Source organism: Chionomys nivalis, chromosome 18 (genome assembly GCF_950005125.1).
Source record: "Chionomys nivalis chromosome 18, mChiNiv1.1, whole genome shotgun sequence".
Taxonomy (NCBI): Eukaryota; Metazoa; Chordata; class Mammalia; order Rodentia; family Cricetidae; genus Chionomys; species Chionomys nivalis.
In genome coordinates, this window is record NC_080103.1 from 3,581,326 (window position 1) to 3,649,790 (window position 68,465).

The following is a 68,465-nucleotide window of genomic DNA, read 5'->3' on the forward strand; positions in this document are numbered from 1 at the left end:
TCAGAGTTTAAGAGCACTGGCTGCTCTTCCAGGGGTCCTGAGTTCAATTCCCAGCAACCACATGATGGCTCATAACCATCTGTAATGAATTCTGGTGTTCTCTTCTGGCACGCAGGCAGAACAGATATATATAATATATCTGATATATATAATATATATATATAATATATATATAATAAATAAATCTTTAAAAAAAAAGAAATTTCTCAGTTGATTGAAAAGCAGGCATACAGAAGACTATACTGAGAAACCAGACCACCGAGTCCTACCTCTCGGCTTGACTTCTAAGACCTGCTGTGAGATCCAGGCTCCTCAGCCAGTTCCCTGCCTGCTCTCTGGTGACCTGGGCCAATGTTTGTCTTCTCTCAGTCTCTCTCATTTTTCTCCTCTGGTTTTGTTTTGTTGTTGGTGATGGTTTTGCTTGTTCATTTGAAATAGGGTCTCATCGGACAGTGGTGGCCCAAACCTTTAATCCCAGAATTTAGGAGGCAGAGGCAGGGGAATCTCTGTGAGTTCATGGCTATCCTGGTCTACAGAGTAAGTTCCAAGACAGCCAGGGCTACCCAGAGAGACCCTGTCTTGAAAGAAAGAAAGAAAGAAAGAAAGAAAGAAAGAAAGAAAGAAAGAAAGAAAGAAAGAAAGAAAGAAACAGGGGTCAGGTGGTAGTGACACACACCTTTAATCCCAGCGCTTGGGAGGCAGAGGCAGGTGGATCTTGAGTTCCAGGACAGGCTCTAAAGCTACACAGAGAAACCCTGTCTCTAAAAACCAAAAAAGGAAGGAAGGAAGGAGGGAAGGAAGGAAGGAAGGAAGGGAGGGAGGGAGGGAGGGAGGGAGGGAGGGAGGGAGGAAGGAAAGAAGGGAGGGAGGAAGGAAGGAAGGAAGGAAGGAAGGAAGGAAAAAAGGAAGGAGAAAGGAAAGAAGGAAGAAAGGAAAAGAAAGAAAGAAAGAAAGAAAGAAAGAAAGAAAGAAAGAAAGAAAGAAAGAAAGAAAGAAGAAAGATAGGGTCTCACTGTGTAGCCTAGGCTAGCTTGGTAGCTTTGAACTTGGCAATGATTCCCCCACACACACTTCCCAAGTGCTGGGATTATCACCATGTAACAGGGATCAAACCCAGGGTTTTGTGAATGCTAGAGAAGAACCCTACCAAATGAGCTACGTCTCGAGACTCATTAAAAATACTTTTTTTAGGGGGCTGGAGAGATGGCTCAATGGTTAAGAGCACTGACTGCTCTTCCAGAAGCCGTGAGTTCAATTCCCAGCAACTACATGATGGCTCACAACCATCTGTAATGAGATCTGGTGCCCTCTTCTGGTACGTGGGTATACATGGAAGCAGAATGTTGTATACATAATAAATAAATAAATCTTAAAAAAAATACTTTTTTAGCCGGGCGGTGGTGGCGCATGCCTTTAATCCCAGCACTCGGGAGGCAGAGGCAGGCAGATCTCTGTGAGTTTGAGATCAGCCTGGTCTACAAGAGCTAGTTCCAGGACAGGCTCCAAAGCCACAGAGAAACCCTGTCTCGAAAAACCAAAAAAAAAAAAAAAAATAGTTTTTTAAAAAGAGACAGTTCAACTTTTTGGGGTGTTTTATTTCATTTTTGTTTATTTTAGGGTGTTTTTATTTTGAGACAGGGTCTCTCTGTGTAGCCCTGTCTGTCCCAAAACTCATTCTGTAGACTAGGCTAGCCTTGAACTCACAGACATCCTGCCTTTTCCTCCCAACCACTGGGATTCAAGTTGTGTGCCACCATTTCCAGTTCTTGTTTGTTAGTTTTGGTTTTTTGAGACAAGCTTTCTCGAGTGTGTGTGTGTGTATGTGTGTGTGTGTGTGTGTGTGTGTGTGTGTATAAAATCAGCCCTGGCTGTCCTGGAACTCACTTTGTAGACCAGAATGCTAGATTTGTACTCACAGAGATCCGCCTGCCTCTGCCTCCCGAGTGCTGGGATTAAAGACATGTGTTTCCCCATCACCCGACTTTGAATACTTGTTTTTAAGCAGGGTGATCTGCCTTATCTTGAGACTCTTTGGAATCACCAGGAAGGCCTTCACCAGCCCCTTGACCTTAAGGGTTAGGACCATGAGCTAAAAACACCTTAATTCTTTATAAACTACCCAGTCTGAAATATTCAGTTATAGCAAAAGAAAACAGATGAAGAGAGCCAACTAGGCCAGAGACTAGAGGGATGGAACAGAGACATTTCTAGGCTTGTGAGTTCCTCCAAACACCCATGGTACTATGTATCTTTTTTCCCCTCAGGCTGTCTCACATAGCCCAGGTTGGCCTCAAATTTTCTACAAAGTTGAGGATGAATTTGAAGTTTCTATTACATTTATTTGTTTATTGAGGATTGGTTTGTTTGTTTGTTTGTTTGTTTGTTTTTTCTCAAGATAGGGTTTCTCTGTGTAGCCATGTCTGTGCTGAACTATCTCCAGGCTGGCCTCAAACTCAGAGATTCATCTGCTTCTGCCTCGCAGGTGCTGGGATTGAAGGTGTGTGTCACCACAGTCAAGCTTCTTTATTTCTCGTTGCTTTTGTTTTGTTTTATTTTTGAAGACAGGATTTCTCTGTGTAGTTTTGTAGCCTGTACTGGAATTCACATTGTAGGTGAGGCTGGCCTCGAACTCATAGAGATTTACCTGCCTCTGCCTCTCAAATTCTGGGATTAAAGGTGTGTGACACCACTGCCTGGCTCAATCCAACTGTTTTAAATTTAAATTTATCTTATTGTATATGAGTTTTTTGCCTCCATGGCACCATGTTAATTCTGGGTGTTTGCGAAGGCAGAAGAAGGCATTAGAGCCCTTGGAACTGGAGTTACAGTTGGCTGTAAGATGCAGTATGGGTGCTGGAAACCAAGTCTGGGTCCTCTGCGAGAGTAGCAAATGCTCTTTAGCATGGAGCCGTTTCTCCAGCATCAACTTTGAATGTCTGCTCCTCTCTCCTCCACCTCCTAAGGGCAGAATGACAGATGGACAGAAGAACACTCAGTTATGTAGCACTGGAACCATGGGCTCAAGACCGCCTGCATGCATTGAGCCACGCAGGATGGTGGTTCACACTTTTAATCCCAGCAGTGGCAGGCAGATCTCTCTGAGTCCATGGCTAACCTGAGCTAGAGAGTGAGTTCTAGGACAGGCTCCAAAGCTATACAGAGAAACCTTGTCTTGAAAAATAAAACAAAACAAAATGAAAATAAAAACACATCTCCAGTGATGGAGGAAGGTTATTGGTTAATTAAAAAAAAAACTGCTTGGCCCTCATAGGTTAGAACATAGGTGGGTGGAGTAAACAGAACAGAATGCTGGGAGGAAGAGGAAGTGACACCATGCAGCTGCTCCCCAGGGCAGACGCGATGAAGCAAGTCGCCAGGTCAGACATGCTGAATCTTTCCCAGTAAGACTGGTGCTACACAGATTATTAGAAATGGGTTGATCGGGATATGAGAATTAGCCAGTAAGGGCTAGAGCTAATGGGCCAAGCAGTGTTTAAAAGAATACAGTTTGTGTGTTCTTATTTCGGGGCATAAGCTAGCTAGGCGACCAGGAGCTGGGGCGGCAGGAACACAGCCCGCAGCTCTCACTATAGAATGGCGTCCGACGTGGTAGCAGCAATTTCTTGGGTCTGCTCTGCTTGCTAAAAGCAAGCAAGTGCTCTCATCTAAGAGAGGCTTCCTGACTCAGCTTTAGCTGCAAAACCCTGCAGCTCTTTTAAGATGTCCTGCCACCAAAAAAAAAAAAAAAAAAAAAAAAAAAAAAAAAAAAAAAAAAAAGCCGGGCGGTGGTGGCGCACGCCTTTAATCCCAGCACTTGGGAGGCAGAGGCAGGCGGATCTCTGTGAGTTCGAGACCAGCCTGGTCTACAAAGGGAGTTCCAGGACAGGCTCCAAAGCTACAGAGAAACCCTGTCTCGAAAAACCAAAAAAAAAAAAAAAAAAAAAGAAAAAAAAAGATGTCCTGCCACGAAACACTAAACGGTGTTGATGAAAAGCTGAAGGCATGCTTTTCGGTTTTCAGTCATAGCAGGAAAAAAGTTGTGCTGTTTTATTTAAAATGCCGGTTTTCTGGGCCTTCTGGCCAGGGCAAACTCTGACTTTCAAGCAGGCGGTCCTGACTATGGAGCTTTTGAGTGTTGCTTAATATTGTTGCAGCTTGCTTGGTGGCAAGGACCTTGAAACATTGTAGAGTTGTGGCGATAAACAGGACTCTGGCCGGTACTTCAGCCACAAGGCTGGAATGGCACAAAGCTAAGGAATGGGCTGGATCCAGCCATCAAAACCACAGCTTTAAACCTATCCATATTGCTCAGTAATTTCAAGGCTCGTGTGGTCAGAAAAAGAGAGATATACAGTAAAAGAAAGATTCAAAGTCAAAGAAAATGTTGAAATTATTTACAGTGTGTTAAAAATATATGCAAGCTAAAAGTTAAAGTACTTAAAAGTAAAAAAAAAAAAGGAAGAAAGAGAGTAGTTGGGTGTGGTAGTACACACCTTTAATCCCAACACTTGGGAGGCAGAGGGAGATTGACCTCTGTGACTTCAAGGTGTGGTAGCACATGCCTTTAATCCCAGTGCCTAAAAGGCAGAGACAAACAGATCTCTGTGAGTTCAAGGTGTAGTAGCATACACCTTTAATCCCAATGCCTGGGAGGCAGAAACAGGTGGTTCTCTGAGAGGTCAAGGACAGCCTGGTCTACAGAGTTATTCCAGGTCAAAGATACAGAGAACCTGTCTCAAAAAGCAAAAAATAAAAGTAAAAATAAACAAAATAGAGGTTAAAATAAAGCGCACAAAGATGGAAAATACACAGAGAATTTTGATACTGTATGCTATTATGCTTTGTTTGAATTGTTTGAATGCTGAGGAAGGAGCAACAGCTGCTAAAAGATATTTGTTTATAAATGCTACTGAACTAATCCAACATAGATATTTTGAAAATACCTTGACTTCAGAATTTGGATCTAAGGATATGATACTTTGGAAAAGAGATTCTTCTTTTGTTTTCACAGACGATGACACCCTGTGGATTGCTTCCATCCCAATATGGTATGATAGACCATGCCCTCCTGAAAGGTTGCTGTGAACACCTTCAAAAAATTACTTCACTCAATTGACGACTGAGATGAACCTAGCACACAGGTTATACCCTGAAATATCTGATTAACAGCGCCCCCATTCAGCAGGAAGCAGTTTGGAGAGAAATAACTACGTCCATATTCCCAAATATTGTTTATAAATGTTCTTTCACATTTAAAGGGGGATATGATATAGGTATGAATAATTTGCATTGATATGGATTTTGCTTTAGTGATTTAAATTTAAGGTCAATTTTGTTATATGTATATGTATTTCTGATATTGATTAAGGTATTGTGATTGTGTAGCTCGTATAAAAATGTTATGTATATAAGTGGTTAATGAATAGTTATCTATAACAGTCAAGTTTGTAGTCATGTTAGATTTTCTAGATGTACATAGATATATTTTAGATAGACATTCTTTATATCTTTCAAAGACTATGGAATATGCTATTTAATGTTTTAATAACTTAGGGTTTTTCATGATAATGAGACATGTCTGCTCCTGGCAGCACCAATCTACTTCAAGAGGAAGATGGGCATTGAAGAGGCTCCTTATGGAGTTGGCTAGCCATTTGGGCAAGAAACTGCTCTTGCCTGGACTGTTACATAAATTGGACACAGAGAACCCACAGAGAGAGGACTGCTGAACTTGCCTAAAGGTGAGATGATCTTTCGGGGTTCCTGATTCATGAAGGAGTCTGCGAGACATTCTGCAGGACACAGCAGATAGTGACTGAACTGCCTTTGAAATTTCCTGCTTCATGGAAATGTCTCTGGATACTATGGGCCTATAGGCCGAAGATGGATGCCTCAACGGTACAGAGGAACTCTGGGTGACTGTCCAGGCAGCGAGATGTCTCTGTCATTTCTAGAGTTTTGTAAGTTGCTTACTTCTCATTTACTTAGGTAATATTATATCCTTCTGGAGTCTTTGATGGAGTTGAAGGATAGATAGTTATAGCTGTTTTCCTTTGTTATGATAAAAGATAAAATAGATAGATGTAAATATTGTAACTGTAATTTTTACTTGATAACTGTTTTGTTATATGTAATTTTGCTATGTTAAAGTGAAAGCCTTTCCTTTTTCTTTAAACAGAAAAAGGGGAATGATGGAGGAAGGTCATTGGTTAATTAAAAAAAGAAACTGCTTGGCCCTTATAGGTTAGAACATAGGTGGGTGGAGTAAACAGAACAGAATGCTGGGAGGAAGAGGAAGTGAGCTCAGACACCATGCAGCTGCTCCCCAGGGCAGACGCGATGAAGCAAGTCGCCAGGTCAGACATGCTGAATCTTTCCCAGTAAGACTGGTGCTACACAGATTATTAGAAATGGGTTGATTGGGATATGAGAATTAGCCAGTAAAGGCTAGAGCTAATGGGCCAAGCAGTGTTTAAAAGAATACAGTTTGTGTGTTGTTATTTTGGGGCATAAGCTAGCTAGGCGACCAGGAGCTGGGGCGGCAGGAACACAGCCCACAGCTCCCACAACACTCCAGTCCTAAGCAACATTTTTTAGCAAATTATTTTTACTTATTTATTTTTATTTATGAGTATGCCTGCCTATGTGTGTGCTCATCTATGTGTCCACATTCATACAGAGCTCAAGGAGACCAGATGAAGGCATCAGATCCTCGGAGTCTGGAGTTGTAAACAGTCATGTTCCATGCAGTGTGGACTCTGAGAAACAAATCTCCACCTCCTTCAAGAGCAGCAATACTCTTAACTACAGAGATGTTTCTAGAGCCTCTAAGTATTGTTGTTTGTTTGATAATTGGAGAGAAGTTCTCACTATATGGTGCTGGCTGGCCTGGAACATACTATGTAGAGCAGGCTGGCTTTGAACTCACAGAGATCCACCTGCCTCTGCCTCCTAAGTGTTGGGATTAAAAGCGTGTTTTCATTCTCATCCCTAAGTGTAAACAGATATTTCCATCCCAAATAATCACACAGACACTTGTATTAATTGTAAATGCTTGGCCAATAGTTCAGGCCTATTAATAACTAGCTTTTACATTTAAATTAACCCATTAATTAATCTGTGCTTTGCCATGTGGGTCATGGCTTTACTTGTTCTCTAACACATCTTGTTCTCTGGGTGGCTGGCTGCCATCTCCCTTGACTTGGCCCTCCTTCCTTCCCACTTCTTGCTCAGCTACCAACCTGTCAGTTTTTATTAACCAATGAGAGTAATACATATTCATAGTGTAGAAAATGATTGTCCCACAGCAGCTAAGTATCATTTTTAAAGAAGCAACTAGCAGATGTGCTTAGAAACTGGTTAAGGGGGGCTGGAGAGATGGCTCAGTGGTTTAGAGCATTGCCTGCTCTTCCAAAGGTCATGAGTTCAATTCCCGGCAACCACATGGTGGCTCACAACCATCTGTAATGAGGTCTGCTGCCCTCTTCTGGTCTGCAGACATACACACAGATAGAATATTGTATACATAATAAATAAATAAATATTTAAAAAAAAAAGAAACTGGTTAAGGCTGGGATGGAGCTTAGCATAAGACACAGTACCTACTCTATGAGAAATCCTGGGCTCCAGCCCCAGTAATGACAAAGAAAGAGGACTGAAGCATGAAAGAGAAAGACCTAGAATTTAGAAAATACAGTCCACATGCTGGTGAGAACTATTACTTTAACTAGGCAAAGATGTGTTAAATTTGTTTATGCTGCATTTGTTTAATGATGTAAAGATGTGTTGCTTTGCCTGCCTAAGACACTTGACTGGTCTAATAAAAAGCTGAACATCCAATAGCTAAGTAGTAGAGGGATAGGTGGGGCTGGTGGGCAGAGAGAATAAATAGGAGGAGGAAGCTAGGTTCAAGAGGAGAGAATGAGGCCAGACGGTGGTAGTGCACACCTTTAATCCCAGCACTCAGGAGGCAGAGGCAGGTGGATCTCTGTGAGTTTGAGTCCAGCCTGGTCTACAGAGCTAGTTCCAGGACAGACTCCAAAAGCTACACAGAGAAACCAATAAAAACGAGAGAGAGAGAGACAGACAGACAGACAGCCAGAGAGAGAGAGAGAGAGAGAGAGGAGAGAATGAGGAAGAGAGAGAAAGAGAAGAGATGAGGGAGAAAGAGGAAGACACCCAGGGTCAGTCAGACAGATATGAAGTAGGACATACAGAATGAAAAAAGGCAAAAGGCCCTGATGTAAAATGTAGATGAAGAGAAGCAGGTTAAGCTATCGGAGCTAGTAGGACAAGCGTAAGATAAGGCCGAGCAGTCCTAACTAAAAGTCTCCATGTCATGATTTGGGGGCTGGCAGTCAAAGAAAGTCTGCTACAACAAGCTATAAAGAAGTTGAAGTGAAGCCGGGCGGTGGTGGCGCACACCTTTAATCCCAGCACTCGGGAGGCAGAGGCAGGCGGATCTCTGTGAGTTCGAGACCAGCCTGGTCTACAAGAGCTAGTTCCAGGACAGGCTCCAAAACCACAGAGAAACCCTGTCTTGAAAAAAAACCAAAAAAAAAAAAAAAAAAAAAAAAAGAAGTTGAAGTGAACCCAAGGCCAATGGGGAAAGACTGGAAGACAGAAAGTTCAAATGCAGTTTGAACTAGATTAAAATAAGTCAGTGACTTTGGGAAGGATAGCTGCAAAAACTGAAGTAGGCAGGGTTTCTAGTCTAAGCATTTTTGGATTGAAATGGTGAGCTCACACCAGATCAGAGGCTGGAAAAGTGAGCAAAAGGAAAACAAAAGATTCTGGGCAAACAAAATGTGTATAAAAGAACCAGACATGGCTGTGCACTCAGGAGACAGAAAAAGGAGAATCATGAGTTCAAGACCACACTAGCTGGCTGGGCTGTGGTGGCGCACGCCTTTAATCCTAGCACTCGAAAGGCAGAGACAGGCAGATCTTTGTGAGTTCGAGGCCAGCCTGGTCTACAAGAGCTAGTTCCAGGACAGGCTCCAAAGCTTCAGAGAAATCCTGAAAAAAAAAAAAAAAACTTGTCCAGCAAAATTCTTCAAAAACCTCGAAAGAACGGTACTCAACATCATTTGGAAAAGCAAAAAACCCAGGATAGCCAAGACAATCCTGGGCAATATAACAACTTCTGGAGGAATCACAATCCCTGACTTCAAACTCTACTACAGAGCTACAGTACTGAAAACAGCCTGGTATTGGCATAAGAACAGACAAGGAGGGCTGAAGAGATTGGCTCAGTGGTTAAGAGCACTGGCTGCTCTTCCAGAGGTCCTGCCTGAGTTCAATTCTCAGCAACCACATGGTGGCTCACAACTATCTGTAATGAGATCTGGTTCCCTCCTCTGGAGTGCAGGCATACATAGAGGCAGAATGTTGTATACATAATACATAAATAAATTTTTTAAAAAAAGAACAGACAGGTGGACCAATGGAACCGAATATCAATCCACATATCTTCAAACACCTGATATTTGATAAAGAAGCAAAAAAAATCAAATGGAAAAAAAGAAAGCATATTTAACAAGTGGTGCTAGCATAACTGGATATCAACATGCAGAAAAATGAAAATAGACCCATATCTATCACCATGCACAAAACTCAAATCCGAATGGATCAAAGACCTCAACATAATGCCAGTCACACTGAACCTTATAGAAGAGAAGGTGTGAAGTACACTTGAACGCATTGGCACAGGGAACCACCTCCTAAATATAACCCCAGCAGCACAGACACTGAGAGAAACAATTAATAAATGGGACCTACTAAAACTGAAAAGCTTCTGTACAGCAAAGGACACAGTCAACAAGACAAAACGACAGCCTACAGAATGGGAAAATATCTTTACTAACCCTATATCAGACAGAGGTCTGATCTTCAAAATATACAAAGAACTCAAGAAATTGGTCACCAAAAGATCACATAATCCAATAAAAAAATGGAGTACAGACCTAGACAGAGAACTCTCAACAGAGGAATCTAAAATGGCTGAAAGACACTTAAGGAAATGTTCAACATCCTTAATCATCAGAGAAATGCAAATCAAAACAACTCTGAGATTTCATCTTATACCTGTAAGAATGGCCAAGATCAAAAACACTCACTGATGACAATTTATGCTGGAGAGGTTGTTGGGAAAAGGGAACACTTCTGCATTGCTGGTGGGAATGCAAGCTGGCACAACCCCTTTGGATGTCAGTGTGGCAATTTCTCAGAAAATTAGAAAACAATCTTCCTCAAGACTCAATAATACCACTTTTGGGTGTATATCCAAAGGATGCTCAATCATGCCACAAGGACATGTGTTCAACTATGTTCATAGCAGCTTTGTTTGTCATAGCCAGAACCTGGAAACAACCTAAATGCCCCTCAATCGAAGAATGGATTAGAAAAATGTGGTACATTTACACAATGGAGTACTACACAGCAGAAAAAAATAACGACATCTTGAATTTTGCAGAAAAATGAATGGAGCTAGAAAACATTATTTTGAGTGAGGTAACCCAGACCCAGAAAGACAATTATCACATGTACTCACTCATAGGTGGTTTTTAAACATAAAGCAAAGAAAGCCAGCCTACAAACCACAATCCCAGAGAACTTAGACAACAATGAGGACACTAAGAGAGATTTACATAGATCTAATCTACATGGGAAGTAGAAAGTAGAAAAAGACAAAATCTCCTGAGTAAATTGGGAGCATGGGGACTTTGGGGGAGGATTGAAGGTGGGAAGGGAGAGGCAGGGAGGGGAGCAGAGAAAAATGTAGAGCTCAATAAATAGCAATTTAAAAATGTACAAAAAGGGCTGGAGAGATGGCTCAGTGGTTAAGAGCACTGCTTGCTCTTCCAAAGGTCCTGAGTTCAATTCCCAGCAACCACATGGTGGCTCACAACCATCTGTAAGGAGGTCTGGTGCCCTCTTCTGACCTGCAGACATGCACACAGACAGAATATTGTATACATAATAAATAAATAAATAAATAAAAATGTACAAAAAAAGATTTTAAAAAGAAAGAAAAAAAGACCACACTAGCTACACAGAAAAACCTGTCTCAAAAAACAAACAAAAAATAAATAGTATCTTTATATCTGTAACTACCTGCACCATCCTTATATACTGCCAGTTTCATATTTCTTTTCTTTTTTTTTAAGATTTATTTATTTATTATGTATACAACATTCTGCCTTGATGTATGCCCACACGCCAGAGGAGGGCGCCAGATCTCAGTACAGATGGTTGTGAGCCACCATGTGGTTGCTGGGAAATGAACTCAGGACCTCTGGAAGAGTAGCCAGTGCTCTTAACCTCTGAGCCATCTCTCCAGCCCCTTCTTTTCTTTTTTTAAGATTTATTTTTATTATTATGTATACAGTATTCTGTCTGCATGTGCACCTGCAGGGCAGAAGAGGGCGCCAGATCTCATTATGGAAGGTTGTGAGCCACCATGTGGTTGCTGGGAATTGAACTCAGGACCTCTGGAAAAACAGCCAGTGCTCTTAACCACTGAGCCATCTCTCCAGCCCCCAGTTTCGTATTTCTTATTTATTTATTTGTTTGTTTGTTTATTTATTTATTTATTTATTTTGGTTTTTCAAGACAGGGTTTCTCTGAGTAACAGCTCTGGCTGTCCTGAAACTCACTCTGTAGACCAGGCTGGCCTTGAACTCAGAGAGATCTGCCTGCCTCTGCCTCCCAAGATTAAAGGTATGTACCACTACTGCCTGGATCTTTTTTTCTTAATTAAATGTTCTCTAGTGACATAAATAAATAAATAAATGTAATAATAAATAATGTAAACTTTTAAAAGTTAAATATATATACACACACACAAACACACACACACAGATGTCATAAGTAGAAGATTAGATTTGGAGAGAACTATAAGCTTCCGAACTGGCCCGCTGAGGCCAGGGTAAGGACAGAGTGTGCCCAGGTGACTAGCAGAATGAGGCTGAAAAGCATTCTATTCTTGCTCTTTATAGTTCTAGCAGCCTGCTAGCTCTTTAATCCTTCCATGTTTGTTTGTTTTAGAGAAAGTTCTCACTGTGAAGCCCTGACTGGCCTGAAATTCACATTGTAGACCAGGCTGGCCTGGACTCACAAAGATCTACCTGCTTCTGCTTCCCAAGTGCTTAAATGCAATAACGGTGCATGCTCCCATACCCTGCTGTCCCCTTCCATGGGGACAGCATGCTCTAGCCCTGACCCAGGGTCTGCCATCCAGGAATGAATGATTGACCAAGTGAATAAACAAAGCGCTGAGCTCACAGCAAGATGTGCTAACAGAAATGGCCTTTCAGTCCCCACCACTGCCACTTGTCCTCAACAGAAACTACAATCAGCCTCTTGCAGCAACACCAGAATATTGGCCTGACGTTAGAAAGGTTATCATCCCAGAGAAGGAGACAGAGAGCCCCCCCCCCAGGGCTCAGTATTATCAGTCCAGAAGAGGAGACAGTCCCTGTGCCTCTCACTTCCTGTCCCCAGTATCTCTGCAGCAATACCCTGTAGCAGGCTTTCTTCTGAGCCACCAACCAGCTCCCAAGTCATGAACTGGAGACTTATTACTTATGAATACAGCATAAACAAATAATATCCCATAACACCCTCAGATGGAGAGTATAAGGTGTAACCAAACATGTCAAAACAAGTCCTCCTGACTCACTGCTGTAGTCTCCAGTAGCACACGGAAAGCAGAGGAACTTGAGGCTTGTGACCGAGTGGTAGTATTCCAGCCACTCCGGCTCATCCTTGTCAGCTAGCTCCTGTACGCAGTGCTGCTGGGAATGACCTCAAACCTTGTTTAGCTTGAAAACAGGAAGAAAAGTGGCAGGAAATCTCACCCCTGAGGGAGAGATGTGTGGTATTATTGACATCCACAGAATTGGTTATGTAAAGAAAATAAACCATTTAGTCCTAATCAACTGGGGCTGGGGAACAGCCTACACCAGACACATGGTGTGAACCACTGCTACTAAGTGAGAACAGCCTTCACGTCATCACAGGAAGGAGTCTCCCCTTCACACCACAGGAAGGAGTCTCACCCTTCACATCATCACAGGAAGGAGTCTCACCCTTCACATCATCACAGGAAGGAGTCTCACCCTTCACACCACAGGAAGGAGTCTCACCCTTCACACCACAGGAAGGAATCTCCCCTTCACACCACAGGAAGGAGTCTCACCCTTCACACCACAGGAAGGAGTCTCACCCTTCACACCACAGGAAGGAGTCTCCCCTTCACACCACAGGAAGGAGTCTCACCCTTCACATCATCACAGGAAGGAGTCTCACCCTTCACACCACAGGAAGGAGTCTCACCCTTCACATCATCACGGGAAGGAGTCTCACCCTTCACATCATCACAGGAAGGAGTCTCACCCTTCACACCACAGGAAGGAGCCTCACCCTTTGCATCATCACAGGAAGGAGTCTCACCCTTCACACCACAGGAAGGAGCCTCACCCTTCACATCATCACAGGAAGGAGTCTCACCCTTCACATCATCACAGGAAGGAGTCTCACCCTTCACATCATCACAGGAAGGAGTCTCACCCTTTGCATCATCACAGGAAGGAGTCTCACCCTTCACACCACAGGAAGGAGTCTCACCCTTCACACCACAGGAAGGAGCCTCACCCTTCGCATCATCACAGGAAGGAGTCTCCCCTTCGCATCATCACAGGAAGGAGTCTCACCCTTCACACCACAGGAAGGAGTCTCACCCTTCACATCATCACAGGAAGGAGTCTCACCCTTCACATCATCACAGGAAGGAGTCTCACCCTTCACATCATCACAGGAAGGAGTCTCACCCTTCACTCCACAGGAAGGAGTCTCACCCTTCGCATCATCACAGGAAGGAGTCTCCCCTTCGCATCATCACAGGAAGGAGTCTCCCCTTCGCATCATCACAGGAAGGAGTCTCCCCTTCACACCACAGGAAGGAGTCTCACCCTTCACACCACAGGAAGGAGCCTCACCCTTCGCATCATCACAGGAAGGAGTCTCCCCTTCACACCACAGGAAGGAGTCTCACCCTTCACACCACAGGAAGGAGCCTCACCCTTCGCATCATCACAGGAAGGAGTCTCCCCTTCACATCATCACAGGAAGGAGTCTCCCCTTCACACCACAGGAAGGAGTCTCACCCTTCACACCACAGGAAGGAGTCTCACCCTTCACATCATCACAGGAAGGAGTCTCCCCTTCACACCACAGGAAGGAGTCTCACCCTTCACATCATCACAGGAAGGAGTCTCACCCTTCACACCACAGGAAGGAGTCTCACCCTTCACATCATCACAGGAAGGAGTCTCACATGCATTGCTCAGAGGAAAAAAGGAAATGCGATGAATGTGTTGTAGTGAAAATTGTGCAAAAGAGTTCAACCCCAGCCTGGTGTACAGAGCAAGCTCCAGGACAGCCAGCACTACACAGAGAAACCTCATCTCAAAAACAAGAGCACCACCACCCGGCCAGATTTAGCTTTTTCAGTGATTCTAGAAGCTAATTTAAATAACTTAAATATGTATGTCCACAGTAAAAGCCAGTTTATCAACATAATACATCAAATTATAACATTCTCCGAATGAAACTGACAAGTTTATATTAGGTAAAATGATCGTAGAGGTATGTCTAAGCACAGTCCTTGAATGGCAAAGATTGAGCCTTGCTATACTGATTTATTCTTTTATGTGCATTGGTGTGTTGCTTGTGTGTGTATGCCTGTGTAAGAGTGTCAGGCAAAAGAAAATGCTGGGCAGTGGTGGTGCATACCTTTAATCATAGCACTCAGGAGGCAGAGGCAGGTGGATCTCTGTGAGTTCGAGGCCAGCCTGGTCTACAGAGTGAGTTCCTTCCAGGACAGGCTCCAAAGCTACAGCTACAGAGGAACCCTGTCTCAAAATAACAAAAAAAAAAAGAAAGAAAGAAAGAAAAGAAAGAAAAGAAAAAAAGAGTGAGCCGGGCGATGGTGGCGCACGCCTTTAATCCCAGCACTCAGGAGACAGAGGCAGGTGGATCTCTGTGAGTTCGAGACCAGCCTGGTCTACAGAGTTAGTACCAGGACAGGCTCCAAAGCCACAGAGAAATCCTGTCTCGAAAAACCAAAAAAAGCCGGGCGGTGGTGGCGCACGCCTTTAATCCCAGCACTCGGGAGGCAGAGGCAGGCGGATCTCTGTGAGTTCGAGACCAGCCTGGTCTACAAGAGCTAGTTCCAGGACAGGCTCCAAAACCACAGAGAAACCTTGTCTCGAAAAACCAAAAAAAAAAAAAAAGAAAAAAAAAAAAGAAAAAGAAAAAAAGAGTGTCAGGAACAGACAGTGGTGATCTACCATGTGGGGAGCTACGAATTGACCCTGGGTCCTCTATAAGAACAGTCAGTGCTCTTAACCTCTGAGCATCTCTCCCGCCCCTAGCCTTGCTTTTTTACTTGACATATTAATTTAAAAACATACTTTAAGATTTCTGGGAAAATAATCAACATTTTTAAAATATTTATTTATTTATTATGTATACAACATTCTGCCTCCATGTATGCCTGCACGCCAGAAGAGGGCAACAGATCTCATTACAGATGGTTGTGAGCCACCATGTGGTTGCGGGAATTGAACTCAGGATCTCTGGAAGAGCAGTCAATGCTCTTAACCACTGAGCCATCTCTCCAGCCCAATAATCAACATTTTGTATATTTACACTTCATATTCATTGGCTTCAACCTAAACATTTCATATTTCTTTACTAGACATTCTTTTAAAGTTTCTTCTTGTTGTTGTCTGGTTGGTTTTTTGTTTTGCCTTTTTGTTTTTTAAGACAGGGTTTCTCACAGATTCAATGCAATGCCCATCAAAATCCCAGCAAAATTCTTCAAAGACCTCGAAAGAACAGTACTCAACTTCATATGGAAAAGCAAAAACCCAGGATAGCCAAAACAATCCTGTACAATAAAAGAACTTCTGGAGGCATCACAATCCCTGACTTCAAACTCTACTACAGAGCTACAGTACTGAAAACAGCCTGGTATTGGCATAAAAACAGATGGGAGGACCAATGGAACCAAATAGAAGACCCGGATATTAATAATTTGCTCTTGAAGAAAATTCCCAGTCTTAAAGAACAACATGAAGCCGGAACCCCAAAAGGCCCAGGCTTCTGCTCGTGTTGTAACTGAGCCTCTAAGGTTTATGGCTTGGGGTAGGACAGCTGCGGGAGTTGATCTAAGAACTTGGATATTAAATTGCAACAAAAGCTGGGAAGGTTACTGCAACAAAGGAGCACTGCTTGGCATGTTGTCTGCATGGGTGGGTGAGGGAGAGGCCAAGGAGGCTGCTGCCATGACAACATTTTCTTTGTTTTTATGTGAGATGCTGGGGATCAAGTCCCAGATATCGTTTCTGTTCTACCACTGAGCTCTATTCTCAACCCCACCGAGAATTTAGAAATCCTTGCCAGGTGGTGGCGGCGCATGCCTTTAATCCCAGCACGCAGGAGGCAGGGCAGGCAGATCTTGGTGAGTTTGAGGCCAGCCTGGTCTACAGAGTGAGTTCCAGGACAGCCAGGGCTACACAGAGAAACCCTGTCTCGAAAAACCAAAAAGTGAAAAAAAAGAAATCTTATTGACTTTTAACAAAGTGGAGAAAAGGGCAGGACCTGAAGTACATTGGAATGTGTATGATCTGAAAAGTTTAAACACAATAAAACTTCATACTAGCAGGACATGAAGAAAAATTGTTGTGGAATATAATTTTAACTAGGCAAAGATGTGTTACATTTGCTTATGCCGTGGAATATTACTTTAGATGTGTAAAGATGTGTTGCTTCCGCCGGGCGGTGGTGGCGCACGCCTTTAATTCCAGCACTTGGGAGGTAGAGGCAGGTGGATCTCTGTGAGTTTGAAGCCTGTCTGGTCTACAGAGCAAGTTCCAGGACAGAAAAAAAAAACTGTCTCAAAAAAACCAAAAAAGAAGAAAGAAAAGACGTGTTGCATTTGTTTCACCTGGCCTGCCTGACACACCTAATTGGTCTAATAAAGAGCTGACTGATTGATATCTAGGTAGAGAGAATAGGAGGAGAAATCTAGGTTAAAAAAAGAGGAGAAAGTAGAACACACCGAGGGCAAGAAGTCAGGCAGCTACTAGCCAACCAAACATAGAGACAACAAGAAAGTAAGTAAAGGTAAAAAGTCCCGAGGCAAAAGGTAGATAAAGAGAAATATGTTAGCGTCAAGTTGGGAGCATAGGCCCCTGCCCCTCACATCTATCCCAGCCACCGGCCTGGTCTGGACTCCAAATCCCAGCAGGCCAGGTCCTGACCCCTCCCTGGGGGTGGGGACAGGGCCACTTTTTCCCCCCAGGGTATTTAAGTGATTTCCCCCCCCCCCAAAGAGGAACACGTGGTCTCCCTGTCTTCCTCTCGGGGGTGTCGCGTTTCCTGGCTTCCCGGTTCCCCCTCGGGGCAACCTGAGAGTGCAGAACTCCCATTAAACCTGGATACTTCTTAATTCGGCTTGTTTTGATTTGGCTTGATTGGGAATTTTGAGTCGGCAGGGAGCTCGCGTTAGTAAATATTCCTAACAGCACACGCCTTTAATTCTAGCACTTGGGAGGCAGAGACAGGCAGATCAGTCTGTACACCGATGTACAGAGTGAGTTCCAGGACAACCAGGACTGTGATACAGAGAAACCTTGTCTGGAAAAACAAAACAAAAAATAAATGAAAGAGAAACAGGTTATTTTAAGTTAAAAGAGCTAGCCAGAAATATGCCTAAACTAGGCCAGTTACTCAAAACTAATAATAAGTCTCTTTGTCATGATTTGGGAGCTGGTTGGTCGCCCCCCTAGAAAACCTGTTTACACTGGACTCACTCAAGAAACTTCTTTAGGAAGTGATTAGGGCTGGAGAGGTGGCTCAGTGGTTAAGGACACTGGCTGCTCCTCTAGAAGATGCAAGTTCAGCCCCCAGCCCCCGCGTTAATAGGCTCACAATAGTCTGCAGCTCCAGTTTCAGGGGTTGGAAGCCCTCCTCTGCACACGTGTGGCACACACTTCGAAGCACAAATTAAAAAAACAAACTTCAAATCTCTTTGAAATGGACAATAGGGATGCATATCTTTAATTCCAGCACTCAGGAAGAAGAGGCAAGCTGGTCTGAGTTCCAGGCAGGCCAAGGCTATAAGTAAGACTGTCTCAAAACAAAATAAAACAAAACAAAACAAAAAAGAACCCAAATAACAACAAAGAACCCATTCCAACAAATAGAAATGTAAGTACAACAAAATCCTTGTTTGGGTTGTGATCTGAGAGCAGGTTTTGGGTCCATCATTCCCATCTTAACCTAAGAAGATAACCCAGGCCATGCGGTGGTGGTGCGCAGCTTTAATCTCAGCACTCAGGAGTCAGAGGCTGGAGTCCCTAAATTCAAGACCAGCCTAGTCTGCAGCATGAGTTCCAGGACAGCCAGGGCTACACGGAGAAGCCCTGACTCAAGGACTCCCCACCACCAATATATATATATATATATATATATATATATATATATATATATATATATATATATCAGGACAGTATTCCAGAATTTGATAAAGTCATATTCATTCTCAAAGACATGGCTTTGGCAAAGTCCTCCCAGATTACCAGGATTATAAATCTCCACACTGGATTTAGTGATAGTCCAGTCTTTACTTTTTAGGACCTTCTCATTTTGTCAGGTTAGCTGGTGTTATGGAATATTATTTTAAGATGTGTTACATTTGTTTATGATGTGGAACATTTGTTTAACTCTGTGTTAAAGCTGTGTTACTTTGTCTAAAACACCTGACTGGAATACTATAGAGCTGAACCGCCAATAGCAAGGCAGGAGAAACCATAGGCGGGACTGGCAGGCACAGAGAATAAATAAAAGGAGAAAGAGGGAGGGGCAGGAGCATGGAGAGGAAAATGTTAGGGTTCTACTACCTCAGCCAGTCAAAGGGTAAGCGTGGAAGATTAAGAAAGAGGAAAATCTCAGAGACAAAATGTAGTCGGTATCATTTAAAAAGGAAAGCTGGCTAGAAATCAGCCAAGCTAATGCCAGGCATTCACTAGTAAGAAAAAGTCTCCATATGTGTTTATTTGGCAGCTGGGTAGCAGGCCCCCCAAAGAATAAAAAAAAAAAGAACCAACAAGCTAGTGGAAGTACAGATAATTTACTAAGCAGCAGCATAGATTATGAGCATCTACTGTACCCCGAATCTCTTGGGCACCATGGGACTACCAGTTTCAAGCCTTTCCCCCACTGTTTAGGCTGCCCTACTAAGATTCGAACTCTTATCACCCCGACTCCATCCCCCCCCCCAAAAGAAGCACGTGGAAGCCCAGGATGGCCCGTACACCGTTCTGCGTTACCCACGGCTCTCGCCTTGGCCGTCTTGCTAGAAGCCAGCGCCGGACCAGATACGTGGGTAGGGGGACACTGTGCAACAGTAGGCCCCGCCTGGCTGGCTGGCAGCGCCCCGTGGAGCAGGAGGGAGGGGCACGTGCAGCTTGTCCAGCAGGCGCCCGCTCCTCGGGAGCTGGCACTCACCACCCGCCCGCACACAAAGCCCGCTCGGCGAGCTCGGCGCTCAGCTCCTCAGGCCTGTGCCGCCGCTCTCAACCTGAGGCTTCCAGGTTGGGCGCCGGGCCCGAGCAGGCATCAGGCGTCGAGCATCTGCGCGCATCGAACCGCCGCGGGCGGGAGTGCAAGGGGAGGAGTGGGCCGCGGGGGGGTGGGGTGGAGGAAGCGGCCTCGCACTGAGGAGGGAGCAATTGAATTTCAAACACAAACAAGCGCACGAGCGCGCCCCGAGCCGAGCGTTGCCCACCGCGCCCGCCCCGTCCGAGCGGCGCGCGGGCGCAGACGCCGTGGCTGCTCCGGAGCTCGCGCCAGGGGCCACCATCGAGGCGGGGGCCGCGCGAGGGCCGGAGCGCAGCGGCGCCACAACCGCCGCACGCGCAAACTTGGGCTCGCGCTTCCCGGCTCGGCGCGGAGCCCGGGGCGCCCGCGGCCCCGCCATGTCGCGATCCAACCGGCAGAAGGAGTACAAATGCGGGGACCTGGTGTTCGCGAAGATGAAGGGTTACCCACACTGGCCGGCCCGGGTGAGCAGTGGGGCCATCGCGGGCCCTGATGCGGTTGCATAACGATCGGGAGGGCTCGGTCGCCAAGCGCAGAGCGGGCGGAGGGGCACGGGCACCGGGCCTGCTCGCCCTGGTGGGAGTCCTCCACCGCTTACATAACGGAGATGGCGGGGGCCAGCACCTGGCCGGCGGCGCCGCGTGCTCAGTCCGCCCGCAACTCTCCTACCGGCTGAGGCTTTGGGCGCACGGTCGGGGAGTGGCCCTGTGGTGAGTCGCTTCTTCTGGCGCGACTCCTAACCCCTTCGGGGAGCCCCGAGTCTCTATTGATAGTTGCCTTCAGTTCGGATTTCTCTTTCTGGGCAAACGGCTGCGAAGGGTCCCAGTCCACAGAGGGTTAAGTGGAGGTAGAGCTGTCGTCTAGCAAACTTTCTTCGAGTATTTTGTAGGAAATCTGAAGTTGGGAGGGTCGTGGAGTGATTGGGGGAACTTAAAAAATGGTCTGCCTATGTGTAACTCTGCTACAACCCGTTAGCCTTCAGCTTTACGAGAACATCCCTCCATATGCCGCCAGCTCCGATTTGGAACTGTAGGCAGCAGGGCCTCGTGTGCTTGGGAAGACTTGTACAGCTCACCTTGGTGAGGCGGGAGATTGCCTCCGCAGCACACCAGCGAGCCTCTCCCAGAGGCCCGTGTCGGCCATGTGGTTGTTGCAATCAGCCGACAGAAGGGCCTTCCCCATTCCAGCACCTGGCCAGGTGGGAGGGTGGGGCCGAAAGCCTGCTGTGTTGATCACCTTTCCTCCAAGGGAAAGGTTAAGTGAGTGTGTGGGTGCTTCTGGCAACTTCAAAGTGAATGTAGAGGGGCCCTTGGTACTGGTGAAGGCATGACTCAGCCCCTGGGGTGTGGGGTTTGTGTAAAGCGAAATCCTAGGGCAGAAAGGCCTGAAGGAGGGGTCCCGAAGCACGATTGCTTTGAGGCTTTTGCTTTTCCAGCATGGCTGACTGTTCATCTGGCTCAGGAAGTTCCTCCATGCTCTCTTGGTTACTATTCAGGGTGTTGGGCCAGCTTGATGATTGAGAAAACCCACGTGGTCCTCCATACTTTTTCCCCCTCGCAAAGAGTGTGTCCAATCCCACTTGCCTGAGCTCCTTGCTCTCTGAAACTTTCAAGTGGGTCAAATAAGGCCTGGCCTCTGGTTTGGGAGTGAAGTGCAGAGAGAAACCAGACTCGGTTCCAGAGCCTTAGAAGGGCTTGACTGAAGCTAGGCTGTGTGTGTGATGTGAACAGTCATGTACTTTACCCTGCACTGGCTTCTTGGGCAGGGCAAGAATTGAACCCAGGTCTCTACTACTGCTTCCCCTTGCTGGCGGCGAGACAAAAGTTCAGTGGTAAGCTATCCCTGAGAAAGGAGAAATACTTATGAAATGTAGAGTTAGGGATCTTGTGGTATGTCTTATTCCTTAAGACCTATTGCCCTATGAGAAAGCCCCTCTGATTTCTGGTGACCTTTGGCTAGAAGACACCGTGGAGCAGGGATACAGGGATACCATCCATTTCTTTTTTTTTTTTTTTTTTTTTTTTGGTTTTTCGAGACAGGGTTTCTCTGGTTTTGGAGCCTGTCCTGGAACTAGCTCTTGTAGACCAGGCTGGTCTCGAACTCACAGAGATCCTCCTGCCTCTGCCTCCCGAGTGCTGGGATTAAAGGTGTGCGCCACCACCGCCCGGCCATCCGTTTCTTTTCAGTATGAGCTCCAGGACAGAAGGGTAGGACAGAGAAGCAATTTCTTTCCTCAATAGAGATAGAGTTGTAAGTGGGTCTCAGAGATAGGCACCCCGACACTTGGCTGGCTTGGTTGTGACACTTAAGGGGTTCCCAAAAGGAGAAAACAGTCTGTCTCCCAACTCCCAGTTCCTTAGAACCTGTCTTAGCTCTTCCTGAGGTGTAGCCAGAATCTTCAGCCCTGATGCAGGTCGCCTCTTGCACCTTGCTTCCCTCATTTCATAGGGGTCACATGGTAGCAGGCCTGACTGGAAGAACGCCTGAGCTCCATCTTACCCTCTTCCCTCTTCTTCCTGCCTGACTTCCTGGAGGATCTCCAGGCACTTAACAAGCGAGTTTCCCTCTCGTCCAGTCCACCCTGGGTGCCTTTCTCCTCTCCTAATCCTGGAGACGCACGCTCCCGAGCAGTCTAGAGCCTCCCTCCTGACTCTTTTTTTCTGCCCTTGGCCTTGCCACACTGAGGTGCCTCCTGTCCTGGACATTCTGGTTCCCTAGGTCAAGTCAGCCAGATGAGCTAGTGTGTTCCTAGCTTTCCTCAGCCTTCCTAAATGCCTGGTGATCTTGGACCAGCTCTGAGTGCTGTGGGCATGGTGTTCAGTTCTCCCTGCTCCTGTGAACACTGCAAATGGCTTCAAAGGCCTCTGGCCTGGACAGGGTGGGGTTTCTAGTGTTTGGGGCCTGTCTGATGGAAATGCAGAGGAGTTTCAGAATCTCCAGGTGGCTAGAGGAGGAAGTGTGGTAGGGTCCCCAGCACATCTGGCCCCACCCTGGTTTACTCTCCTTTGACTCACGGAGTTTAGTCACCACCTGGGAGACAGATTCAGGACAGACTTCTTTGAGACTGACATGGAAGAGCTGCCCTTCATATACAAGCTCCAGGAAAGACAGTTGCTCCTTTGTAGCTGGAGGGTGGGGGTGCTGCCACAGAAGTGATTTCTCCTTTTTATGGGGGGGGGGTGATTGGAAAACCTTTTGAGCGGAAAGCATTCCCACCCCCCAATCCTACCTGCTACACCTCCGTATAATAGTTAGGGTTGTTGTAAGGAAGAGGCCTATCTGCTCTCATTCCTCCACACCCAACCTTTATGTAGCTGGAAGTTGGCAGGACTGGTGGAGTTGGTGTGTCCAGTTCCATCCAGCCTCGTGTCTAGGACTGGGCAGCTAGAGACCTCCTGGGTCCCCTGCCACACGATTTAGATTCTGCCTGTTGTTTGCTCTCCGTGGGAAGATGAGGCGTTTCAGTCTGTGTTCTTGGAGAGAGCCTGGAGTCTCCTAACCCTTCCTCCACCCTCTTTCTTTTAAGAGTCTCTTCTCTTCCCTTTCATTACACTGGATTACCAGGCTGAAAGCACAGTGATGCCCTGACGTGGGTGTGGGCTCTCCAGCACTTCAGCCTGGATCCCCACCCCCGCATAGGTGTCAGGCCTGTGAGAGAGCCGTGCTACCGTTGTCCTTTACTTGTCTCCTGGGATTTCTTAAGCCCTGGAGGCCTCCCTGTGTGTGTGTGCGCGTGCGTGCGTGCGCGCGTGAGCGCGCACGCCCCCCCCCCTTCTCCTCTGAGAAGAGAGGGGGCTAGCTGATAACTGGAGTCAGGTATCCTGTCCCCACCCCTTAGAGCATGCCCCCTCCCCCTTTGCTTTCCAGTCCTAGCTTAGTTTCACGTACAGCCTAAAACCTGCGTGCCAGATTACGGGCTTTAGTGTCCCCTCCTCCCCAATCCTGGATGGCAGGCCTGGGGGGAGGGGTGGTCACATTCCTGGTGGCTGAGTGGCCCCGGAGGGGCGGAGTTGAGTTGTCATAGTGATGGGGATCACGGTTGTGGGGGAACTGCGTGCCTTTCCACCAGGTTCCCACACCCCAGCATCTCCTGATTCTTGGGCTGGGCCTAGTTTGACTTGTGCTTTCCTAGGGGGAGGGGCTGGCCGAAGTCCCCAGAGGCCACAGGGCAAGGGGGAGGGGCCCAGAAGCCTAAAGACTTCCAAGTCTGGGGCAAGATGACCTTCCGAGTCATACCCACTCAGCTCATTCTAGTCACAGCCTCCCTGTCTCCTCAGTGTTCCCAGTGGTCCCTCTTTCTCTAACCACTGCCTTGGCCTGCCTCTTAGGTTTGTGCCTGCAGCCTCAGCCAACATGGCCACCTGGCCTCTGGAGGAGGGCGGGCATTTGGGAGTGTTGCAAGGATTGCTGGGAGTTGTAGTCTCTGCCCCAACAGCTTGGCTTGGCCTGAACTTCAGGACAATCCGAGGCTAAGCTGGCCAACTGTTCTATCTTGATTTCAAACTTTAACCTCAGCACTTACTACCTTTACTGCAGAATTCCTCCTGGGTCATCGGGCAAGCAATCTCAAGAAATTAGGTCTAGATCGAAAAGATGCCTTGGTGGTTAAGAGCACTGGCTGCTCTTCCATAGGACCTGGGATTCTATTCTCAGCGTCTACGTGGCAGCTCACAAAAAACCTGTCTCAGGGGATCTGACACCCTCTTCTGGCTTCCTCAGGCATTCATGAGGTATACAGGAATAACATTGTGGAAAATGTGTGTGTGTGTGTGTGTGTGTGTTTAAAGAAAATTAGAACCGGGTGGTGGTGCAGACATTTAATTCCAACACTCTGGAGGCAGAGGCAGGCGGATCTCTTAAGTTCAAGGCTAGCCTGATCTAATTAGTTCCAGGATAACCAAAACTATACAAAGAAACACTCTCTCAAAAAAGGGGGGGAGGGGTTAGGCTTGAAGTCTGGTCCTCTTTATAATGTGTCGTTTTTTTCCTTGGGAAGGGTGTGTCTTTCTTGACTAAGCATCCCTATCTGTAAAAAAGGTTTTACTTATTTTAGTGACTTTGAAAGTTTTCAGAATTATTTTAACTGGCTTTCAAGGCCAACCTAGTCTGTAAAGTGAGTTCCAGGACAGCCAGGGCTACACAGAGAAACCCTGCCTGGAAAATAACCCGACAGACAGACAGACAGACAGACAGACAGACAGACAGATAGACAGATAGATAGATAGAGCGAGCTACACAGAAAAGCCCTGCCTGGAAAAACCCAATCGATAGATAGATAGCCTGGGAAAAAACAGACAGATAGATAGATAGATAGATAGATAGATAGATAGATAGATAGATAGATAGATAGATGTAATAAATAGATAAATAAATGTAAATAAAAAATAAAATAAAACTTTTATATTTATTTGTTTTGGTGGTTTTTGTTTGATACAGAGTCTCACTATGTAGCTTTGACTGTCCTGGAACTCAATATATATACAAGACTGCCTTTGAACTCAGAGATCTGCCTTCCTCTGCCTCCCAGAGTGCTGTGATTAAAGGTGGGCACCACAGTGCCCATCAGGATTTCAGAACTGTATCACCGGGCCTGACTCATGTGTGTTGGAGATGTAAGCCGACCTGATCTGGGTGTGGTGGGTACTACTTTGGACAGCAGAATCATGAGTTCCAGCCTGAGCTATATATGGTGAGATCTTGTCACCAAAAAAAAAAGAACAGATAGCTCACAAAAATATCCACCAAGTAATGAGTGTGTTTGTAAAATTGGAACCGTAAAGGGGAGACGTTAGGAGGGTGTGTCCTAGGGATCCCCTGGTCAGAGATGAAGCTTTCTGGGGGGCATGATGGTGGGGTTGAAGCTGCTCAGAAAGCCGGGCGATGGTGGCGCACGCCTTTAATCCCAGCACTCGGGAGGCAGAGGCAGGAGGATCTCTGTGAGTTCGAGACCAGCCTGGGCTACACAGAGGAAACCCTGGTGGTGGGGAGTTCGACTTTGCATTGAGAAGGAGTGGGCAGTGATCATGAGAGAGTTGAGATTCTTTGACATTTTATAATTGGAGATGGGTATGTGACTGAGGCAGGAGGATCAGGCTGAGCTGCATAGCAAGACACTGTCTCAAAATACAAAGAAGTAACAGTATTGGTCTTGGGAGTGGCAGAGAGAATGGCACTTTGGCCAGGATTGGACGCTGGAGATGTTCTCTGAAGGAGAGTGGGGTCGCCCTGGATTTGTTAGACTTTCCTGTTTAATTTGGACAAGTTGTGCTACTAGCCATATTTTGCAAATTGGGTATTCTCTGGAGTCCTGTTCTGTCTGGCTTTATACAAACGTCACCTTGCCCAGAATGAGGCCTTGGGACTCAAACTCACATCTTCTCTTCCTTTCTTGCCCTAGATTGATGAGATGCCTGAGGCTGCTGTGAAATCGACAGCCAACAAATACCAAGTCTTTTTTTTTGGAACCCACGAGACGTGAGTGAGGGGCCAGTGGGGTGCAGGTGGGACACTGTGGGAACACCATTGTGGGGAAAGGGGGGGTGATGATATCTGTCCATGTCTGGCATTTAGCTTGGTGGCAGCTTGGGGCTTGAGAGCACAGTCTCCCATCTCTCCCCAGGGCATTCCTGGGCCCCAAAGACCTCTTCCCTTATGAGGAATCCAAGGAGAAGTTTGGCAAGCCCAACAAGAGGAAAGGGTTCAGCGAGGGGCTGTGGGAGATCGAGAACAACCCTACAGTCAAGGCCTCTGGCTACCAGGTGAGCAGAGCCCTGGAAGGCAGGTGTATGTGGGTCCAGGAGCCTTGCCTAGAATCTCAAGGCCTTTCGGGGTGGTCGCGATAGGACTTCTCGAGAGAGGGACCTGGAGGGTGTGAGGTTACTTGTAGTTAGAGGCCACTGCCGATGGCTTGAGGACAAGAATAGGGTGTACACGGTAAGTGGGGTAAGCCTTTGTTGGGCCCATCGTTAGTAAGAGGACACAGCCTTCCAAGAGGAGGTTCTTGTGAGCCGGGCAGGACAAGGCGGGAGGGCAGGGGGAGCGGGGTCGTGGGGAACGGGTCCCAGATCCCTTTGGGAGAAGTTGACCCGAGGTTTTGCCTCCTGCTCCAGCCCTCCCCCCTCCTGCACAGAGCCCTGCCTGCCCGGCCTGTGGGTTAACCCCAGGGCTAACCAACAGAGGTGGGTCTCAAATCACTTGTGAGACTGGGCACCTGGGTGGGGGTGGGGGAGAGGTGGGCAGAAGAAGGAGTGAGTGTCTAGGGGGTGGTTGGGGAGGGACTAGTCTCTGGTGCCACTCCGCCTCTGATGTCTTCACAGTCCTCCCAGAAAAAGAGCTGTGTGGAAGAGGCTGAGCTGGAGCCTGGAGGCGACGGTGACAAGAAAGGCGGCACAGAGGGCAGCAGCGATGAGGAAGGGAAATTGGTCATTGATGAGCCGGCCAAGGAGAAGAACGAGAAGGGGGTGCTGAAGAGGAGAGCAGGGGACATGCTAGAGGTGACTGTCAGGATGTGCCTGCAGCATTTTCTGGGGATCCAACTGAAGAGTGGGGCACAGGTTTTCTGGGTAGCAGAGGATAGCTGGACCGTGGGTAGCACTCTGGAAAGAGGCCCTGAGGAGGGGGTAGGCACAGGGAGATTAACTGTCTCTAGTCTCAGTTGATGTCCTCTGACAACCTGTCCTAGGGTTCCCCTAAACGTCCCAAGGAGTCAGGAGACCATGAGGAGGAAGAAAAGGAGGTGGCTGCCTTGGAGGGCGAGAGGCCATTACCTGTAGAGATGGAGAAGAACAGCACCCCCTCTGAGCCAGACTCTGGCCGGGGACCTCCTCCAGAGGAAGAGGAAGATGAAGACGAGGAGGAGGCTACCAAGGAAGAAGAGGCTGAAGCCCAGGGTGTCAGAGATCATGAGAGGTGGGTGAGCTAGCTTGGCGGTGGGCTGGGAGGACTCAGCCACACATGGAGAGAAGGACATAGAAAAGGGTGTGCAGTGGTCAGGCTGTCTGGAGGCTGGGTGGGCTCTCCCAGAAGACCTGCATTGGCTGGGGCAAGGCCAGACCAAAGCCATACCATTAACCCTTCTCCCTCCAACCCTCCCCTGCAGCCTGTAGCCACCAATGTTTCAAGAGGAGCCCCTGCCCCGTTCCTGCTGCTGTCTGGGTGCTACTGGGGAAACTGGCCATGGCCTCAAACTGAGAACCTTTCCCACCCAGCCCACTCTCCTCCTTCACTCGGTTTCTCCCTTTTTAAGCCCACCTCCTGGAGACTGGCTTGATCTTCACCTCCAGTTCCCTGTACCCTGTGACCTGAGTCAGGGCCATGTGCTCTGGAATGAGACGGGGCCGTTATCTGCTTAGATTTGTCTCCTAGGATTTGCATTGGGGTCTGGGCCGCTGTTTCCACCTCTTGACACCTTTGCCCTCCTTGCAGGTACTCTAGACCTTTGGGCTGGGCAGGGCAGGAGAGGGGTAATGGAATATTAACTTGAGTATGGGTTCTTGGGTGGCATCTCCTGAGCTCGTGCTCCTACACCTATTTTCCCATCTGCCCAAATTCAAGAAAAGGGGACACTGGGAAAGAGGCTCCCATCCATACATCCTTGATGATTTTGAGAACTTTTTTTTTTTTCCTGAACCCTAGGGTTCAAGGAATTATAGTTTAACATCAAGACTTTGGGGTTTCCACATTATTAGCGTCAAGGACCTGGAGAGCTGATAATCTGAAAGATTGACTCATCATTTTGTAGTGTCTCTCTAGATCTCAGGTCAGAGATGGGTAACGTGGGGAGACCCTGCTGCCTTCTTACCCCTGAGCTCCAGGCCAGCCTCTAGTCAGATACATCACCCAGACAGAAAGGAAAAGATACATTTTTTAGGAAATGTTTTTAATAAAAGAAAATTACAAAAAGGAAAAAAAAAACCCAACCTGTTAATCCCAACCCTTTGTGTGCCCCCCACTACTGACCCGTTTCTGGGGTGCACTGGGAAGCTCCCTTTCTGTTCGAGTTGATGACTCCTTGGAGCTGGTCCTCTGGTGTTGGCACACATCCAGCTTGTAGCCCACTGAATACCGGGGAAAGTGCTCTCTCCCAGCCTCTTCTGGGGTTCTTATGCCCCCTTCCTTCTTTTGTTCCTATCCCTCCCTTGGGCTCTGAAGAAAAATTGCTGACTGTAGCTTTGGAAGTGTAGCTCTGAGAACCATAGACAATTTGAATTCTAGGAAAATAAAGCCGTTGATTACTATCCTGGATCCTGACTGATTGTTTTTGAGTGTCTGAGTTAACTGGAGAGGGGAAGGGAGACAAGTAGATCTCTTCCTGGGTGTCCGTTCCCACACCGTCCATTCTACCCTTGCCAGTGTCTGGGAGGGTCAAAAACATCTATATAATTTTTTTAGGTATATTTTATGGGTGTTTGGCCCACATTTACGTATGTGCATCACATGTAAGCCTGGTAGTACCCGAGGAGGTCAGAAGAAGCCATTGAGTCCTCGGGCAACAAAACCCAAGTCCTCTGCAAGAACAGCAGCCTCTGCAAGAACAGCAACTGCTTGTTGAGCCTTTTCTTTTTTTTTCTTTTTTTTTTTTAAAGAATATTTATTTATTTATTATGTATACAATATTCTTTCTGCGTGTATGCCTGAAGTCCAGAAGAGGGCACCAGACCTCATTACAGATGGTTGTGAGCCACCATGTGGTTGCTGGGAATAGAACTCAGGACCTTTGGAAGAGCAGGCAATGCTCTTAACCACTGAGCCATCTCTCCAGCCCTTGTTGAGCCTTTTCTTCAGCAACTAGTCTAACATTTTTGAGCCAGGTGTGATAGCACAAATCTGTATTCTCACCAGTGGGAAGGCAGGAGGATCATGAGTTCAGTGCCAGCCTGGGCTGTACAAGAAGCCCATGTTCGAACCACCACCCCCACCCCCACCATGTGCACATTTAAAAAAATGGCATAAGAAATAGTTTTTAAGGGGCTAAGGATATATACATAAAGACACACATACCTCAGTTGGTAAATTGCCTAGTGTTCACAAATCAGAAGCCCTGGATTTGGTCCCCAGCCACAGCAAAAAACAGGTGTGATGGATACATGGCTGTAATCCCCAGCACACCAAAGATGGAGGAGGGGTCAGAAGCTTATGCTTTCTACACAAGCCAGATGACCTGACTTTTCTTCCAGAGACCAGAAAAAGCTGGGTGTGCTCTTAGGCACAGAAAAGAGACTCATCTGGTCATCTGTCACCTGCCTCAACAGTCTGGAAGATGTCCTCTAACCTCCACAGGGGTGTGGTGGCACAGGTGCCCGCCAGCACTAATGCAACCAGGGCCTTGCTAAGTTAAATCTCTAATCTCACCGAGTAAAACTTTAAAAGACAATTTGTAAGAAAGTAGCAAAAAAATAAATAAATAACCCATAATACATGGTAATTGTAGAGTTGGTTTAACAGTTAAAGAGTAGTTGTTCTTCTAGAGGATCTAGGTTCAGTTACCAGCATTGACCCAGAACCATCCATAACTTCAGCTCCAAGGGATCCAATACCCTTTTCTGACTTCCCCTGTACCAGGCACACATGTAGTACATACAATACATGGAGGCAAAATATTCATACACATAAATCTAAATTTTTATTACATTTTTTGTGCCTTTGTGAAGGTCAAAGGACAGTTTTCAGGAATCAGTCTTTCTACCATGTGGGACCCAGGTCATCATGCAGGTAGGTGCCTTTACCCACTGAGCTATCTGACCAGCCCAATAAATTTAAAAATTATTTTAAAGTCAAGCCTGGCAGTGATGGTACACACCTTTAATCCCAGCACCGGGTGGCAGAGGCAGGTGGATCTCCCAGTTCAAGGCCAGCCTGGTTTACAGAACTGAGTACCAGGACAGGCTCCAAAGCTACACAGAGAAAGAAACCCTGTCTCAAAAAGCAAAATCATCTGCAGGTGTGCAGCAAGCTTTCGTGCGGTTATTCATGAGGTTGGTTATATAGAGACGCTTGAGGACCTAGGTTTGATCTCTAGTACTCAAAAAAGAGAGTGTGAAGAGGATCCACAAATGGTCATGGAAAGCGTGTGACTTGTCTGAGTCAGGGTCTCATGTAACCCAGGATACATTTTAACTATAGATGAGGATGACCTTAAAGTGATCTCTAAGTGCTGAGATTTCAGGTCTGCTTAGCCATCTCTGGTTTTTGTTTTTGAAAGAGGGTCTCCCTGTTGGTCTCAAACTCATGATCCTCTTGTCTTAGTCTCTAAAGTCTGGGAAGAAGTGTTTGGTTTGGTTCTAGAAAAGTCTTGGACCTTCAAGAGCAAGTCACAGTTTAGGGAGGATAAGTTAACCATTTGATGCTAGTTAGGTTGCTCACCACGCGTCAGCTTGGATTATTAGCTAGGTGTGGTGTACACCTGGGATCTCAGCAGAAGGCCAGCCTGGTCTACATAGTGACTTCTGGAACAGCCAGGGCTACATCATGAGACCCTGTCTCAATAATAAAACAAGGCTTCTAGGCAAGAGTTACCACTTTCTTTTTTCCCAGAAAGGTTGACAGTTTCTCTGTGTAACAGCCCTGGCTGTCCTGGAACTCACTTGACTAGCTGGCTCCAAACTCAAGAATTAATGACTTATTTTTCCCTTGGATATTTGAGACAGGGTTTCTCTGTGTAGCTTTGGAGCCTTCCTGGTAAAGATGTGCGCCACCACTGCCAGACTGAATTCATGACTTTTAATTTCAGCATTCACTTGAAGGTCTGCAGATGGCTTGGCAGTTGCAAAGGAAGCTGGTTGGGCTCCCAGCACTCACATCAGGCAGCTCACAACTACCTGTGACTCCAGTTTAAGGGCACCCAATACCTTCACCTTCTGGCTGCCACAGGCACCAGCGCACATTTCCTACACTTAAGCCGTGGTGGGAACTCTCTGTGAGTTCGAGGCCAGCCTGGTCTACAGAATGAGTTCCAAAATATCCAGGGCTAGGGCAGTTGGAGAGATGGTTCAGCACTGACTGCTTCTTCAAAGGATGCAGGTTTGATTCCCAGCACCCACATGGCAGCTCGCAACTGTGACTCCAGTTCCAATTCCAGGGGACCCGACACCCTCACACAGACATACATGCAGGCAAAGAACCAAAGCATGTGAAAAAAAAAAATCTGAAGGGGAAGGGGCTCTACAGAGAAATCCTGTCTCAGGAAAAAATTGGGAAGGTACAATTTTTTTTTTGGTTTTTCGAGACAGGGTTTCTCTGTGGCTTTGGAGCCTGTCCTGGAACTAGCTCTGTAGACCAGGCTGGTCTCAAACTCACAGAGATCCGCCTGCCTCTGCCTCCCAAGTGCTGGGATTAAAGGCATGCGCCACCACTGCCCGGCTCATAAAGTCTTGAGAAGATGCAGTGAACACTAGGGGTCGGGTCAGTCTGGAGCATCACATAAACCAGGCTTGATTATGAACCCCAGCACCTAGGAAGTGAGGGCAGAAACTAGCAAGTTTGAGGTGAGCCCGGGCTACATGAGACACTCAGAAAACAGTGGAGGGGATGGATGCAAGTCCAGCTTAGAGGCTGGCTTATTGGTTGGGCTAGGCAGGCCTACCTTATCTCAGGCCCAAAATGACCAAACTGCCTTCTCAGAGGTGGAGTTTGAGGGCAATGACAAATCTGGTGCTGATGGCCTCAGTTATACACATCCTTTCTAGTTAAACACATCCTAAGAACAAAGGACATTTCTTCAGGCTCTCCTAAACACTGACTAGTTCACTAACCAAGTTCCTGTTGTTACAAACCAGACTGGTTACAGGGTATAGCTGACCCAAAGCTCTCTTGGTCACTAGACTTGCTGTGATCAGGACAGGCAGGTGAGTGGCCAAAGAGCGAGTTGCTCGAGGTCTTACTGCTAGGTGTTTCTAGAGAAGCCTGCCAGTCCACTGATGGTGGAAGAGAGGGCAGCTGGGGCGTGGACAGGATGGATACTTTCCAGTATCTCTATATAGATAGATTGTTTAGCTCACTTAATATTGAAAGGACCCACGATTACCCATTCCTCTACAAAGGTGGGGCGGTTTTATAATATGCTCTTCAAGCAGAGAAGAGCCAGGACACAATGGTTGTAATCTCACCTAGAAATGGATCCCTTTGCTTTGAATAGGAAGTCATAACCACCTAGAAAATGGAGCCTTGTTCTCTGTGAACTACAACTCCCAGAGGCCTCCACGCAAAGCACTTACAGGAAAGTACCCAGCGAATCTGCCCGTCTTTCGCCTTCAATTCCCGACATGCCTTTCACACCCGGGATTTCCTACTTTTGTCCAGATTTCCCGTTTCAGGTCATTTTGTAGCGACGGACTACAGATCCCAGCAAGCTGAGAGGCTCGCTTCGTTTTTAAGCGTCCTCTCTGCAATTAGACTACACCTCCCAGACTGCCCGTGTGTAGCACCCACGTGCAAAGAAAGGTTGGGAAAAGTGAGGCTGCTCGTCACCGGTGGTCGTCGCGAAGGGACTTCCTTTTCCTAGTCTTAAACTGAGGGGCAGTCCCCTCCTTGGGTTTCTCTTTATTAGGAGGTTGGAGCTGTCGTCGGATCTGGGTGAGTCTGACAGGGGAAGTGCTTGAAGGGCTTGACCTGAGGGCTTGCATTGAGAAGAAAACCTACGGCGGAAGTGGCACCAGTATCCGATTGTGTGGGGAACAGAAGGGAAAGATGGAAGGGGGCGTGCCCGGTTCTCCTTTCTCCTCCCAGAGCCTTGAAACACACCAACACACCTCTCTCTCTCTCTCTCTCTCTCTCTCTCTCTCTCTCTCTCTCTCTCTCTCCCTCCCTCCCTCCCTCCCTCCCTCCCTCCCTCCCTCCCTCCCTCCCTCCCTCCCTCCCTCCCCTTCCCTCCCTCCCTCCTTCTCCCTCTGTCTTCCCCCCCTCTGTTCTCTCCTCTCTTCCCTCTCCTCATTCCCTCCCTCCCTCTCTCTCTCTCCCGCCCCCCTTCTCTCTCTCCGCTCCTCTCCGCCTCTCTGCCTCAGGCCCGTTTTTCGTATTAGTGAACAGGATCTTAATGAGAATTGCAGCACATTCTGGATACCGAGAAGACCAAATACGTTGAAATCCTCAGTTTTCGACTTGGCCAGGTGCTTAGAATCAGTATGTTGGATCTGAATTAAGCCCTTGTATTCATCTAGCATCATGGATAACACTGGGCTCCTCAACCCCCGCGTCTCCTATCCTGAGGTGTATAAAGAAGGGACGAATACCCCACTTATACAGAATTACTTGCCCATTACATGTGAATCCCCGAGTTTGATCACCAGTACTCATTCCCCTCCCCCACCACAAAAACAAACTAGGTTGGCCTTGAACTCGCTGAGATCTGCCGCCCAAGTGCTGGGATAAAGGGTTTGTCCTATTGCACTCATCATTGCTCCTTTATTTTTAGTTTTTTAGATTTTTTTAATGTGTAGAAGTGTTTGTGGGCATGTATGTATGTACACCATGTATGTTCTTGGTACCCACTAAGGTCAAAATAGGGTATGGAATTGGAGTTATGGATGGTCCTCTGTAAGAGCAACACGTGCTCTTAACTGCAGAGCCTTGTCCCCCCCCACCACCATTAAAAATATTTAAAAGTTGAGGGCTGGAGAGATGGCTCAGCAGTTAAGAGCACTGGCTGCTCTTCCAGAGGTCCTGAGTTCAATTCTCAGCAACCACATGGTGGCTCATGACCATCTAAAGTGGCACCTTTTCAGACACAAAGGCGTATGTGCAGATAGAGCACTCATATATATAAAATAAATCTTTAAAAAAAAATTAAAAGTCAGGGTTTTTCTATGTAGCCCAGCCCAAAGTCTCACTTAGTCTTTTTGTTCTTACTTGCCAAGTGTTAGCATTACAAATGTGCACAGTCACATCTGGCTCCTTTTACCGTTTTTTCAAATTGGATTTGTTAATTTTTTTTAAGATTTATTTGTTTATTATATATGCTGTATTGTGCTTCATGTATGCCTGCAGACCAGAAGAGGGCACCAGATCTCATTACAGATGGTTGTGAGCCACCATGTGGTTGCTGGGAATTGAACTCAGGACCTTCAGAAGAACAGGCAGTGCTCCTAACCTCTGAGCCATTGCTGCAGCCCGATTTATTAATTTTTTTAAATGTATGTTTTGCCTACATGTATGTATATGCATTTCCTTGCATGCCCGATGCCTAGAGAAGCCAGGTGAGGGCACTGGATCCCCTGGGCGTTCTGGGTGGTGTGAAACACCATGTAGGTGCTGGGAATCAAAGGCAGGTTCTCCTGAAAAGGAGCAAATGCTCTTAAGTGCTGAGCCTTCTCTTTAGCCTCCCCCCTTCTACCACAGTCTCCCAAGGAGCTGGAATGCCTGGCTTAAAGCACTTACTTTTTATCAGTGAATTCGGTAATCTGTTAATTTAGTCTACTCCCCAAGTTGGGAGCCTAGGAGTCTTGGGGTCCTTAAGTCTTAGAGGAAAAGTCATTCTTAGGGAGGAGTGGGTTGTTGACAGCCTGTTGACAGAGGTTTCTGTTCCACATGGTCCCACAGCCATTCAGTCCCAAAGAAACACACAGAGACCTACATTAATTATAAACTGGTTGCCTTATTAGCTCAGGCTTATTAACTTACTCTTACATCTTAAATTAACCCATAATTCTTGTCTGTGTTAGCCACATGGCTTGGTACCTTTTACCAGCAAGGCATTCTCATCTTGCTTCCTCTGCATCTGGGTGAGGACTGCAGACTCAGCCTTTCTTCTTCCCAGAATTCTCCTGTTCTGGTTGCCCTGCCTATACTTCCTGCCTGGCTACTGGCCAGTCAGTGTTTCAGTAAACCAATACAAGGGACATGTTTTTACAGGGTACAAGACCATTGTCCCACAGCAGTGAGTCTTTGCTGTGTGAGGTTAGAAGAAGACAGAACATGAGTTCAAGCCAATAAAAGGGCCTTATTAGCTGGCTGGCAACTGCATTGGGTATTGGGGACCCCAGTGTATCCACAAGCATTTCTCAAGGGGAGGTTTTAGGCACAAAAAAACACACCCTGGGTTGACACACAGCCAAAACCAGAACTATAAAACCAAAAAGCAATGTTACAATACATGTAGAGACTTTCCCAGAACTGCAGACTTTGATGGATTGGGTTTTTGTTTTCATTGGTAGTGCTGTCTATATGGTGAGTTTCATGGCCTGAATGGAGTCAGTTGTGTGAAGGTCTGGGGCCTATTACATGGGCACACTGTAAGCTGTTTTTATCCTTGCTACGGCTCTCTGTACAGCCTTGTGACTGCTTGCCTTCGGGCTCTGTCCTTTTCTTTCATTACCTGCTTCTCCCCGTCCTGCTGTTCATGCATTCACTAAATAACTGTCTTAAGTATCTCAAGTGCCAAGTTCTCCTGAGACAGCAATGCAAGGAGCTAGATAGTGTGACTCCTGGACTCAGGGAATTTTTTTTTTTTTGAAACATAGTTTTTCTGTTGCTCTGGCTGTCCTGGAAGTTGCTCTGTAGACCAGGCTGACCTTGAACTCAGAGATCCGCCTGCCTCTGCCTTCCAAGTACTGAGATTTAAAGACATGCGCCACTATTGCCTGGCGGCCTCAAGTAAATTTTTTACTTCGAAGTCAGTCGATGGGGTTTGAATGCTGATATCGCCCCCATAGTAGCTTTATCACTGTAGATAATACATAACTCCATTGTTTTCTCATTTGTAAAGACAACTTGTGAGAAGAGATGAAGTCCACTGCGCAAGAGAGTCTATGTGTACTTTAATAACATTCCTGGGTTGTGAATGGTGGTACTAGGGAAGCAGATGAATTTGAGAGTTCAAGGCCAGCTTGGTCTACATAGTGGATTCTAGATCAGCCAGAGCTACATAGTGAGACCCTGCCTCAAAAAACAAACAAGGGGCTGGAGAGATGGCTCAGTGGTTAAGAACATTGACTGCTCTTCCAGAGGACCTGGGTTTATTTCCCGGCACACATATGGTGTCTCACAACTGTTTGTAACTCCAGTTCCATGGGACCCAACATCATCACCTAGCCATACATGCATGCAAAACACCAATGCTCGTAAAACAGAAATAGATTAAAAACAAACAAAAGTTCCTTCCTTAGTTCAACCTTTTATTCTGTTTCTCTTGACTCATAGTTGATGAAGAAACTTTTTGAGTCTTTCACTGGTGAGATTTCTTACATCTGACCATGCGACTTTCGGCCCTGCTGGCCTTGGCATCCAAAGCCACCCTCCCTCCCCACTACCGCTATGGGATGAGCCGTCCAGGCTCCCTCTCAGACAAGAGGAAGAATCCTCCATGGAGCAGGCGGCGCCCAGTGGTGGTAGAGCCCATCTCTGATGAAGACTGGCATCTATTCTGTGGAGACATGGTGAGAACATCAAGACAGAGTGATGGGAAGGCTTGTGGGCAACAGTCTCCTGCCTCTGTCCTCTCATCTTCTTACAGGTGGAAATCTTAGAAGGCAAAGATGCTGGGAAGCAGGGCAAAGTGGTCCAAGTCATTCGGCAGCGGAACTGGGTTGTCCTGGAGGGGTTGAACACGGTGAGTGAAAGGATGATGAGGGCTGGGAAGTCTTCCCCATCTGTCTCTCTTTTCTTAAGAGCAGCATGGGGAGACAGGAAACTGGTTGAGGGGCAGGCTGTACAAGCGGACTTGGGCTGAATATGCTAAGTAGTAGTAGGTAAATCCCTTCACACACTTTGCTTTCTGATAATGCCTTCTCTTGGACAGCATTACCGTTACGTTGGCAGAACCAAGGATCACCGAGGGACCATGATCCCTAGTGAAGCCCCCTTGCTTCACCACCAGGTCAAGCTAGTGGACCCTGTGGACAGGCAAGCGCACAGGCCTCTGGTCAAGGGGTTTCTAACTGAAGTTATTTATCACATGGGAATGGTTTGTTGGATATGCTGGAACTCAGGGGAATCCATTTCTTTTTTGGGGTTCAAGACAGGGTTTCTCTGTGTAGTCCTGGCTGTCCTGGCTACAATGCTGGCCTGGAACTCAGAGATCTGCCTGCCTCTGCCTCCTGAGTGCTGGGATCGAAAGTGCACCACCACTGCCCAGTGGGTCTGATTCTTGCACACAATTGTCAGTAACCATGACAGAAACAAAAGTGATAAACCAAGTTACCATTGCTTTCAATTTTGGGTTGGAGGGTGGCACAAGGATCTGGCTCTAGACTCAGTTTTTTCTCTTTACCAGGAAACCCACTGAGATCCAGTGGAGATTTACTGAGGCAGGAGAACGGGTTCGAGTCTCTACAAGATCTGGGAGAATTATCCCCAAACCTGAATTTCCTCGAGCAGACGGCATTGTCCCTGAAACATGGACTGGTAAGCTGGAAGAAGGCAGGGATGTGAGGTGTGAGAGGAAAAGCAAAGTTGGTAGGGCTAGGGATGTAGCATGGTGGAGCACTCGCCTAGCTGTGTGCAAGGTCATGGCTTCCATCCCCACACTGCAAGAAATAAACGGCAAATTATCCTTTCTTCTGACTCAACAGATGGCCCCAAGGATACATCAGTGGAAGACGCTCTAGAGAGAACGTACGTGCCCCGGCTAAAGACATTAGAAGAAGATGTGATGGAGGCTATGGGGATCCAGGAGACTCGAAGACACAAGAAGGTTTATTGGTACTGAGTCTGAGTGTAGCTGCTGCCTGCTCAGTCTTCACCTTGAGAGTGGAGGCCCCTCTTCTCCAGCACTAATAAAGAGCCATGAATGTAGCTGCTGCCCCACCTCTCTTCCTTCCTCAAGTGTTTGCATTTTGTGGAGCCAGGCATAGTGCAGCTGTTCTTGTCAGGACAGACCAGGTAGATGGCAGCCTTTCCAGGGGCAGGTCCCACAATGTTTGGGGATAGAAACAAGGAAGAGGCCCCTGTCCTTTTCCCTATTTACAGAAACAGGAGGTTTTTTTTGTTTGAGACAGGGTTTCTCTGTAGCTTTCGGGCCTGTCCTGGAACTCACTCTGTAATCCAGGCTGGCCTCGAACTCACAGAGATCTGCCTGCCTCTGCCTCCCAGGTGCTGGGGTTAAAGGTGTGGCCACTACTGCACAGCAGGAGTTAAATCAGAAAAGTTTTAATAAATAAAAATGACACAGAACATTACATATAAAAGGAGAGAAAGGGTATAAATCTGAAGTTTGCAGAGACCCAGAATTCCGGCCGGATGCAGGCACTCTAAATGGTAGGATGCATATTGTCATTTTGTGGTTTTGGTCTGTCAGTTGTCTTCAGTCTCAAGAACAGAGAAGGCCTGACCCAGGGGTGTCTTGGTGGCCACCAGAACCAGATTTCTGGGAGAGAGTTCAGGGCTGAAGATGGGTAACAGCTCAGCATAGAAGCCTAGGAGAAAGTGTTGGTTAGAAGGGAAACAGAAGTTCACCCCAGACCCTTTCTGCCTGTCCAATAGCACAGCATCTTATTCCAAAGGGGGAAGACACTAGCTTGAGAGCAGTCCATGGACCTTCTCAGTGCCTGGGACGCTTGCTTAACATCTACCTCCCTGGTGCTGGACAGGGCTCAGGGTTAAGAACTTGCTGCTCTTCCAGTATACTCAAGTTTGGTTCCTAACACCCACATTGGGTGGCTCACAACTGCTTGCAACTCCAGTACCAGGGAATTAAACACCCAAAAAAACATGTATAAACACACAAATCTTAAAACCCAAACCAGTCTAGTGGGAGGCACTGCTAGGAACCCACAATTGCTAAATATGCCCCCCACATCAGGTGGTGTCCAGGCCCAACAAATTGGACAAGAACTCACCTTGCTCCTGGAGATAGAGCAGCCGGTCTAGCAGAATCAGCGTCTCCACTAGTGGGGCCAGCAGGAGGGCCAAGCTGAAGAAGGCCACCACACGATTCTCTTGGGCCTGCTGGGCCCAAAGGGCAGCCAGATCCAGTGGCAGCTGGGGGTCCAGACCTACTCGTTGTAACCCTTGTTGCACATATCTGTGAGACCAGCCATAGGACAAGTTAGTTCTAGAAACTTCCACCTGCCACTTAACCGTTTTGTCTAGAAGCTGATTCCTACTTTAATTTGCCTAGACATTTTGTTTTTATTTTTGTTTTTTCCAGACATGGTTATTCTATAGCCTTGACTGTCTGGGAACTCACTCTGAGACCAGGCTGGCCTTGAATTTAAGAGGTCCGCCTGCCTCTGCTTCCCAAGTGCTTGAATTAAAGGTATGAGCCACTATGCCTACCTGTGTTTTTGAGACAAAGTAGCCTAGACTACATGGAAGCAGTCCTCCTCGACTCCAGAGCCAGAAAGCTGTCACAGACATGCCACTACCCATTTTAATGTTTCCTAGGCTGTGAGCTATCTGTTCAATAGCAAACAGTCCCAAAATTTATCCTCATTTAGTTTTATACAACTTAGCCGTACTTTTAGTAATTGGAGACTATTGGACTGATAGTTATCTTAGTGGTAGAAGTACTTGCTAATCTAGCATGTACAAAGCCCTAGATTTGATGATTTCCAGAGTTTAAAAAAAAAAAAAAATGGAACTTAGGCAACGGGCAGTGGTGGTGCACACCTTTAACTCCAGCACTCCAGAGGTAGAGGCAGGCAGATCTCTGAGTTAATGGTGGGGGGGGGGGGGTGTCTACAGAACTAGTTTCCAGGACAGCCAAGTCAGTTACACAGTGAAACCCTGGCTCAAAAAACAAAAGAACTTGGCATAATCTTGAACTCCCGATTCTCCTGCCATCTCCCCAAGCTAAGGTTACAGATGTGTGTTCATCACCTTCAATTTATACAGTGCTGGGAACTGAACCTAGGCTCATGGACATAGAGAATAAAGTATTCTACCAACTGAGTTACATTCCTAGTCCTAGGAGGACAAATTCTTTCAGAGAAATTTGGAGCAGTGTCCCTGGTTAGTGAAGTTTATGCCATTTCTTTGGGCTCACACATTTTCTTTGGCTGTGTTAAAGGTGGGAATATGTGGGGAGCCTCCCCAGACCTCACTCTTCAATCTTGAGTTCGTGGACCCTGGGGATTCCTTGCACGCCAGGCCTCCGAAGTTCAGGGCAGGCACGTCGGATAACTGTCTCCAGCGCTGCACGGAAGCAGTGTGTTTGCAGGCCAGGGCCTGCTTTCTGTAGCCTCTTTGCATAGTCCTCAAGAGCGTGGCAGGCCCCCTCCCGAAGCCTGTACGGTAGTTCATGGCCGGGCAGCCCAGCCACCCACTGACTCAGTGGGTAGCTGCCAGGCTCACTGAGTTTCATGTAGCAGCAGCCCACCGAGGCCAAGGCTACCACTTCAGAACAGCAGCAGAAGTGCCTCAGCAAGGAGACACTCAGATCCCCACAAGCATGGAGGCCCGTGAGTAGTAGGCGGGTACTACCCTGGCGTGGTGTCTCTAAAGGCAGCAGAAGCTCCTCACACAGGGCTGTGGGGCTGACCCACTGAACCACGTGGTGGGGGGAGTGGCGGGAGCCTCTTTGTACCACCTGTGGGGAGAGCAAAAACAAAGGCAGATGCAAAGCTGGGTGGCATCCTCGGAGTTATGAGTCAGAAGCCAGGCATTAGAGAACCCGACTCTGAACCAGGAGATGAGACCATCATTTCAGACGGTACACCTTTTCGTTTTTGTTTGTTTTTCGAGACAGGGTTTCTCTGAAGCTTTTGGAGCCTGTCCTGGAACTAGCTCTTGTGGACCAGGCTGGCCTCGAGATCTGCCCGCCTCTGCCCCCGAGTGCTGGGATTACAGGTGTGCCCGGTTCACCTTTTCATTTCTATCATTTTTCTTTCAGGTGGGGCAGGGGGAGACACAAGGTCTTTAGAGCCTTTTCTGACCTAAAGCTCAGTATGCTGAACAAGCCAGCAAATCTGCATGGATCCTGTCCATGCCTCCCTAGTGCTGGGATTACAGGCATGTACCTGAGGATGGAACCCAGGGCCTAATGAATGCTTAGGCAACTGTCCGACCACTGAGCTGTATCCTAGCTCTTTCATTTTTTTTAAAGATTTATTTATTTATTTATTGTATATACAGTGTTCTGCATGAATGCATGCCTGTAGGCCAGAAGAGGGCACCAGATTTCATTACAGATGGTTGTGAATCAACATGTGGTTGAACTCAGGACCTTTAAGAAGAGCAGGCAGTACTCTTAACCACTGAGCCATCTCTCCAGCCCAAGCCCTTTCATTTCTTGTTGATAATGAGTCTAATACCTGGGTGTGGGTTAGAGCCCATAGCTCAGTGGCTATGGGCTCCAACCCTAGCACAGCAAATAATGGTACCCATCCGGCCACATCATAGTTTACTATGAGAACATACTGCTGTGGAAATCACTTATACAAACTAAAAATGCCTTTGAGATGTGGGGATGCTTTGGGGAAGGGGCAAAACGTAGCAGAATAGGAACCATTTCTAACCGAGAAACTTGGAAGTAGAAAATGAATTTTAATATGCAGTTCCAGCCAAGCACACTGCTCCTGTAGTGCAGGCTGCAAGAAGGGCAGCTTACTTTTGGGTGCCTCTTCTCCATTTTGTCTAGAGCCTGCAGGAGCTCCTGGTCGAGGCGCTGGGCTCTCTCTACCAGCCTCTGATTTCCTTCAAGGCTCTTCACCATCAGCCCCAGCCCAAGAGACATGAAACGGGAGAGATGGCCCTGGAGTCATGAGGGAAGACAGCATTGTTCAGTGCCCTCAAGACTGTCACCCTATCAGTGTAGACAACTGGGTCCTGGGCTCCTCCCACCCCCACTTCTCAGCAGCTGCTTCCGTGGGCATCTGGCCTGCTAACCTGCCTTCCCCAGGGGCCTGTCAGACAGACAGTGCGGTGAGAGTCCGGCTTACCTGGCCCGAGCCCACATCCACAACCTGGGTGCAGCCAGTGAGATCACTCAGCTTCTTCACCAACTGAAAGGAGACAAAGTCTCATCTTGGCATTGGCTCCTGACTCCTGAAGTCATAAGGATGGTAGAGAAGCACTGAGGTTGCCACAGAGATATCAGATGTCAAACCAGAGCTGAGGTGATGGTGTCTAGCCTAGTCCGCTTGCCCCTTAAGTCAATGATACAGGAGCAAGAACCCTGTAGGCTGTGAAACTGAAAACTGACCGTAGTGAATAGAAGTAGTCACCCCACACAGCTGCCGGTCAACTCCAGAAACACGCGGGAAAGTATCCCAGCACCAAGACAGGATGCTAGTATGTCTGCTAAGGAAGGGGCTTCTGCACTTGCTGGTTCCTACAGTATGGGCTACACACGGCTCTCAGACTGTCTCACCTCTCCCAGCCTCCTCACCTCTCCCAGCCTCCGGATCTCATGCTGCTTTTTGGGCTTGACATGTTTCCGAAAAGGTGCTGCTAGTCGGGAGCTTTGGCTGGGGTTCTCCAGGAATTCTGAGGGGGTCTGAAAGCCAGGTGTCCGGGTAAAGGCGAGGGCACAGGCTGTGGACTTCAGGGCCAGCAGGGTCAGTGGCCACACGGACCTGTACCTGAGACAGTCCAGCCCAGGCTGCCAGTGAATAGCCCACAATCGCATCCTGAGTGTATAAGCCCAGGAAGATGCAACGAGACTGTCTACATAAGGTTCAGTACATGGCTCCGGGCTCATTCCCCAGCAAAGGGCTTCTCTGTTTGCACATACCTAATCTCCTCCCCTTCCCTGGGCATCCCCAGCAGCAGGGTGGCCAGCTGTGGTGGCTTTAGTCCATCCAGTGCTTCTTGCCATGAGTTGGGGAGTGTGCCCCATAGGCTGTCGGTGAAAAATTCCTGCAGAAGGAGCCAAACAGTCATTTTCTCAGCCCCATCTTAACTCTCCACCTCATCTCCTGCTTTCTTCTGGCACTAGTGCCCAAGGCCACCAAATGCCACCAGCAGGTCTCTCCTGTTCAAGTGTATCAGCTCAAGTCTGCTCCCAGCTTCCTCCAGTGCCAAGGTGGCACAGCATGCTTTCTGAACACACTTCGTTTTAGTGATGTCCCCCTTATTTGTGTCTCCTTTCTCCAATTTCTTTTCCAAGGTTAGCCTGGTCTATATAGTGTTCCAGGATAGCCAAAGTTCATCTAGAAAATAAATTTTGAGGTTTTATTTATTCACCAAAATCTATTCTAAACTCAGAGAGACAAGAGTCTTGTACGTGTAGAGTTTACTTTGCAAAATAAAGTTCAGTAACAGAGGTTTAACTCAATGTTAAGAAATGCTTGATGAGCCAGGCAGTGGTGGCACACGCCTTTAATCCCAGCACTCAGGAGGCAGAGGCAGGTGGGTCTTTGTGAGTCAAGGCCAGCCTGGTCTACAGAGCTAGTTCCAGGACAGCCTGGGCTACAGCAAACAACAAAATACGAGTGCTTGATGAGCATGCAGGAGATCTTGGGTTCAGCTAACATAAACACTACATTCAATAAAATGCTCATGAAAACCATTTAACAGAGAGCTTAAAGGACAACTATTTTAAACTCCACAGAGGAAAAAAAAGTGTGAGGGGACACTCCAGAGCTGTCATATAAAGAGAACACACATACTTTCACTAGCGTGGGACTCAAGAGACTGCCCGCCTCTGCAATCCAAGTGCAGCAATTACAGCGGTGCAACCACAACCCCCTCCAGTTAAAAAAAAAATGCTGGCAGTACTTAGGGATTTAACCCAGGGTTTCATACAAGCTAGACAAAATTTTTACAAAGTACTTTCACTATTAATTTGTATGTGTGTCCTCTGTGGACGGGTCTGTGCATGTGAATGCTGTTGCCCGCAGCACATCAATCCCTGCAAGTGGAGTTAAAGGTGGCTGTGAGCACCGTTATGTGAGTGCTGGCTGCAGAACTGGCTTGGAAAAAGCACTACATGACTTATTTTTTTTCCTCTGGTTTTTCAAGACAGGGTTTCTCTGTGTAGTCCTGGAACTCACTGTGTACACCAGGCTGGCCTCAAACTCACAGAGATCCACATGCCTCTGCCTCCCAAGTGCTGGGATTAAAGGCGTGCGCCACCACCACCCAACACAGTATGTACCTTTAACCAAAGTGCCATGTCTCTAGCTCTAGACAAGCATTTACCACAGAGCAGCAGTACTGAACCTGTGGGTTGCGACCACCTTGGGGGTCACGTATCAGATGTCCTGCATATCAGATATTTGCATTACCATTCCTAACAATAGCAAAATTTGTTATGAAGTAATAAGGAAATAATTTTATGGCTGGGGTCACCACAGCATGAGGAACTGTACTGACGAGTCACAGCATTAAAGGGTGAACGCAGCACAAATTTTAATTGTTCTGAATAATAAAAACCCAGAGTCAGATATCAGGGTAAATGCTGAAAGGTCAGAGAAGTAAAGGAGCCAGCGACTAGAGAGACTTTTTACCTATCCAATTCTCAGATCAAAGGCCAACTGAAGGTAGCTGAGATCCCATCTCCACCCACTTTATAACCCTGTCTCCACCTCCCTAGCTCTGGGATTAAAGGCCTGTATCTCGCCGGGCGATGGTGGCGCACGCCTTTAATCCCAGCACTTGGGAGGCAGAGGCAGGCGGATCTCTGTGAGTTCGAGACCAGCCTGGTTTACAAGAGCTAGCTCCAGGACAGGCTCCAAAACCACAGAGAAACCCTGTCTCGAAAAACCAAAAAAAAAAAAAAAAAAAAAAAAAAAGAGGCCTGTACCTCCCAAGTACTAGATAGAATTAAAGGTATGAGAGCCAAGGTGTTGGGTTCAAAGGTGTGTGTTACCACTGCCTCACCTCCACCCTCTGATCTTCAGGCAAGTTTTGTTAGAGCACAAAGTATCACCACAGCTGAGAACCACTGCTCTAAAGTTACAGCTCCCCACCACCAAGTAGGTGATTTTTCTCTGTGTATGGGGTGGGGGGAGAAATGAGAGGAATCTCAGCACTAGTCTGAGCTGGCTGCAAATCAGGGCAATTCATCTGCCTGTCTTCTGAGGTAGGATTACAGGCAGGCACCATTACCCATGCCTGACCTGCTTTTTCATTTTTTAAAGTAATATAGTCCAGTCCAGGCTAGTCTGAGGTGCTGGGATTACAGGTCTGCACCACATCTGGCCAAGCACTTCCTCTTTACCAATATGCTTCTTATTACTGCCTTTTAGTGGAGAGATAAAAGCTGTCTCCAGAATTCCTCCACAGTAGCCTCTAACCATCCCACCCCCAGAAGCACCCCGCCCTCAGCCCAGTGGCCTCACGATGATGTAGGCGTCCAGGATGGAACGGTAGAGCGCTAGGACGCGGGTGAGGTTCACAGCCAGTTGCCTTCTCTTCTCATGCGAGAGGCCACGGACTGAGACGCCCGGCATCTTGCGGCCAGACTGGCGGTGCAAGGAGGGGGAGGAGGTGTAGTGATCCAAGGTCGCTACCACGAGGGTGTGAGACCCGAGCTGGGCTCAACTCTGTTGGCCCAACGCGAAGCAAGCTCTCCGAGCTCGCTCGACAACACCTCTTTCCGCAGTCTCGTCCAGGATGAAATGACCGGGCGCACTTGTCAAAAGTCACAGCTTCCGCCGAGTAAAGCCATGACCGTCGGAGACGCAAGGGGTCTTGGTGACGTCACAGATGCGCGCCCAGTTATCGCTCAACGCCGGGCGGACAGCTGCAGGTCCCGCCTCCCCTCCCGGAAGTGGGGCCACGGTTCCGGCGCGCGCTGCTCCGCTTCCGGCGGCCCACCACCTTCGAGTTGTACCTCCACGGCGCCCGAGGGGCCGGGGAGCGCATCCCGCCCCCGCCCCCACCCACGCCACCGCCGCCGCCACCGCCGCTGCCGCTGCTCACGCACTCCGAGTCTCTGGCCTCGCTGCCTGAGGCGGGGGCGCTGCGGGCGCGTGTGCGCCGGCCGCCTTCGCGCTGCCACCCGCGCTCCTGCCGTCCCGGTGTACGTCGGCGCGCACCTGCGTCCGCATCCGACTCCGGACGCTTGCGATCTTAGTGCGACCCAACCTGGAGGTAGGTGGATGGGGTGTTTGGGGGATGGCCTGCGCCTCGTGGACCGTCAGAGTGTGCCGGACGAGGTGGGCCGCTTGGCTTGTTGAGTTTCCTCCACTCAGATCCTCTGGTGCTGTCTGGAGTCCCAGGTCCTTGCTAGGCGGGGAGGGGGACAACGACACCACAGGTGAGGTGTGTGAGGAGACTGTGCCCCCCCCACGTGGAGCCGAGGGAGAGCGGTGCGCCACGCTGAGGATGCCTGGGTAATCCTACGGACGTCTGTGCTGTGTCCTCCCACCGCTAGCAAACGTTTAGTACTTAGGAGTGCTACTTCTCTGCTGTTCTCACAACACCTTTGTTTTGACTTAACGGACTTGACAAGTTAGAACTCCGTGGTCTCCACAACCCTTTTTTACCCCAGCTTCAGCCTTTTCACGTATTTGTGCGAGTACTTTGCCTGCATGTATATATGTGTGCACAATTTAAGTGCCTGAGGCCTGCAGAGATCAGAAGGCATCCGATCCCCCTGAAACGAGTTACACATGTGAGCTGCCACATGCGTGCTGGGAACTGAACCCTGGGCCTCTGCAAGAGTAACAAGTGCTCTTAATTACGACATCTCTCCAGCCTCTGTATCATTTTTTAAGAAGACACTGAATCTGGAGAGTGGAAACATCCTTTTTAAGATTCACCCAAAGTTGAATTTTAAGACTTCATTAGTACCCAGGGTTTGGGCTTGTAGCCTTCTAGAATTGGTCTTACTTTACCCCGCCCCCACCCCCAGGGTGATGATGCAGGTATCAGGATTACTTTTGTCCCCAGGGCTAATTGCAGACCTCCACATGTTGGACCATGGGATTCCACAGAGAATGAGCCTCCCAGTCTTCTTTCATCAGTAAGCCGTTCTTCCCAGCTGCTCTCCTACCATCCGCTGCCCTCATGTCTACCATACTCCTGAATTTGGACTTTGGGGAACCTCCAAAAAAGGCGTTTGGAGGAAATGCCAAGCACCAACGTTTTGTTAAGAAGCGACGGTTCTTGGAACAGAGAGGATTTCTGAAGAGAAATAACCAACCTCCTAGCAAGGTGTCTAAATTGCAGTCAGAACCTCTAAAGAAAAGGGAAGCATCTTCAAAAGTAGATGGCATTTTGAAGATCCTTCCATGCCCAAAAAAGAAGGAGGAAGCTGCCTCCAAGAGGGAGTCAGAGCAGTCCACAGACAAGAAAGCATCGTTGTCTTGGCTGACCCCTGCTCCTTCAAAGAACACTGATTCTGTTGTGGCTAAAATCGATTTGCTAGGGGAGTTTCAGAGTGCCCTTCCAAAGATTAAGAGCCGCCCAGCTCACGCTCAGAAGAAGGGCTCCAAGAAGAAGCCCTTGAAGAAAGATGCCACAGAGAATTCCACCCAAACTCCTTCAGAGAGTAAGGGCTCCAAGAAGCCCGCACAGAAGAGTGCTGCACAGAACTCCACCCAAGCTCCTCTGGAGAATAAAGGCTCCAAGAAGAAGAAGAAGAAGAAGTCCTCAAAGAAAAATGCTGCACAAAGATCCACCGACGCTCGTTCAGAGGATAAGTGCCTTAAAGTCTCCCAAAACTTGCCAGGGAAGATGGTGGCAGTCGACTGTGAGATGGTGGGCACAGGACCCAAGGGGCGTGTTAGTTCCTTGGCCCGATGCAGCATTGTGAGCTACAATGGGGATGTGCTTTATGATGACTACGTCCTCCCCCCCTGCCATATCGTGGACTACCGGACCAGATGGAGCGGCATCCGAAAGTGCCACATGGCTAAAGCTACACCCTTTAAGATTGCTCGGAGTCAGGTGAGGAGCATGGGGCAGAGAGGGTCAGGGGAGGACTTTGAGCGTGTGCTGTTCTGGGGAGGTGTCAAAGGGCTGTGAAGGGAGGGAGAATAATGTCACATGAGAAAGAAGGCTTCCTATGCAGTAAGGAATTGTTTTTCTGTTTGCTGCGACAAAATGCCTGACCAAGGGAATTTAACAAGTTGGTTTGCCAGTTTGAGGATCCTTCCATCATGGTGCAGACACCGTGGCAGCAAGAGCAGGATGTGGCTACTGAGTAATCGGGGAGCAGAGAGAAATGAATGCTGGTTCTCTGGTTTCCTTATTCAGTCCAGGACTCTGGCTAATGGAATGAATGGGTTATTTTTGCTTTGTTTTGCTTTACTATGGGTCTTCCCACCTCAGTTCACCCAACATAAAAGCTCACAGACACACTCATAAATTTGTCTTCTCGATAATTCTAGGTCCTTTCAAGTAGACAGTTCTATCATGAGTCTACCTCTTGTCCATTTGATGCCCAAGCATAACGCTTTTTAGCCATAACCTTCCATCCGTGGTCTTCATAAGCTCATAGCCGTCTCATAATACAAAATGGATTTAGTTTAACTTCAAAAGTCTCCATAGTCTGTAACAGTCCAAACACTGTCCAAAAATATAAGGCCAGAGGGTCTCTGAAACATAGGCAGACTCTTAACTGTGAGCCCTGCCACATCAAAAGCAAAGGCTGAGTGAGGCAGAGCACACTTTATTCCCAGTACTCAGGAGGCAGAGATAGGTAGACTCTGTGTGTTCCAGGCCAGCTAGAGTTACATGGCAAGACCCCGTCTCAAAGACAGATTTAGAGCTGGAGAGGAGGCTTATTGTGTAAAGGGCCTGCTGCACAAGGACTGGATTCTGATTTTCCAGAACCTACCTGTCTGAGGGTTTCTTTGAGATAAAACAAAAGCAGCTCGAAGAGGAAAGTGTTTACTTCATCTTAAAGTTATAATCTAGCATGAAGGACTTTAGAGCTGGAAGTCAAGGCAGAAACTGAAGCAGAGTCCATGGAGGAACGCTGCTTACTAGCTTACTCTTCACCTGGCCTGCTAGCCTGCTTTCTTACAACATCCAGGCACCTGCCTGGGGGTGGCACCACCCACATCAGTCACCGTAAAAAAAAAAAGTTAAAAAAAAAAAAATGCACCACAGACATGCCTACACACCAATCCAGTGGAGACATTTTCTTAATAAGATTCCCTCTTCCCAGATATGTCTCAAGATGACATAAAACTAGTTAGTACAACTGACCCCTTGTCAACTTTGACATAAAAACGTATCATTGTTAAATCATAACTTTTTCTTTATTGTTGTCCCCAAGATGTCATATTAATAGTAGCATCACAATATAAAACATATTCTAAACTTTAGAAGCCAATTCCAACTTTAAAAGTTTAGTCTTTTTAAAATATCTAAAATCTCTTTAGAATTCCAAAGTTTCTCTGAGGTCTCATAACTATGGATTCCTCTAAAAATCGAAACCAAGTTTAAATACTTTATTATTTCAAGAGGAAAGAGACATGATAACAGTTACAACCAAAGGAAAACAGAGCTGAAGTCCAATGGTATGAAGCTTAAGTGTCATATTCTGAGACTCAGGATCTTCTAGGCTCCAGAAGGCTTGCCACAGCACACACAGCTTTTCTCCTAGGCTTGGGCTTTCTCCATCCCACGGTTGCCACTCTCCATGACCATCCCATGGTACTGGCATCTCCAAAATGCTGGGGGCTCCACTTCAACTGGGCACCTTCACCAATGCCTCTCCATGGTCCCATCATGCCTTCAACAGCAGTACCACATGGGTGGGTGACTCTTAAGGTAGCAAGTTTGGCTGCCAGTAGGAGATGCAGCCTTGGCCCACTCTGGAGCACATCTTCTGTGTGCTGACGACCCTGGGGAAGCAAGAAGAGTTCATCCGGGTGGTGCCCCCCCCTCGCGCAAGGTAGGGTCTCACTATATAGCTCTGGCTGTCCTGGAATTCACTATGTAGATCAGGCTGAGCATGAACTCAGAGATCCTCCTGCCTCTTCCTTCTGAGTGCTGAGAATAAAGGCACATGCCACCAATATCCAACAACCTGGTATCAATTTCTGTCTTAAAGTTTCTATTGCTGTGATAAAACACCTTGACTAACTGGGCAGTGGTGGTGCATGCCTTTAATCCCAGCACTTGGGAAGCAGAGGCAGGTGGATCTGAGTTCGAGGCCAGCCTGGTCTGCAAAGTGAGTTCCAGTACTACACAGAGAAACCCTGTCTCGAAAAACCAAGGTCATGGGGGAAGCTTGACTGAAACTTGGGGAGCAAAGGGTTTATTTAAGCTTACAGTTATAATGCGAGAAGGGAAGTCAGAGCAGGAATTCAAGACAAGAAGTGAAGAAGAGACCTTGGAATTGCTTACTGCCTTGCTCCCTCCTGGGTTACTTATATAAAGCCCCTGGAACCAACTGCTCAGGGCATGACAAGGAAAGACTAAACCAGAGGGAGACGGAAACACAGCAGGACAGACACCAGGGCCATAGGTAGCCCAGCACTTACAGGGCTGCCGCCTATAGCACACAGAGCCCTTTGTTGGGGTAGCTTTACTCTGTGCCTGTAGCTTTTCTTGACTATACCATGGTTTTGGCATTTCCAAAATTCCAGATCCTCCATTATGACTTAGGTTTCACCTTCACAGCTTTGTGTAGGGGACCTTGAAGGAACACCAACCCTGACACATACAACCTGGCCCCTAAATGGCCTTCAGGAATTTATTATTATTATCATTTAATTTTTTATTGATATTTATTGAACTCTACATTTTTCTCTGCTCCCCTCCCTGCCTCTCCCCTCCCTTCAACCCTCCCCCAAGGTCCCCATACTCTCAATTTACTCAGGAGATCTTGTCTTTTTCTACTTTCTACTTCCCATGTAGATTAGATCTATGTAAGTCTCTCTTAGTGTCCGCATTGTTGTCTAAATTCTCTGGGATTGTGGTTTGCAGGCTGGCTTTCTTTATGTTTAAAAACCACCTATGAAGCCGGGCGGTGGTGGCGCATGCCTTTAATCCCAGCACTCGGGAGGCAGAGGCAGGCGGATCTCTGTGAGTTTGAGGCCAGCCTAGTCTACAAGAGCTAGTTCCAGGACAGGAACCAAAAGCTACGGAGAAACCCTGTCTCAAAAAAAAAAAAAAAAACCTATGAGTGAGTACATGTGATAATTGTCTTTCTATGTCTGGGTTACCTCACTCAAAATAATGTTTTTCTAGTTATATCCATTTTCCTGCAAAATTCAAGCTGCCATTATTTTTTTTTCTGCTGTGTAGTACTCCATTGTGTAAATGTACCACATTTTTCTAATCCATTCTTCGACTGAGGGGCATTTAGGTTGTTTCCAGGTTCTGGCTATGACAAACAAAGCTGCTATGAACATAGTTGAGCACATGTCCTTGTGGCACGACTGAGCATCCTTTGGATGTATACCCAAAAGTGGTATTATTGGGTCTTGAGGAAGGTTGTTTTCTAATTTTCTGAGAAATCGCCATGCTGACATCCAAAGGGGTTGTCCAGCTTTTCTCCACAACTTCTCCAGCATAAGCTGTCATCAGTGTTTTTGATTTTGGCCATTCTTACAGGTGTAAGATGGAATCTCAGAGTTTTGATTTGCGTTTCTCTGATGACTAAGGATGTTGAACATTTCCTTAATTTCAGCCATTTTAGATTCCTCTGTTGAGAGTTCTCTGTTTAGGTCTGTACTCCATTTTTTTATTGGATTATGTGATCTTTTGGTGTCCAATTTCTTGAGTTCTTTGTATATTTTGGAGATCAGACCTCTGTCTGATGTGGGGTTAGTGAAGATCTTTTCCCATTCTGTAGACTGTTGTTTTGTCTTATTGACTATGTCCTTTGCTTTACAGAAGCTTTTCAGTTTCAGGAGGTCTCATTATTAATTATTTCTCTCAGTGTCTGTGCTGCTGGTGTGATATTTAGGAAGTGGTTCCCTGTGCCAGTGCATTCAAGTGTACTTCCCACTTTCTCTTTTATAAGGTTCAGTGTGGCTGGCTTTATGTTGAGGTCTTTGATCCATTTGGACTTGAGTTTTGTGCATGGTGATAGACGTGGGTCTATTTTCATTTTTCTACATATTGATATTCAGTTATGCCAGCACCACTTGTTAAATATGCTTTCTTTTTTCCATTTTATATTTTTTGCTTCCTTATCAAACATCAGGTGTTTGAAGATGTGTGGATTGATATCCGGGTCTTCTATTCAGTTCCATTGGTCTTCCTGTCTGTTCTTTTTTTGGTTTTTCCAGACAGGGTTTCTCTGTAGCTTTGAAGCCTGACCTGGAACTAGCTCTTGTAGACCAGGCTGGCCTCAAACTCACAGAGATCCGCCTGCCTCTGCCTCCCAAGTGCTGGGATTAAAGGCGTGCGCCACCACCGCCCGGCTTCCTGTCTGTTCTTATACCAATGCCAGGCTGTTTTCAGTACATATTGCAAAGTTCTGCTTCCAGCTCAAAATGTAGTCTAGTTCCCTTAAAGTAAAGCTGTATGCTTTGATGAGAGCTTAGTTGAAAACTGTAAGTGGATTACTTGTTTGTTTCCTGCCACCCAGACTTGAGTAATCACACAGAAACTGTTAATTACAACACTGTTTGGCCAATAGTTTAGGCGTATTTCTGGCTAGCTCTTATATCTTCTTCTTTTTTTTTTTTTTTTTTAATATTTATTTTTATTATGTATACAATGTTCTGTCTGTATGCCTGCAGGCCAGAAGAGGGCACCAAACCTCATTGCAGATGGTTGTGAGCCACCATGTGGTTGCTGGGAATTGAACTCAGGACCTTTGGAAGAGCAGGCAAGCTCTTAACCACTGAGCCATCTCTCCAGCCCCCAGCTCTTATATCTTAAATTAACCTGTTTCTATTAATATGTGTATCACTGTGAGACTGTGGCCTACCAGTAAGGTTCCAGCAGTGCCTTTCTCCTTCATCAGCTGCATGGCATCTCCCTGACTCCGCCTACTCTTTCTCTACATCTCTGTTCGGATATCCCGCCTGGCTTTACTCTGGTAAGCCACTGGCCAAAAGAGCTTTTATTCATTGGCCAATAAAAGCAACATATACAGAAGGACTTCACATCACAAAACTCTTTCCTAAGTGCTGTTTTCCAGCAGGATCCTTGGTTCAGCTTTCCCATTCAAATGAATGTGTGTTTTCACAGTTTGGAGCTTCCTGTGGATGGGGCCTTGCTCTTAACTCCCCTATCCCGATGCAAGTATCTTCTTTTGTAGCCTGCAACTTTAAATATATGGTCCTTTCCCCCGCTAAACTGTAATTTTTTCATATTTTAATGTCCTATTTGCTGTCTTTCATGGTAGATCTGGATAAGAACAGTGAGCAGTCGCCTTCATACAACCTTTGTAGAAAAATCCTCTGCCATACACATTAGTCCATTACCTTTTAATTCAGCCTCACTTCAGTTCTCTGGACTCTTTAGCCAGGCTTCCACAGCTGGCATTTCTTCTGCATTCTCTTCTAGGAGCCCACCAGGACAGTCCATTGAGCTCTGTGTAGCGTCTAGGGCTCTGTAACCCTCAGTTCTGTACTCCCACCTTCCTCCTCTAAAACCAGCTCAAAGGCCTGAGAATCACATGGTGAGTGATTAGTTACTGTTCTGTTGCTTTGAAGAGACCGTGACCAAGGCAGCTCATAAAAGAAAGCCTTTAACTGGAAACTTGCTTACAGTTTTAGAGGGTGAGTCTATAACCATCATGGCCGGAAGCAGACAGGCATGGTACTGGAGCAGTAGCTGAGAGCTTTACATCTTGATCCACAGACAGCAGGCAGAGACAGACAGACACTGGGTTTGGCATGGGGCTTTTGAAACCTCAGAGCCCACCCACCCTAATCTTTTCTATATAGCCCACACCTCCTAATCCTTTCTATATAGCCCACCAACTAGGGACTAAGCACTTAAACCTATGGGCAAATGGTGGCCACCACAGTCAGGTTTATCACAGCAAAGCCTCCACCTCGTTACCGTTCTTCTGTCTTAGGTACTTATTGCTGTGACAAAATAGTTTGAGGAATAAAGGGTTTATTTGGGGTGTGAAGGTTTAGTACATCATGGCATGGAGTGTGAGGTAGCTGGTTACTGCCATTTAGGGTGGATCTTCTACCTCAGTTAACTAGTCTAGAACCTCCCTCCCTCACAGATATGGCCAGTAGTTTGTCTCTGTGATTCTAGATCTTGTCAGATTGACAAGATTAACCCTGTAGGAATGCTAAAGATAGGTAGCCACAACTAGGTGGTGAAGGTAATTTTACTAGTTGAGATCCACTTAGTGTGTGGTGGAGTTGCCCTCAAGAATTAACAGCCAGCCAGGGATAGAAGTGGGCTGAACAGCAGGTGTGAAAGTCGCTTAGGGCAAGTGCTGAGTGTTGGAGCAGGAGACAGAACTTTTACAAAAACAAAATAAAAATGGCGTGGAGAGATGGCTCAGCAGTAAAGAGCACTTGCTGTTCTTAAAGAGGACCTGGTGGGTTCCATTCCAAGTACCTATGTGACGATTCTTCAACTGTAACTCCAGTTCCAGGGATGCTCTTCTGGCCTCTTTGGGCATCAAGCATACATGTGGTATACATACATATAAAATAAAAACAATTTGTTTTAAAGCTGTATTGGTTGGGGGGTATCCAGGTGGCCTGTAGTAAAAGACATAAAAGATACATGATTGTAAGGGGTTCTCATCCCTCCCTTAACAAACCTACTCGTTCTAGGCCCAAGCTAGAGAGCACAACTAATAATAAACCGGAGTAGAGGGCAGGGTGAGAGAAATGAAGGGAGGAAATTGAGAGGAGCCCGCTGGTGCTGGGAGGCCACCAGAGGGCACCCTTGATCTGCTTTGCAATTTGAGGTCTGTCTGCCTCCCAAGTGCTGGGGTTAAAGGCATACACTGCTGCCACCACCTGGCGGTCTTGAAGGTTTTAAATGCTGAGACATTAGTTGGTTTCAAGACGAGTATGCAGAAAAACCCATCTTCAACTTACTTTTAAGTGTTTTTTTTCCTCGTTTATTCTGTGAAGATAGTGGTGTGTCATGGCATGTGTGTAGAGGAATTACCTCCCATGTGGGTCTCAGGGATCAGACTCAGATCATCAAGCTGGTGACAAGACCCTTTACCTTCTGAGTCGTCTCACTGTCATCGTCGTCCACACCATGAGGCAGGTGTCATCCCAGTCTAACCTCATTTATTCCAGGCCAGCCTCAGAATTGCTATGGAGCCAAGGATGACCTTTAACTTTGGTTCTTCCTACTACCTTCACCTTCCAAGTATGGGGACTAAAGGCCTTTGCCAACATGCCCAATTATTGTAGTGCTGGGTTCCAACCCAGGTTTTGTGCATGCTGGGCAAGCACTGTGAGCCAAGCCCCTAGATCCAGCACTGTTTGTTAAGACAGGGTCTCATGTGGCTCAGTCTCTGCTGTGCCTTGTAGTTCACCTGCCTCAGCTTTCTGTGTGTTGGGATTGTAGGTTTATACAACCTTGCCTAGTAACTAATATTTTGGTAAAGATTTTTTTTATTATTTTTTTTAAATATTCATTTATTTATTATGTATACAATATTCTGTCTGCGTGTATGCCTTCAGACCAGAAGAGGGCACCAGACCCCATTACAGATGGTTGTGAGCCACCATGTGGTTGCTGGGAATTGAACTCAGGACCTTTGGAAGAGCAGGCAATGCTCTTAACCACTGAGCCATCTCTCCAGCCCCCTAAAGATTTATTTTTAATTATGTGTACATGCATTTTTATATGTGAGTACAGTGCCTGCAGAGACCAGAAGAGGGTGTCAAATCCTCTGAAACTGGGAACTTAGGCATTGGTGAGTCACCCTACAAGGAAGGGTACCAGGAGCCAAACACTGGTTCTTTGGACCAGTACACACTCTTAACTGCTGAGTCATCTCTTCAGCCCCATGAGCAGCATCTTTAATGTCTGTGCTATCCAAGACTGAAGGAAGCAACTGAGGTAGAGGCCAGTGTTAGAGCATTTGCCTGGCATATACAAGGCCTCAGGTTCTGGAGGCGGGGGAGAATACTGAAGACCACGGTTGGGGTAGAAATTAATAAACATGAGGAGGCTCTGGTGATGTAGTTCCAAATGGGATTCCACATAGCAGTTCTCTAGGGAAAAGAGGAGGGTTTCTGAAAGAGGAACACTTGTGGAAGAGGGCATTTCAAAAGGGTGGGGTGGGATGCTGATGATGGCCGTGTTGGGCCTGCCGTGTGTAAGGAGCTCCACCTTGAACATCCCTCTCATTACCTTCTGCGTGCTCATTCCAGATCTTGAAGATACTCAAGGGGAAGATAGTAATTGGACATGCCATCCACAATGACTACAAAGCCCTACAGTACTTTCATCCCAAGTCCCTCACCCGAGACACTTCCCAAATACCACTCCTCAACCGGAAGGCTGACTGCCCAGAGAATGTCACTTTGTCATTGAAGCATCTCACCAAGAAACTGCTACATCGGGACATCCAGGTAACTTCTCTCCAAGTGCACCCAGCACACACAGTTCAGGTCCCAGTAGTCTCTGTCAATGAGGAGAAATAATAAATGATTTCTGTGTACCTCATAGACTACCAGATGGTACAGCGAGAACAGAAGACTGCTCAAGCTACATGCTTGGCAGTCAAGGACAGTGGCCACAGAATACAGAGTTGCGGGTACATGTCACATGGAGAGTATCTAAGAAACAAGACTCAGCAGGCCTATCTGTGACCTGGAATGTCCTGCCTCTGCAGAATATGATACATATACATTGCTACAGGAATGAGTGGATGAGCCAGGCAGTGCTGGCACACCTTTAATCCTAGCACTTGGGAGGCAGAGGCAGACTGATCTCTGTGAGTTTGAGGCCATCCTGGTCTACAGAGCAAGTTTCTTGTCTTGAAGGGGGGGGATGACTGGGAAAAGAAAGAAAAAGCAGTTCTTATTTTCTTCATATTCTTTTCCTTTTTAGGCTGGAAAAAGTGGACATTCCTCAGTGGAAGATGCTCAGGCCACCATGGAGCTATACAAGTTGGTTGAAGTTGAATGGGAACAGCACCTGGCCCAGAATCCTCCAGAAAATTAGCAATCCCAGGGACACACGCAGTAGCCCAAACCACAGTTCTTCCAGCTGCACATCTGCAGAAGTTAGAATTGTTGAAGAGAGGGAGTTCACCAGAGACTTAATACCCATTGAAATTTCATCTCAGCTGCTGTGGTCGCTGTGTGGTTAAGTGCCTAATGGAAGGGGAAACCCACCTCTAGGCCAGTCGGGTGGCACAGGCCTGTCATCTCAGATACTGGGAGGTTGAGACAGGTTTTAAATTTAAGGTCAGCCTGGGCTACAGAATTAGTTCAAGATGTCCTGACATAAAAAAAAGGATCAGGAGTAAGCTTGGTGCTAGAGCGTGTACCTAGCATACACAAGCCCCTGGGTTCAGTACCCAGCAGGGGTGTAGGAGAGGGTGGGAAGGATGGAATACGACGTGAGGTGCTACAGATGGCTTGCTTTTTTAATAGTGCTAACCACATGTCCCAGAGTGCTTGTGCCGATCAGCTTTCTTGACTTTGAGGAAGCAAGGCACACCATGGAGTACAGATTCTCATATTATTTTATCCATGAGACACATAACATAGATGTGTCTCCCTTTGGTGGGGAGCAGACTAAAGGGGTTCTTGTATTGCCGAGGTTGGCCTCAGTGTGCTCAAAGGACTTCTTCCTCAGCCCCCGAGTAACTGGGACATGAGTGTCACCTCTGTGCCTGGGTCTTTGAATTTTATGTTTTTTGTTATAAAGTAATTAATAGTATCCTCTCACTTCAGAAGTGTCCTATGGAGGTAGGCATGGTGGGCTGTAATCCCAGGACTCTGGAAGCCAAGGCAGGAAGATCAAAAATTCAAGGCCAGTGGACTTTGAAAAAAAAAAAAAAATTCAAGGCCAGTCTGAATACATAGAAAAGCTCTGGCTCATAGAAGTAGAGAAGAGAAGAAATGGATTGTGTGGCTGGATGCTAAACTGTATAGCCACATGTTTACTTGATTTAGGTTCTGTTTAGTTGACAAAGAATTTACATTGTTTTAATAGTCTTTCAATCTTTCACCTTGCAAATGGAACCTTTTAAAAATTCAAATGATTCTTTTTATGAATTTTTATAATAGAAAACTAGTGGGTTTTTTCATAAAGATTATTTTTATTTTATTCATGTGTATGTGTAGCAGACTTTCTTGGACCACCAACCAGCTCCAAAAATCAAGACACAGAGACTTACTAAGTTATGAATGTTTGGTCTTAGATTATGCTTGTCTCAGTAGAGCTCTTACAACTTAATTTAACCTGTTCGTCTGTGTTTTGCCTTGGAACTTTTTACCTTTCTTTCATTCTATATGCCCTACTTTCCTGCTTCCTTCATGTCTGTCTGCCTGGCTGGCCCCAGGCGTCACCTTCTCTTTCTCCCTCCTTCTCTCTTTTTCTCTCTGCCCACCAGCCTGCCGCCTATCCCTACTCTGCCTAGCTATTGGCCATTCAGCTTTTTATTAGATCAGTCAGGTGCCTTGGGCAGGAAAGGTAAAACAGCAACACATCTTTCATAGTTAAACAATTATTCTGCAACATTAACAAATGTTAAATAATTTTAACACATCTTTACTCTTTTTTTTTCTCAGTTTGTGACATAAGTCACCTCCCATTGTTTTGTTTTGTTTTTAAAAAAATTCTATTCCACAACATATATGTGTGGTGTTTAAGGGTTCAGGAGAGGGTGTCAGAGCCTCTAGAACTGAAGTTCTAGATATTGTGAGTTTCTGGAAAATGGGTACTGGAAATCAAGCTGGGATCCTCTGAAAAGAGCCGTTTCTCCAGCTCTCTTTGGCTTCACATTAAATGACTTCACAAGGTGCAGAGGGTTACATAGTTGTATAAGAGTATTTCTGGGGTCACTGGAGACCTTGTTTGTTGGATTGTCTGAAGCTCTAGTAAGCGTTTGTGACACAGACAGTGCCTTGTGTTTGCTATCAATCCAGCAGTCACACCTGAAATGACAGCCTAAGCCAGGCAGGCACCCTCATGGAGAAGGTGTGTGACCAGAGTGAGGTAGAATGAATCTGGGGGCATAAAGGAGGACAGTGGGGGAGGAAGGGTGCTTGGTGATGCCAGCCAGCTCTTCCTTAGTGGTACACACCCTCATCTCTAAAAGGTGAGTCATGTGTCTGTCCAGCCTTACTGTCCCTACTTCAGAGCCATCTCTCCATATCTTTTGGTTCTTCGAGACAGGGTTTCTCTGTAGCTTTGGAGCCTGTCCTGGAACTAGCTCTTGTAGACCAGGCTGACCTCAAACTCACAGAGATCTGCCTGCCTCTGCCTTCTGAGTGTTGGGATTAAAGGTGTGTGCACCACCACCGCCCGGCATCTCTCCGTATCTTCATGGTTTCATTTTGCCATTTATTTGTGGCAATGAAGTTACTTTGATTCTTGGCCTTTTAATGGTTTTTGTCTCACATCCTGAGTTCTACTCTTCACTTTTAAGGGGTGGTGTTTGTAGTTACAGTAGGACCGCACCGCAATATGCACTATACTAGCCCTTGAGGTACACGGTGTCACTGGAAGCTGGGTGTTTGCCTACATGTATGTTTGTGCACTGCTTATGTGCCTGGTGAGCTCATAAACTATAAAAGAAAATATGGGGTAGCTGACAGGGTACAGGAGGCCATTAGAGTGTATCAGCTCCCCTGGACCGGGTTTACAGATAGTTGAGAGTTGTCGTGTGGGTGTTGGGACTCAAACCCTGGTTCTCTGCAAGAGCAGCCAGGGTTAACTGCTCCGCCATCGCAACAGGCTCAACGGTTGAGACTGAGGTTAACCAAGAAGATAAGAAATTTCCCCAGGCCAAATGTTAGAGGGTGGTAGCCTTGGCTCCAGATTTGCTGAGTAGGCCTGAAGGCCCTGCCCTTGTGGTAGCATCTGGTATCTGACAGGACATTCTTGGCTGGGGTTTGTTCTGTACCAGGCAGTGTGTTAGACACTGAAAATGGTTTTGTCTTTGGCTAAGAAGAGCCAGGACTTCTCAGTGTACCATGCTGGTTAATAATGTGAACAGATCTAGGTTTCTGGAAGACTATGCTGGCTGCTGTGTGGAAGCTGGATTGTGAAAAGGTCAAGAGGTGAGTATCTGAAGAGGGAGGAGCCTGTGAGTACTACAGTAAGTGACAACAGGGCCATGCCATTGGGCTTATTAGAGACATTGTCATCCCATGCCCTTTTTAGGTGCACAGAATCCAAGGACTTCCAGAGAGGGTCCATAAGCACATTGGTGAGACACATGCCGTACAAGCATTGGGACCTGAGCTTGGATCCCTGGCACCAATGTAAAAGATAGCTGTGGCAGCATATGCCTGTAGTCAGTGTTGGCAGAGACAGGTACAGTCAGCCTGCCTCGCTGAATCAGTGAGAGCCAGTTTCAGTGTGAGATCCTGTCTCAAAAATAAGGTAAAGCTGGGTGTGGTAGCACATGCCTGTAATCCTAGACTCAGGAAGCAGGGCAGGCAGATCGCTGAGTTCGAGGCCAGTCTGATCTACACAGTTCAGGACAGGGCTATGTAGAGACAGACCCTTGTCTCAAAAACAGAAATACCCGCGATTGACCTGTGGCCCCCAAACATGGACAGGCATAAACACCATGAACATGTACGTGCACACACACAAGTGCATAGAAGTTCAGTGTCGAGGCCCCACATATCTTCAGCACACCAGAATGATGCTGTAGTGTTGTGAAGATAAGTTACTCTGGTTTAATAAAAAGGTAGGCAGGATTCCTGGGCATAGAGGATGCTGAGAAGAAAGGGAGACACTGAGGACACAGAGAAAGAAGCATAGGCAATGTTGGGATGAGGAATCCTACTATTTGGGAGGCAGAGGCAGGTGGATCTCTGTGAGTTCGAGGTCAGCCTGGCCTACAAGAGCTAGTTCCAGGACAGGCACCAAAGCTACACAGAGAAACTCTGTCCCAGAAAACAAAAACAAAACAAACAAAACTTGTTAGAAACAAGTGTAAGCTATCAGTTATGCTTTCATAATTAGTAAAATTCTCTGTCATTATTGGGGAGCCAACAAATAAAGTCTGACTATACTTTAGGGTAGATCCATGACATTTTCTGGAAGACTTGTGTGCACTGTCTACCCTAGAGTAAGAGCTCTCAGAATAGGACCCAACCCTTCTGAGTAGCAAGCAGCACAGTGCACCTGGGCCAGAGTGTCTAGTTCCCCAAAGGCATGCTTTACTCGTGCACCATGTGAAACCCTGCTGTCTGACCTCACAATGAATGTGCTTTAAACTACCAGCAGCAAGGCTGCTCAGGCCATAGCCTGAGGAGTACTGTTCCCTCACAGTGGTTCAGTTGCTGCTACTAAAGGTAGGCCTTTACCTTCTATATTAACTAAAGAAAACTGTTAACTATAACTATCTAGTCTCTAGTCTTCAACTCCATCAGAGACCTGAGTCAGATATAATATTACTCGAGTAAACAGGAAGTGCAGAGCAAGCAACTTCCAAAACTATAGAAATGACAAAGACATCTAGCTGCCTGGATAGTTACCCAAGATTCCTCTGCAACATCGGGGCATCCATCTTTGGCCTACAGGCTTAGAGTATGTGTCAGACTTTATGAAGCAGGAATTTTGAAGGACTGTCCCATCTGTCTTGGCATTCAGTGGTCTTTCCCTCTGTCCTACATGTCCAGTTTGTACAGCATATTGTCAGTAGTTAAGACGAGTCGCTTCTTGCTCAAATGGCTAGCTTTGCCACAATGCAAGCAAGCTCCCTATGGAGGTTCTTTGATCTCCATCCATCATCCTTTTATAAAATAAGTTGGTGCCAGGAACAGACATGTCTCACTGTTATGAAAAGCCTTAGATTATCAAACATCTAAAAGGCCATATTCTGTAAGTCTCCGAAGTCTTTTTTTTTTTTTTTTTTTTTTTTTTTGGTTTTTCGAGATAGGGTTTCTCTGTGGCTTTGGAGCCTGTCCTGGAACTAGCTCTTGTAGACCAGGCTGGTCTCGAACTCACAGAGATCCGCCTACCTCTGCCTCCCAAGTGCTGGGATTAAAGGCGTGCGCCACCACCGCCCGGCTGTAAGTCTCCGACGTCTTTAAAGATCAATCTAAAATATATGTTTAACCTTGAAAACATACCTAACATGACTACAAGCTTGATTGTTATAGATGACTACTAACCTACATTCAATTGTACATTCCATTTTTAAGTGAGCTTCAAAAGCACAATACCATAAACAAAAGAAACATATACAATATAACAAAAAGAACTTTAAATATATATCAAAATCCATACCAATATAAATATTTGAGGTTAATAGTTGTCTTTATCTTATATTCCTATATCCCCCCTAAATAATGATAAATATCTATAACCCATTGAATGATAAAAACCACCCATCCCATGTCTTGGGAATGTGGGCCTTGTGTTCTCTAGACTGCTTTTTGTTGTGTGAGGGCTATACCATCTCCAGGAGACCCTGAGAAAATTGAGACGATCAAGTCCTGGGAAAACCAGTTGTAACATTGTCAGTCTCAGAATTGTTCCCATGCAGAGGGAACAGTATATATGTCACCTGTCTTGTAGTTCTTGCTTTATTTCTTATGTCTGCAGCCAAGACTTTCAGGAGGTCTCTCCAATCATACTGATCTCTGTTAATCTTGAAGGACTCCACAGCCTTTCATTTCCTGTGCAAACAAAAACCACCTCTCCCCCAATGCAATACATTTTCTGAATTCCATTTTGCAGATTATGAAATGACTGCTTCCTTAAATCTTCTCAAATCTAGCATTTCTACAGGATTCCAATTAACTTCTACATAGCCTTGAGGGTTCCTATCATCTGGTGGTGGTTCTTGTACAATATATCCAGTTATATTCAGGTTGGTATTCTAATACCCTTAGGCCACTCCTCTTCAATTTCATAATGCAATATTGTGGTATGTTCTATTCTAAATTCCTGTCTGTGTGAATATTTTTACTTTTTTCATTAGTAGGTCTTTCTAAGGCTTGTATCTTATCAATCAAATTATATTTGACAGTCATCAAACCACTTTTTTAAGGAGAAAATATTAATGACCAAACTGATAGTGATTCCAGTCAATATTAGGTCAACCCAAGCCAGGTCATTTATCCTCTCTACATCTTCCATCAGACACCCATGGTGGCACTTACACAGGGTGCTGTCACCTTGCATTGTCATGGTGGTCATTCTCAATGTGGGAAAGATCTCCTAAAGGGTTTCCCAGGTATCTCACCAAATCTGCTGACTTCTCCAGGAGTCCTGGCAAGTGGCATCTGCCTGCTGTGGATGCTGCAGTCAGTTTGTGTGGCTGTGCTGTTTTACCTTTGTCTCAATGGCTGTGCTTTAAACTGCTAGTGGACTGGCTCTAAGGCCATCATAGCCTGGGGTTTTCTGTTCCCCAGACAGTGGCTCTGTAGCTTTAACGAAATCTCTATTATTCTAACAAGACTCAAAGGCTAGGGTGAAAACTTGCTAGCTCAAATAGTTAAAGTAGCCAGGCAGTGGTGCACGCCTTTAATACCAGCACTCAGGAGGCAGAGACGGGCAGATAGATCTCTGTGAGTTCGAGGCCAGCCTGGTCTACAAAAGAAACCCTGTCTCGAAAAACCAAAAGAAGAAAAGGAAGAGGAAGAAGAGTTAAAGTAGCAACTGGCTAACATTCTCTTTACTGGCGTCTTTAGAAGCCTCTCTACTTCCACATCTGCCCCAACTAAAAAACACCTAAGCTCCTCCCTGCTATTTACTGTCAAATAGTTGCTGATCCGCATCTCTGAGCTCAGTTTAATTTTACTAGCTCAAACGCAACACATCTTAACATAGATAAACAAATGTAACACATCTTTGCCTAGTTAAATATTCCACGACAGAGTCTTGCTCATTGCTGTCTCAATTTGAGTTATTACTGCTAAGATAAAAACACCACAGCCAAAAGCAAATTGGGGAGGAAAGGGTTTATTTGACTTTCATTCCCCCCCTCCCCGCAGTATTTCTCTGTAGCTTTGGAGCTGTTGGAGACCAGCCATGACAAAAATACATTTCCCCAGGATAAAGGCATAGGGATTTAGAAATATAGTAAAGGATATGAAGACATGAATGAAGTTAAAACAGAAACACATAGGATAGTATTGGGAGGGAGTTCCAGTGAGTACTGAAAATTTGCCTGTGTTTAATTTCTCACTGCATAAAATACCCCTGACCCCAAAAGGTAGGAGTAAGGCAAAAAATTGCATTAACACAATAAAAGGAAATAAACATACCAATTTAAGGTCACGGGCTACATTCACACTTAAACATTCTGTTGCTAGAACAAAACAAGTCACACTCACACCCTAGACCAAAACACTCTGTAGGCAAACCTCTCCCTGCGCAGAAGTAAAGGAACTGGAACTTCGTTGGATCCTTAGACTTTTGTTTGCGGTAGGAACAGATCTACTCTATTCCTGGAGCATAAGAGCTGGCAATTAGCCACACCTGTTGACAATAACCTTGAGAGAGCAGAACTCTGGCCAACGCTAGGTGGGACCTTTTTTTTTTTTTTTTTTTTTTTTTGGTTTTTCGAGACGGGGTTTCTCTGTAGCTTTTGGTGCCTGTCCCCGAACTAGCTCTTGTAGACCAGGCTGGCCTCGAACTCCCAGAGAACCGCCTGCCTCTGCCTCCCAAGTGCTGGGATTAAAGGCGTGCGCCACCACCGCCCGGCCTAGGTGGGACCTTTTAGAGGTAAAGCACACTAACCTTAAAGGAACTAGAAAGTTCCAAACTCTCTGACCTTTGGTCAGCGTGAAAACAGGCTCACATTTCTGGGCCTCCACAAGGAGCCTGTCCAAGAACTCGTTCTGTAGACCAGGCTGGCCTTGAACTCACAGAGATCCGCCCGTCTCTGCCTCCTGAGTGCCAGGATTAAAGTCTGCGCCGCCACCGCCCAGCTTATTTGCATTTCTATATCCATAGTCCACCACTAAAGGAAGTTAGGACAGGAACCTGGAAGCAAGAGCTGATGCAGACTCTATGGAGGGGTGCTGCTTCCTGACTTCCTCTTCGTGACTTGCTCAGCCGGCTTGTTTTGTTTTTTGAGACAGGATTTCTCTGTGTAGCCCTGACTGTCCTGAACTCACTCTGTAAACTAATCTGGCCTAGAACTTGGAAATCTTCCTGCCTCTGCCTCCCAATTGCTTAGATCAAGTGCATGTCCTACCACTGCCTGACCACAGTCTGCTTTTTTATAGAACCCAGGGCAACCAGGCCTGGCCCCACTAACAATGGGCTGGGCCTTCCACTGTCAATCATTAGTTAAGAAAATGCTTTACAGGCTTTGTAATGGACTGATTAAAAATGCCGTGGATCCCCTGCGGCTGCAGCAGCAGAAACGCTGCGGGTCCCGAGAGCAGTGACTGTTGCAGGTCCCCGAGCAAGGGCAAGCAGGCGAGAGGACAGATCATTACACCCCCTTCTGTCTCTGTCTCTGTCTCTCTCTCTCTCTCCTCTTCTCCCCTTCGGAGATGTGCGGCACGGTCTCGTTGCGTGGCCCATCTGTCTCTCCTTGTGGGACTGGCTGCCCCATCGAGGTCTCTCACCCACCGTGCGGCTCCCTGCTTGGGACTCACTGCCTCTCGTGGACCACTGCAGCCATTTGGGGAACTATGCTATCCCTGTCTGGGTCTGGCGGCTCTCGGGACCCGCAGCCTGCCGCCCCTTCGGGTGCCTGCAGCATTTTACCCAACCCATAACAGCTACTAACTATGAAATCCAGAAAATACTGGCCTCTTTGATTCCCCAGGGACATGTTCTTGCCAATCCCCAAGCTCCAGAGCTCCCGCTATGGCTTGGCCCAGGTCAGTAGGGGAGTGGCAGGCAGGAGAAAGTTGGGAACATCATTTGGGCAGCATACTGCTCTGCTAGGCTAACAAGTTCACAGGCCTCAGGCCCATGCCCTCTGGGAGTGAGGGACACTGGGTCCTGACAGACCAGATGAGGTACGGCTGGTTCTGGCGCAGTTTAGTTTTTCTTCGACAGCTGGCATTTCCAAAACTGGTACCCACAGAGAGGAAAATCAGAACTTGCCACTTCAAACATCTTCCCCCATCTTGTTCATGCTGCCTAGAACAAACTATTAGATGTAGGTCAGTATGGAGCCTCCTCGCCCACCCCTGCCTACCCAGCTCTCTGACTTTGCTCTCAGAAGGGATAGGAGTGCAGGTCAGGTGAACAAGGCCCTGGCCTGGCAAAGGAACCAGACTCTGAATTCTATTTTTTTAATCTGAACCTTTATTATTACTTAATTGATGTGTCTGTGCTTGGCTGCATGTATATTGTGCATGCCTGATGCCCAGGAAGGTCAGAAGAGGATATCAGATCCACTAGACCTAGAATTAGAACAGTTTGTGAGCCACCATGTGGGTGCTAGGAATCAAATCTAAGTGCTTTTAGCCATCTCCATGCCCAGACTAAAGTCGGGTAACCCTGCTAATCTCTGCTTGTCCAAGATTACAAGGGTGGGAGGAGGAGCCTCCAGGAGCCAGATAATTTCCGAGTACAGGAAATCAGAGGAGGGTCCCGGGTCCCAGCTCTTTTTCTGTTTCCTACTTTCAGAGGGCAGGAAAGCAGCACCAGGGAAGTGACAGGATTGGGGTTCTCTTGGGCAAAGTGGCAGAGTTGTGTGTCCTTTTCAGAACAGGCCACTTCCCCAAATGCCATAAAACCCACCCACCCTACCTGTTGGACTTGCCCATGGCTATAGCCCCCATCCCCCCCCTACCCTGGCTGCTAGGACTGGGTGCAGGACAGTGTTAGTGCAGATGGATACAGTACTAGGAACCGGCCCTCAGGGCCAACCCAAGTGTAACTGCAGGTCAGTTTCCATGCAGGGGACTGAGACTCAGTCTGGACACGTCCTCAGCCAGTGCATCCCTACCCCACCCTCTTGTCTTCCTGGCTCAGCCAGCCCAACCCAGCCCAGCCCTGAGGAGAGCGTTGGCAGCTGGAGCTGGGAAAAGCGCGGCAGAGCCAAGAACAATAGAGGCCCCGCCTGGGTGCCGCATCGCCTGGGTGCTGCACAGACCCTCTTCTGGCTTAAGGTAGCCCCTCCTTCTGCTGGAGCCCTTCCTATTGTTTCCTCTCAGGCTCCTGTGTTGTCCTCCTGGCCCTACTTTCCTCCCTTCGCCAGACCCCAGGCTAGCCCCGCAAGTCATTGCATCCTCTGCCTTGGGGCAGGACCTTCCTTTAACCTCCGTTTCCTCAGGGTCCTCTGTCCTCCGCTCCTAGCTCTCAGGGAGTTCCCTCCTGCACCCAAATGTTTCTGGGAGGTGAATTGCTTCCTTCCTAGGTTCCTGACCCTATCTTTCAGCTTTGGGGCTGTATTACCCTCCATTCTGTTACAATGACAGAGGCTTGGTCTCTAAACCAGGAGACAGAAGGCACAAGAGTTCCTTTTGCATGGAGGACTCTAATGGAGCAGAGAATGCTGGATCTAAGCTCTCTGTGCAGTGGAGTCCTGAGGGTGTAAGGGCTCAGGAGACACGGCTTCTCTTCTGACACAGAACCCCACCACCACCGCTGTACAAGTGCCCAGCCCAGCCCGGCTGACTTTCGTTTTGGAAGTCCAAGTGGACAAACACTGACCTAATAGCTGCTCTGAGTGAAGTCATCTGCCAGTACTAACCTTGGCAGAGAATCTCTGTAGTCCTGGTTGGGGGTGAGTGTAGGAACTTTGTGACTTTCCTACTCCACCCCCCCAGTCAGCCATGGCCCCGTCCATGATGGCCTGGGTGGTTCCTTTCTTCCACACAGCCTCATGGGAAGAGATACAGCAGACAGAGGTGTCTCCTGTTCCAAGCCCCGCACTGCAGTCCTCCACCACACTCTACCCGACCTATACTTGTTCCCTGCTGCCATCTCAGCCCATCTCCACTCCTTTCTCCTAGCCGCACAATGGAACAAAGCACCAGAATGTTCCTTCACTCTCCTGAGCTTGC

At 47.0% G+C, this 68,465-nt stretch overlaps 4 protein-coding genes across 8 annotated transcripts; 3 read left to right on the forward strand and 1 right to left on the reverse strand.

The window, feature by feature from the left end:
• Window positions 1-19,766: 19,766 nt before the first annotated feature.
• On the forward strand, window positions 19,767-28,907 carry Hdgf (heparin binding growth factor). Of its 3 annotated transcripts, none has more exons than XM_057793959.1 (6): window positions 19,767-20,135; window positions 26,069-26,145; window positions 26,291-26,429; window positions 26,988-27,164; window positions 27,353-27,579; window positions 27,770-28,907. In XM_057793959.1, exons 1-6 carry the CDS (start codon window positions 20,049-20,051, stop codon window positions 27,774-27,776), a joined length of 714 nt encoding a protein of 237 aa, XP_057649942.1. In that variant the 5' UTR covers window positions 19,767-20,048; the 3' UTR covers window positions 27,777-28,907. The 3 variants fall into 3 exon arrangements, with proteins under 3 accessions (XP_057649942.1, XP_057649943.1, XP_057649944.1); XM_057793960.1 differs by lacking the exon at window positions 19,767-20,135 and adding an exon at window positions 20,233-20,381; XM_057793961.1 differs by lacking the exon at window positions 19,767-20,135 and adding an exon at window positions 24,249-24,401.
• Window positions 28,908-32,972: 4,065 nt separating this feature from the next.
• Window positions 32,973-38,394, forward strand: Mrpl24 (mitochondrial ribosomal protein L24). 2 transcript variants are annotated; one of them, XM_057793763.1, is made up of 7 exons: window positions 32,973-33,240; window positions 33,669-33,773; window positions 36,802-37,037; window positions 37,115-37,210; window positions 37,400-37,503; window positions 37,874-38,004; window positions 38,172-38,394. In XM_057793763.1, exons 3-7 carry the CDS (start codon window positions 36,855-36,857, stop codon window positions 38,306-38,308), a joined length of 651 nt encoding a protein of 216 aa, XP_057649746.1. In that variant the 5' UTR covers window positions 32,973-33,240; window positions 33,669-33,773; window positions 36,802-36,854; the 3' UTR covers window positions 38,309-38,394. The 2 variants fall into 2 exon arrangements, with proteins under 2 accessions (XP_057649746.1, XP_057649745.1); XM_057793762.1 differs by lacking the exon at window positions 33,669-33,773 and having other exon boundaries at window positions 32,975-33,240.
• Window positions 38,395-38,732: 338 nt separating this feature from the next.
• On the reverse strand, window positions 38,733-46,197 carry Mettl25b (methyltransferase like 25B). Of its 2 annotated transcripts, none has more exons than XM_057793204.1 (8): window positions 45,825-46,197; window positions 43,274-43,398; window positions 42,929-43,121; window positions 42,480-42,542; window positions 42,149-42,292; window positions 40,644-41,128; window positions 39,438-39,622; window positions 38,733-39,014 (listed from the first exon to the last, which is right to left on the reverse strand). In XM_057793204.1, the coding sequence occupies exons 1-8, from the start codon at window positions 45,933-45,935 to the stop codon at window positions 38,893-38,895; spliced, it is 1,428 nt and encodes a 475-aa protein (XP_057649187.1). In that variant the 5' UTR covers window positions 45,936-46,197; the 3' UTR covers window positions 38,733-38,892. The 2 variants fall into 2 exon arrangements, with proteins under 2 accessions (XP_057649187.1, XP_057649188.1); XM_057793205.1 differs by having other exon boundaries at window positions 43,274-43,691; window positions 45,825-45,932.
• Window positions 46,198-46,288: 91 nt separating this feature from the next.
• Window positions 46,289-59,056, forward strand: Isg20l2 (interferon stimulated exonuclease gene 20 like 2). The gene is made up of 4 exons (XM_057793206.1): window positions 46,289-46,578; window positions 47,380-48,378; window positions 56,718-56,918; window positions 57,400-59,056. Exons 2-4 carry the CDS (start codon window positions 47,497-47,499, stop codon window positions 57,511-57,513), a joined length of 1,197 nt encoding a protein of 398 aa, XP_057649189.1. The 5' UTR covers window positions 46,289-46,578; window positions 47,380-47,496; the 3' UTR covers window positions 57,514-59,056.
• The last annotated feature ends 9,409 nt before the right edge of the window (window positions 59,057-68,465 follow it).

Excerpts from the sequence above, each read along its gene's own strand:
- Hdgf (XM_057793959.1), top strand. The coding sequence starts at position 20,049 with ATGTCGCGATCCAACCGGCAGAAGGAGTACAAATGCGGGGACCTGGTG. Across the intron at positions 26,146-26,290 it reads TTTTTTGGAACCCACGAGAC|GGCATTCCTGGGCCCCAAAG; the intron begins GTGAGTGAGGGG and ends ATCTCTCCCCAG. Across the intron at positions 26,430-26,987 it reads TCAAGGCCTCTGGCTACCAG|TCCTCCCAGAAAAAGAGCTG; the intron begins GTGAGCAGAGCC and ends ATGTCTTCACAG.
- Mrpl24 (XM_057793763.1), top strand. The coding sequence starts at position 36,855 with ATGCGACTTTCGGCCCTGCTGGCCTTGGCATCCAAAGCCACCCTCCCT. Across the intron at positions 37,211-37,399 it reads TCCTGGAGGGGTTGAACACG|CATTACCGTTACGTTGGCAG; the intron begins GTGAGTGAAAGG and ends TCTCTTGGACAG. Across the intron at positions 38,005-38,171 it reads TGTCCCTGAAACATGGACTG|ATGGCCCCAAGGATACATCA; the intron begins GTAAGCTGGAAG and ends CTGACTCAACAG.
- Mettl25b (XM_057793204.1), bottom strand. The coding sequence starts at position 45,935 with ATGCCGGGCGTCTCAGTCCGTGGCCTCTCGCATGAGAAGAGAAGGCAA. Across the intron at positions 43,122-43,273 it reads AGGGAAGGGGAGGAGATTAG|GTACAGGTCCGTGTGGCCAC; the intron begins GTATGTGCAAAC and ends GGACTGTCTCAG. Across the intron at positions 39,015-39,437 it reads GCTCTATCTCCAGGAGCAAG|GCTTCTATGCTGAGCTGTTA; the intron begins GTGAGTTCTTGT and ends ACTTTCTCCTAG.
- Isg20l2 (XM_057793206.1), top strand. The coding sequence starts at position 47,497 with ATGTCTACCATACTCCTGAATTTGGACTTTGGGGAACCTCCAAAAAAG. Across the intron at positions 48,379-56,717 it reads TTAAGATTGCTCGGAGTCAG|ATCTTGAAGATACTCAAGGG; the intron begins GTGAGGAGCATG and ends TGCTCATTCCAG. Across the intron at positions 56,919-57,399 it reads TGCTACATCGGGACATCCAG|GCTGGAAAAAGTGGACATTC; the intron begins GTAACTTCTCTC and ends TTTCCTTTTTAG.